At 38.0% G+C, this 62,433-nt stretch overlaps 2 protein-coding genes across 2 annotated transcripts; one reads left to right on the top strand and one right to left on the bottom strand.

Moving 5' to 3' along the window:
* Positions 1-24,960: 24,960 nt before the first annotated feature.
* egr2b (early growth response 2b) lies at positions 24,961-27,449 on the top strand. The gene is made up of 2 exons (XM_079852272.1): positions 24,961-25,331; positions 25,687-27,449. The coding sequence occupies exons 1-2, from the start codon at positions 25,160-25,162 to the stop codon at positions 26,760-26,762; spliced, it is 1,248 nt and encodes a 415-aa protein (XP_079708398.1). The 5' UTR covers positions 24,961-25,159; the 3' UTR covers positions 26,763-27,449.
* A 1,835-nt stretch (positions 27,450-29,284) lies between these two features.
* Positions 29,285-30,622, bottom strand: adoa (2-aminoethanethiol (cysteamine) dioxygenase a). Its single transcript, XM_079852191.1, has one exon. It carries the CDS (start codon positions 30,381-30,383, stop codon positions 29,628-29,630), a length of 756 nt encoding a protein of 251 aa, XP_079708317.1. The 5' UTR covers positions 30,384-30,622; the 3' UTR covers positions 29,285-29,627.
* Positions 30,623-62,433: the final 31,811 nt, after the last annotated feature.

The raw sequence follows: 62,433 nt of genomic DNA, 5'->3' as shown, positions 1-62,433 counted from the left end.
ATTGAAAATGTGGTGATATGCAAATGTATTTTCTGAGAAAATGAAACAGTTTTTTGACCTTTGATGCATGTAAACCTGTCGTAGGAGACTCCAGAACAACATTAGGAAACTTTTGAATAGCATAATAGGGGCACTATAATATGTAAATATGAATCACCAACAGAAATATTAAGCAGTTTTCAGCATTGATAACAATAAGAACCAGTATTAATAATTGAGCGCCAATAATGACTGATAACTAAGCACCAATTAGCATATTAGAATGATTTCTGAAGGATCATGTGAAACTGAACACTGGAGTAATGATGCTGAAAATTCAGCAGGAATGAATTACTTAATAAATAAAAATATACTAACATAGAATACTGTTATTTTAGATTGTAAGAATAGTTTACAATATTATTGTTTTTACTGTATTTTTGATCAAATAAATGCAGCCTTTGTGAGCATAAGAGACTTCTTTCAAAAACGTAATAATTAACGTAATAATAAAATAATTCCATGACTGGAATTTCATGAAATTTTGACTGGTTGTGTATGTAATTATTTGATGGTGTTGCCTGCAAAATGCACTTCATTATTATTATTTATTATATATAATTCGGTATTAGGTGTTATTACTTAAATATGCATGTCATATGTGTAGTATGAACACTGTAGTATCAAATAGCATGAAAATATTTGTTGCATGTAAACACTGGTTGTAAATGAGAAAAACTAGATTTTGGACAAAATGTTGTGCAAAACATGTGACCACTATGGATGGTTGTCAGGGCATTCTGGGTGGTTTCTATGGTGTTGCTAAGCGGTTACTCTGGTGTTCAGGGTTGTTGCTGGGGTGTTGTTTACTGGCCCAAATCAATGATATTTTGGTTTCTAGATATGACTGGGGTCCCTCCTTCAGTAAGTCTATGGGGTTTTAATGTTGCCAGGTAAAGGTTCACTTCAAGTCTGATGACTTAGAAAAGTAAAAGCACAACCTCTTCAACAGTCAGAGGTTGATTCATATCTGCAGTACAGATGTGTGAGATACGTTAAGTTTCAAAGTTTAATACTTAGGGTAAAGGGATCCGAATGAGCATTAATAATAGTGATACTGGCCTTAAGAAACACCAATAATGAAACTCAAGATTTATCCCAATGTTCTTAAAAAATATTCCACATTTTAGGTCATATGAGCATGTCACATTTAAAACACCCCATAGCTATAATGTAAAAAAAAAATCATTTTGTGTTCATTGGCATGTTTGCTTTGCAAATGCATTAGCGCTCCATTTCCATAAACATGCAAGCAAAGCTGTGACCTTTGACCCGTCTGCTCAGCGACTGTCATCTGATTCACCGGTGACAGAAGCTACAGTGTCGGTCCTGCTCAGAAAGCCTCTAGGCAAGTTCACTTTTAATAAGCTGCACGATTACCCTTTCCTGAGAATCCTGCATACATAAACACCTTGTATGATTTTATTAGCTGCCTCATAACGATGCTTGTGAGCTCGCGTTTCGTTTGAATAGAATTGATAGGAAACAATATCTGCCCTAAAGTACATCTAATGATGTTAGACTTGAGTGGGAGGAACTTGGGGGAAATTTAGCCACAGAAGCCTTTCATTTAGCTGTACAGGAGTGGGAGGTGAAGACATTACCAGGTCCAATCTAAAAAAAGAGAAGAGTTGCTAATGTTTGTACATCAGAGTAGGAGTAAATTAGTCAACTCTGGTCCCTGGCTGCTAATATCGGTTAAATTGAATGCCGATCAGTTGTTTTGGTTAAAAACAAGCCCTGCTCAGCAGTGAGGTGTGTTTGTCGCAGAAGTTTACTGAGAAATGCTAACTGTCGCTGGCTCGCGTAGACTTTGAGTAATCTTGTGAGAGTCAAAACAAATCATTGCACTTTGTCAGGGAAATAAGGCAGTTTGATTTTTTCCAAGATCAGACAGGCTACAAAAATGACATCAAACCTGAAAAATCATAATGTGAACGGTGGTGTTTAACTTGGCACCACAATGCTATAGGGTATTTTGCTAAGGCATTGCTACTAGTGATTGATAGGGAGTTGCTGGATAGGGTGTTCATAGGGCATTGCTTGGTGGCTATTTGCTGTCCAAATTTAAAAGAGCCCACACTTAAGTCTTTATGATATTCTGGTCTCTAGATTTGACTCAGGTTCCTCCTTCAGTGTAAGGGTGCGTCTCAATCTGCTCCCTAGCTGTAAACACAGATTCGGTCACTGGTAAGGACCCTGCTCACTACACATTGGGACTCTGATGACCCTATTTCCGGCGACATGACAACATCCTCATTGTACAACATCACTCCTGATATTTGTGAACAACAGCAGAATTGATATCTTTCTGACAATTTTTAAAAATGTTTTTTTTTTAAAGTACATTATGCTAAATAATTTGCTTGTTACATATACATGCAACATGTCAGCCGTAAATAAATGATACATGTTAGCAAGATTGTTCATTACCTGTCTAGCGATGTATGTTTATGCTGAAATATAATTAAAGGATGGTTTGTATTTTGACTATAAGTAACTTTGCAACTACATGTCAACTAACTCTGATTAGAGTATTAGTAGACTGTCTAATATCATCTCTTTATTGTGATGCTCCAACAGACATTTTACTGGCTATAAGTAACTTTGTTTGCAACTACATGTCAACTTATTTTAACCCTACCAGTCTAACACTCTTATGAGAGTAGGTAGACATGTAGGTGTAATGTTACTTATAGTCAACAGAATGTGTTAAAGGGACCATCAAAATAAAGTGAAACCATATCTTTCACTTGTCTTTGTCATGTGTAGTGAGGAAGCTCACGCGATTTATGTTTCCCGCTTCAGAACTTCTGTTAAGGGAACATAGTGAGCATTGATGCTCCCTGTTTTTCACGGTGCATTGTGGGATTCATATGTTTCAGTGCACTGGAATGATTTCGTGATTGAAAAAAATGTCCGACTCCCTGATTAGTGGCCTGGCTACTGAAGGGAGCTGATTGAGACGCACCATACGTTTCTTTTTTTGCCACCCATTTTATCATTTACCATGTGAAACCCGCAAGTCTGATGTCTTAGAAAAGTCACAGAACATCTCTCCTCAACTAACCACATGGTTTAAGGTTATGTGTATAGCACGATGTGAGATCGTACATTAGGGTTCATTTAGGTTCAAATCTGAGGTTTAGGTGCTGTTTATATTGTAAAACAATACAATATAACAATACAATACGGTTTTGTCCGTGCATATAAGGTGTACGTATATACACTACCATTTAAAAGTTTAGGGTCAGAAAGATTTTTTTTTTTTTTAAAGAAAGTAATTTTTAATTCGTTTTAATCTGGACTCTACAGGATGCATTAAATCAAAAGTCACAGTAAAAACATTTAAAAAGTGTCAAACAATTTCTATTTCAAATAAGTTCTGTTCTTTTCAACTTTCTATTCATCAAAATCCTGAAATCCTGAAAACAAATGTATCACAGTTTCCACAAAAACATTAAGCAGAAAAATCTTCAACATTGATAATACTGAGCATCAAATGAGCATATCAGGATGATTTCTGAAGGATCATGTGACACTGACTGGAGTAATGATGCTGAATAATCACAGGAATAAATTACTTTTAAAATGTATTAAAACAGAAAGAAAAAAAAAATCTTACTAAACCCTAAACTTTTGAATGGTAGTGTAATTATTTGATTTATAAATATTTACAATTAAGGAACGAAAATGTGATGTGAACTTGTTACTATTCTACCTCATGCAACCCTTAAAGGTATAGTTCACCCAAAAATGAAAATTCTGTCATTAATTACATACCCTCATGTCGTTCCAAACCCGTAAGACCTTCGTTCCTATTCGGAACACAAATTAAAGGCCTGAAATCAATTTTTTTTTTTTTTTAGCTTTTAACATGAATATGTTAGCCTTCCGGTAATAAGCTGGTGTGTTCCAAAACAATGACAAAATTCACATTTTGGAGATGTAAGAATTCAAAACTTACAGTTTCTCACTGAAATGGATCACATATTTTTATGACATCACCGCAGACTTCAGCTTCTCATCACATCTTCTGTCCAATCAAATGCTCTCTAGAATCTAAAGCGTCCCACCCCTATGCTATAAATACCACCTGGCCAAAGCAACCATTGACACGTCACGGAACTATATGGGTTGGAGATGTGTGTTCTGTTGCTCAAACGCTCCAGTTTTATTCCGTTTTCCAACTGTACGTTGGTTAAGAATGAAATAGCTAGAATTTATTCACACCTCTACTATTGAATCCAACGTATCATCAGCACTCGGATTCGCTTCCATGGTGCTGTCAAGTACGACTTGCAGTCTGTGAGGTAAACTAAACGCTATTGGCTATTTGAAAAGGGGGAGTAGCCATTCAATATGCCAGCAGCCATATCACCCCGTAGCCCAAGACTGGTTGCCCACTGAAGCTAAGCAGGGCTGAGCCTGGTCAGTACCTGGATGGGAGACCTCCTGAGAAAACCAGGTTGCTGCTGGAAGAGGTGTTAGTGAGGCCAGCAGGGGGTGCTCACCCTGTGGTCTGTGTGGGTCCTAATGCCCCAGTGTAGTGACGGGGACACTATACTGCCAAAAGAGCACCGTCCTTCGGATGAGACGTTAAACCGAGGTCCTGACTCTCTGTGGTCATTAAAAATCCCATGATGCCCTTCGAAAAAGAGTAGGGGTATAACCCCGGCATCCTGGCCAAATTTGCCCCTTGGCCTCTGTCCATCATGGCCTCCTAATCATCCCTATATACTGATTGGCTTCATCACTGTCTCCTCTCCACCAATAAGCTGGTGTGTGGTGGGCGTTCTGGCGCAATATGGCTGCCGTCGCATCATCCAGGTGGATGCTGCACATCGGTGGTGGTTGAGGAGATTCCCCCCTTCTATGTAAAGCGCTTTGAGGTCTCAGATAAAGCGCTATATAAATGTAACGAATTAATATGTCTCACCTTAGCTTCCTGTTTCAGAGGAAATTACGTCAACGCATCATACAAAGCTGCGCTTTCCACTTCAGTGGGCCTTTAAGATATCTTTCTGATCCATTCATAGACAGCAACGTCATTGCAACTTTCAAGGCCCAGAAAATTAAAGACATCGTTAAAATAGTCCATATAACTACAGTGGTTCAAATGTAATGTTATGAAGCGACGAGAATACTTGTGCGCAAAAAACAAACAAAAATAACGACTTTATTCAACAATTTCTTCTCTTCTGTATCAGATCTCCTATGCGCTTCCTGGCTCTATGCCAGAATGCCGGCTCACCATTGGCCAGCTCCTGCATCAGCATCACACGCATGTGTCGTGGTGCTCATGTGAACAGCTTCGTCTGACATTCTGGCATAGAACCCGGAAGCGCTGTGCTGTGTTTACTATGCGAATAGTGTAGGAGATCTGACACAGAAGAGAAGAAAGTTGGGCCTTGAAAGTTGCAATGACGTTGCTGTCTATGGAGGGATCAGAAAGCTCTCGGATTTCATCAAAAATGTCTTAATTTGGGTTCTGAAGATGAACAAAGGTCTTACGGGTTTGGAACGACATGAGGGTGAGTAATTAATGACACAATGTTCATTTTTGGGCAAACTATCCCTTTAATGACGTAAACTAACCCAGGGGCTTTTACCATAGTTAAAACCAGTTAATATAGATGTTACCATTGGCGGAGGGTGAACCAACTCCAGAGTAAGGCTTGATGCACTTCCTCCTTAAAAACACATTTAACAACCTACACATCCCAATATAAACGCGTGATTTGTCATGGCAGCAAATTTGAATAATAAATAACCATTGCCTTACCTAATGCAGCAAAAGTTTTATTTAAATTCTGAATGAATTTGTCTATATATCGCCTTGAAAGCGTGCAAAGAACTCTCCCTATAATCACTCAAAAGCTGTCACTCATCTCAATTCATAGCGATCTCACAAAGTTCTGCTATAATCAATGAAGCTGATGAGTCTCTTATTTAGCCTACATAATGTCTACAGTTTGTTTGTTATAAGTTAACTATAATGTGAGGATTTGTGAGCGTGCAGAACTCAGCACTGGCCAAAAACAGCCGTTTTGAGCGGTGATCGGAACTTAAACACGTGTGATTGGCCACTGCGTTCAAGAAATCAATTGATATGTTTGTGATTGGCTACACTGCTCAACGCTGCAAAACACATTGTAAATAGAAACCTTTGATGCGCTCAAATGCGCAAACACCTCTTTCATCTTTCACCAATATACTATTCTTATGGAGAAAACTGATCCTAGACCAGCAGTTATGGGCAACTCTTCCCTATAAAATCAGAAGCAGCAGTCTTTTCTCAAGGCCATGGCCATGGCAAGGCTAAAACTGTGTCTGAAATTGCATACTATATGTATATAGTAGTTACTACATTTGGTTTAAAACTTACTTTGAGGTCCAGTGGCCTTCAGAATCCGCCAGAAGTAGAAGGTCATCCGGGTACTTTTCAGACATACTTTTGTCACATGCTGTTTTTCGCCTACTATATAGTAGGGGAGTATTTGATTTCGGACGCAGGGTTAGCCTTGCCAAGCCTTACACACACTCTGCCTATGGTTGTTATAATGTCAACAAAAACAGTGTACATTCACACCCTCAGAATAGTTCTGCAGTTAAAGGAGAACTCCGGTCAATTTTAACATTGAGCTCATTTTTTTTGTACATTTGGAGTGCTGTCAATACAGAGAACAACGACAAAAATCGGTGTTGCCTACACCGTGTTATCCTCTTTTTAAAATTTGCACCCTGTTCACTTCAATGGGGCAAGTTTTAAACCTGCTTTTAGCCTCTTAACATCCTTGATGTGTCATTACAAGTGCACAGGTCATGTGAGTGATTCCTTCAGAGTGAACACGTGGGTCAATCTGACTGCAGTAGATGTGAAAGATATGAATAAAAATTTAATTTATTTAGCCAGCGCTCATACCTGTATTTACATCCTGTTTTCGGTCAAAGTCCATAGTAATCGATTGTCGAGTTCACGCGCATGATCATATACTAAACCTATGCGCGTGAACTCGACAATCGATTACTATGGACTTTGACCGAAAACAGGATGTAAATACAGGTATGAGCGCTGGCTAAATAAATATCATTTTTATTCATATCTTTCACATCTACTGCAGTCAGATTGACCCACGTGTTCACTCTGAAGGAATCACTCACATGGCTGGGCACTTGTAATGACACATCAAGGATGTTAAGAGGCTAAACGCAGGTTTAAAACTTGCCCCATTGAAGTCAACAGGGTGCAAATTTTAAAAAGAGGATAACACGGTGTAGGCAACACCGATTTTTGTCGTTGTTCTCTGTATTGACAGCACTCCAAATGTACAAAAAAAATGAGCTCAATGTTAAAATTGACCGGAGTTCTCCTTTAAGGCACTCTTAAAATAGTAGTTCTCATCCTTTTTGATTTTAAGACCCCCTATTGTCCACAACAATATTCAAAGGCCTCGACTTTTTCTAGTTGGTTTACTGGATAAGGATTAAGGACAAAGATTTTTAAAAGAAAGATTTTACGTTACTTTTCCTGTCTGGAAGGTCTACTTATCCAGGTTTTTGTAGACAATGGGAATCTTGGTTCTTCTATAATTTTTTATAGAATTTTTGAAACACATTTTTGATTTTTAGTTGTTTTAGCGTGTTTAAATGCTCGTTTTGTTTTTCAAAATTTCTTTATTCTGTCCAATCTTCTGATCGCACAACAATTATTTCACAAAATTAGACAAACTAGATTTCACCACATCCAAAATTTCACATGGATTCTTTCCAACGAGTCGATCTACACATCTCACATATCAGGCCGTCTCTGATCACCAGGTTTCGTCAGCCTTATTTCCTTCACTCCGTCTCTCTCTCTCTCTCTCTCTTCAGACATATCACTTCCTCAAGGATAAATACACCAATTACTCCGCACCTGCATTTCATCATTTAGGAAAAAAGAGAGAGAATCGTGGTATTTATTAGATTTTCTGTCACTGGAGAACAAACCAAATTCCCATCATTTGCATGGAGAAATATGATGCAGCTGGGTGAGCTCATTTGAACTGTTTTAATTGGTGAGAAACGGAAGATTGAGAGACAAAAACATCATTACAGGCTATGTTTCCACATCAGGGCATTACTGATTTTATTACCTCTTTTATTGCCTCGTTGTTCTTGAGAGAAGGAGAATTCGCAGGTTTTTGGCATGTTCTTCTTAGGCAGAAGTTCACCTTAACTAGAGATAAGAAAGACTGCGAAAACAGCGAAGGCAAACAAAGAAAATAACTGTGGTTAAATCAAATTGTGCATCTTAGACAAAGCAACTTGTGTCTTCGCAAAATGTGAAATTCCTGAGTTTCATCTTGGGCTTCTTCACACATGTCACCTTCGGTTTTCATTACAGACCTTGATCTTAATGCTTCCATCCACTTAGCAAACGTAAAGAATTTAACCTCGTCTAGAGCAGGATTAATGCTTTCTCACAAGCAAAGCAAGCACAGTTCAATCACGCCACAGGAGGACTGTGGGTAATATATGAGCCAGTGCCTATTCTCATATCCCTGCCAGACAATTTAAGGTTGTAATGATCTTTCCAAATCACTGACATCTTTATAGATGTTGCAATACTGACAAAAGCAGTAATTCTATTTCGACTCAATCCAATAATCACTTTTGAACGTTAATCTATTCTGCATTTTTTTCCCTCTCTAATAGCTCAGCTGTGGTAAATGTATTCGATTTCCACACGGCTGATGTCAGATTCATTCTCTTGTTTTTTTTTTTTTTGTTTTAACCTTTATAAGCTGGTTGAGATTGTGCCTGGTTCAGGGTGGGTATATGTTCGAGTTAACCGAATGCTACACTCAAATACGAAGGTTTTCGCAGCAAAATAATCTTTCGTTTCATCTATTAAAAGCTTTCGAGAGATATTGTTGAGCCTAAGAAGATATTTCATGACAAAATAATTTTGTCCTTTGACATTTGTTAGTCACACTGAAAGGCGTGTAAACATGTATGTGGGGAAGTTTCATATGAAAATGAAACCAGGCGATGTTTTTTAAAACTGCCTTATGACAAAATACCTCCAGGCTTCAAGTCATATAAGGTGACACTGACATTCCTGATAGAAGCGGATCTGTTAAATACTCTTGCCTGAGAATATTTGGCTGTCACTTGGTTTTTTGGTTTTGTGGACTGAAAAATAGTCGACTCCTTGCTAATGCTAATGCAAGCTTACGCTAACACGGCTAACATTTTTTTATTATCTTCAATTCACAATTAAATATTTTCACACTTTTTGTATGAATTACATATGATTTAAGTATATATTTATACTTAAATAAATATTTAAGTAGTTTATGTTTATTTCAGAGTTTGTTTAGATTATAATAGTTTTAAGACAGACTTTTTTGTTAAGACTGAAAGTTTGGGACAGTAAAATAAAAACAAAATCTATAAATTTACACACAATTAAATCATATTTTTACATTTTTCACTTAAATTACATCTTGATTGAAAATGATGCACAATAAAAAGCATTCATTTGAAAGGCGATTTTTTTCTTACACATTACAAATCTCATATTTAAAGCTCTTCACGGACATATTTGTCTCATTGGTAAACAAGTAAACGAATAATTTTTTTTTTTTTTTTTTTTTTTTACAGGAGCAATATTTTGATTTCATGATGGAAATGACACCTCGGGAATGATAAATCCAAAATGTTTGTAAAATTTCCTACAAATGATTTTCACAAAAATAAACATTCAAATAGTTAATGTTTATTTCACACTTTGTTTATGCAGATTAAAAGTTTATGACAGAAAAAAAAATGCATTACAATGAAAATAAAATACAGTATTTACTTTACACACAATTAAATAATATTTTCACAAGCTTGATTGAAAATTATGCACAATAAAACCATTTAAATGGAAAGTGATTACTCTTTTTATTTCTTTTGTTTTCGTCTAACGATCTTATCTGACACTGTTCTCACTGTATGCAGCAAAATTGGTGATAACGGCAAAAATAAATTTTCACACAAATAAATATTTAAATAGTTTGTTTATTTCATACTTTGTTTAGATTATCATAGTTTTTTAGACAGAATTTGTTTGTAGGATTGAAAGTCAGGGATAGATCAATAAATCAATAATAAATCAATAAATCAAAATAGAATGAACAGGCCTACATAAAAGACATCAAACATTTGAAAAAGTTTCCAAGACGTTTTACAAAAAAAAAAAAAAAAAGAAAGAATAAAAGTGCTGTTGTGTGACCAGGCCTCCTGATGAAGACCTCTCATGCACCTTTTAGTGAAAGCTCAACATCTACATTTCCTGCTGTAACACAGTCAATGTCTTCATCAGCAGAAATTCACCGACAAGGCGTTCGAGACAATAGCAGCGTCTCTCAACACCTCCACGGCCTGGCACTGAGGGCCCAGTTTGAGACTTCCTGTCCAGGCCACAGACTTTCACTTCTAGCGGTGCACGCTAAGTTGATGATTAGCTGACTCAGTCTGGACTGTGGCTGCAGGACATCTTGTTGTCCAATCAAGGCCTTCTCCATCATGGTCGATGTGAGCAGTCGCTGCTTTCTCCAGTCTTTAGGGATGAAGACGGAGCACCCCGAGAGCTAATTGGACATGGCGCGTTACAAGCTGAGAACAAGCTAAGTGGAGCTAGCTGTCAGGAGAGACTGATTATCCCGAGCGAGGGGGGGACACACTTCCACTACGTAAGCACAACGTCAGTTCCTGTACCTGGTTGAACATTAACCCACGGGCTAAAGCATGGCTGTGGCGCTATATCCTGAGCCATGCAGAGGAACAGGAAGAAGATGCTTTGAATATGGAGCTCGCTTGTCAAGGGCTTGTCTGGCCTAACAAAGCCATCAGTCGGCCCCTCTTTGTCTCGCTGAGCAAAACAAGATGGCGGTGCATGTCAGGGAAAATTGCCCTGTCTGTACTTTCACTGTATTGGGGACATTCATGCACTGAGAAAATGAGGGAGTCACAGGAAGAGTCAGGATGTTGTGTGATAAAGGAAAAATCTACAGTGTAAGAACATACGCTGTCCTGCTGACGCCTAAAGAAATTACCAAATGAAAACGCTGGGAACCCTTTGCCGTTAGATGTGGGTCAATGACGTGACGCTTAAAAATAAAAAAATCAATTCATACAGGCAAATGCACCTCTTCTATGATGAATACATTTTCAGTCTGGAAAATAAACTATTGATTTATGTACAAAAATAGAATTGTAATAAAAAATATGTTAACACTTTATTTCACAGTGTCCTTGTTACATAGTAATAACAGTAAATTATGCATAATTACATGCAACTAAGCCTCAACCATACCCTAACCCTATAGTAAGTACATAGTTGCTTAATACTCAGTACTTAAATATATAATTACACTGTAACAATGACACCTTAAAATAAAGTGTAACCAAAAGTTTTAATGTTTTATTACATGCTATATAAATATTAAATAGTAGGACCAACTTTATATTTGTGAGTGTATTTAAATGGATTATCTGATACAATGTACATTTCTTGTGTACATACGCCCTGCTTTTACATTATATAACAAAATAGCTGTATGTAATTACATCTGTAATTCATTTTTGTAATTGCACTGTTGACCGACCCTTGAACCTAACCATAGCACTAATCCCATCCCTAACCGTACCCGTATCCCACCTCAATAGCAGCAAAAGTTTTACAATACAACAATAATTACATTGTACCTATATCAATTTTTTTTTTTTGCGTGAACACATAGTAGTTAAAGACACCTAATATAAAGTGGGACAAAATATTATTCATATTTGGTGAACATGGAGTCAACAGGGAGACTTTTTGGTCCATATGGAAAGGAAAATGGAAACGAGATAGAAATGATATCAACCAGTAAACCCTTGTGTGGCCTTACTGTCATAATAAAATTGGGTAACACTTTATTTTAGTTACTGTGACTGTAGTAATAACTATAAATTATGCATAATTACATGCAACTAACCCTAAACTAAACACTCATCCTATAACCCTAACCTTATAGTATGTACATTAACTATTATTACTTAAATGTATAATTACACTGTAACAATGACAGCTTAAAATAAAGTGTAACCTAAAGTTATTAACCTAAATTAAGCATTCATTAAGTGTCATTCTTCCATTAAAATATAATCCTTTATCGTTTATAAGCGTTTCAACCAATCAGTACCCAGGACCATAACCAGGACTATCCGTTTTATAAATGCAGGAGAACAACATGAATACAAAAATCCTACATGCATTTAGACTAGATTTTTCTCCTATACTTCCAGATCTTTGATCCACACCCACTGAAATCCTATGCTGAGTTTCTAAAATGGACTGCAGGCCTACAGGTAACCAGTTTGCTCTTTTGTTCCCTCTTCCCACTAATGTTAATAACTACTACTATATGCTAAGTGTAAAATGCACCTCTTATGGCTGTATCTGTTCCACCAAAAGCTGTTCAGTTTTCACATGGTCTCCTGTTAACATATTCTGACCCATGCCCAAAGAGATACCTTGTTTAATCACAGCTCCAAAAATCACACATTTAGAAGAAAATTCAATTCAATTCAATTAACATTTATTTGTTCACAATGCTAATCGTTTCAAAGCAGCTTTACAGAAAAATGCATGTCTACATTACAAATAAGAGTGATCTGGGTTACACTTTATTTTAAGGTTACAGTGTAATTATATATTTAAGTACTGAGTAGCATGTACTTACTATAGGGTTAGGATTTGGTTTAGGGTTAGTTGCATGTAATTATGGATAATTTACTGTTATTACTATGGTAAGGACATGTAACATAACAAGGACACTGTAAAATAAAGTGCTACCGTGATCTGTTATCAGAAGTGACTGTGTCCAAGTAAAGTTCATATTTCAGAAATATACAGTTCTAAGATAATTCAAAACATGCAGTTAGCTAACATCATGTATTGATAGCTGAAAACAAAATTAGATATTTGAATTTGGTCTGCTCATATGATGCTGGAATAAAGTATTTGCCGTCTTTTTCAGAAAAAAAAAATCATTATAGATATTCAAACCGATCTTAAATGAATGCATAGAAGTGACTCTTAATGTATACAAAGTGCTTTTTTTCTAATTTGTTATATAATATGTTTTTCACAGCACTGTATATGAATAAATGTTTTTTTGTTTTTTTTTTAAAGGTCAAAATATCATTCATTTGTTGATATTGGGCTGTTTAACATGTATAACCATGTAATAGATGCTATATAGCATGGCTATGACCTAATCTGTCCTTAATTTCAGACAGACAACAGGCACTCGTGTCAATTTGACAACAAAGGAGAAACGTGTCTTTTCCTGCATCTGCTCCCCCTCCCCCCCCCCCCCCCATCCTCGTCTGCTTAATTAACAAAGATGGGTCATTAGGGGGATTGTGAATGAGGTAACCAGACCCCGGATTAAAACAAACACAAGCTGCAAAAACGCGAGAACACCATCATTTATACAGCTAAACTTTCCACATTATTAGCGTCATTTAAGAATAGGATAGTGGAAGCAATAAGAGTTTATAGAATTACACAAACGGGGGGAATATTCCGCTATGCTAATGAGCTGGTCTTTGGAGACCGGGCTTAATGGGGTTTCAGTAGGAGCCTTTATTACCCGCTCCGCTCCACACCGGATCCGTCCACGAGGAGTAGAGGGGAGTCCGATAGCCTCGCTGATGTGATTGTCAGCGCTGCGTCTGGGCTAAAGTGCCTTGATTCATCTCCATCCAAATGGGCAGTGACGCCACGGCTGCATCTCCATCTTCGTCTGCAGAAGACCGAATTCCCTGGAAAATAATGAATCGCGGCTTCATTTGTAACTGTCAGAGAAAATCTCGGCTCGCCGCGGCTCTTCTTTCCGCTGATGAGAGCAAACGATCACGAAACTTCCAGAAGTTCACGGCTGTCATGTAGTGTCAGGGCTCGGACTACTTTGCGTTTGGGAAAGTTGGGTGTCTTAAACGTTTGCTAATGTCAAAACTCTCATTTATTCCCACACAAACCGAGTCTCCCTCACACCGAGCCGCCTTTCTTTTTGTTGTCTGTTTTTGTTTTCTTTTGTTAATGACAGGAGTCCGAGCCCTCGCCGAGGTCATCCATCTTCCGTAGACATCCACCCACTGATCTCCGCTGGCCAATCCAGACTCTGGTGGCCAGCATTATGGCCGTGTCAGGGTCCGAGCCCCCCCCTCGGCCCCCCGTGATTAATCATCATTTGGAGAGCGGTGCTGGGACGCTCAGGAGAGGGGCCGGCCCCTGCAGGTGGTATCGGCTTTGGGGGAGAATGGACCTGCCGCTGGGCCTTTGTGTGTTCTCCCCTGGACGACAGCGCTGCTGCTCTGACTTTACCTTACTCCCAGAGCGCCCAGAGAGACTCACAGGGGGACGGTGGGACGCTGTTGGTTCATAGGTAGATAGTTTCATGCCAAGTCCAGAAATATTCCATATGTTCTCCAACATTCCAAACACTGACTCAAATTAGACAACAAGAGAGAGCTGTATAATGTTCTAAAATAATACAGTTCATATCAAAGTAAGTGATAGTAAACCTGAAATCACCAAGGAAAAAATGGATTAGTAATGCAACAAAATAATGTTTTGCTTCAAATCTAAAAACGCCAAGAGGGGCCTGTAAGTGTTCCCTTGTGAAACAATTGTTTTGAATGTACACTTGTAGAAGTATATTTGCAATTGCCGATAATATAATATTAATGAAATAAAAGACCACTTAAAGAAAGTGCAGTTCATGACTATGTTTATATACCCCCGGTTTCACAGACGAGGCTTAAGCCCTGGACTAAAATGCATGTTTGAGCTGTTGTCTTAAAATATGTCTAAGCCATTGTTTTGTCTCAAGATGCTCACCAGTAATGTCTTTTTAAGGCACGTTTATAAAAACTACTTGAATGTCCTAATTGAACTAATGTCTAATTCTGGCTTAATCTAAGCCCTGTCTGTGAAACCAGGCCATAATGTCAGAAAAAGTTTTTCCTTAAAGTACATCTTAAATCATTAGAATTAAAGAATTACACTTATTTGATGTGCTGACTACACACTGAAGCAAATGTAAAGTACTTGATTATAATTGTAACTGTAGTGTGTTTTACTTTACTATTGTCGGTACATTCAGCAGTACACTTTAAAAATATTACAAAGACAATAGAAGTTATTATGAAATTACATAAAAAGATGTACTTAAGTCCTACTGAAGTGGCACTCAACTAATTACACTACTATACATTTAAACTATTATACATTTTGGTAGTGTCCAAAAACATTACATTATATTCTTTTAAAGTATATTATTTCCGTGACAAGCACTTTTTTTAAATGCATGTTAAATTGGATTTCTCTTTCACAAGGGTTCAGTATAGAGATAGTGTGTAATCTTAATATGATAATAATAAAAGTCATAAGGTACCCTATTTTTTTGGTGCACCATCGCTATTTTCACTGACAACTTCTAAGTAATGGCTTATATACAGTCTAAAGATGCCAAAGAGTTTCTGTAAGAGGAGGTGAAGAATTTAGGATTTTTCATTTTCTTTAGAGAACATGACTGCCATTTGCACATGCAAAACTTTCACCAACATCGGTGGCCTGACAACTTTCCCAGTAATTACTGAAGCCATTTGCTAAAATATTCTTAGTGGTTTCCAGGGTGTTGCTAAGCAGTTACTAAGTGTTCAGAGTAAACCCTTGGAAGGTATTAGGTGGTTGCTCATTGGCCCAAGTCAAAAATCTATAAGATATTCTGGTCTCTAGACATTTAATACTATAATAAACCTAAGTATGAACAATTGTAATAGAGAAACTTACTAATATTGTATAATATATACACAATAGAAATCAATTAGGTAACCAGTATACGGCCTTCCACATTATTAGGAACATTTATTAATAGGACACAAAGACAGCTTGTAGATTTAATGCAAAATAAACTTTTATTTAAATCTATAAAGGCCAACAGTTTCTGTAAGAGTTAGATTTAGGGTAGAGTTAAGGAAAAACAATAGAAAAACAAGCATGCATGTACTGGTGTGTGTATCAGAGAAGACACACACACACACACACACACACTCAAATGAATTATGCCTTTTATGTTCACGAATATGGATTGATCAATGTCAAGCATTATTTTATTTTGAATTTGTGCAAGACGGTCGGTCCCTTGTGAAATCTCACAAACAAATTCATATCTTAAATAAGATGATTTTCATGATGAAGACATTAATATGTCCTTTTGTTGTTTTGATGGGAAACAGTATATTAGAAAGCAATCACTCAGGATCACATAAATGAGTGTACATCTAATGAATCAAAATCAACTAATTTTCCTCCCATGACTGCTTTAGTCTATTTCTCACCATTAAACAGGGTGAACATTAAGAAGGTCTTTAATAGCTCCATTTAATAGGTGGAAGCTTTTGGTTCATAAACCTCTAATGATGCTGATGCACACAATTCATTACTGACCACATCTAGAAATGATGGATCTGCAGCATAATGGCTAAACTTTGACTGTGTCGACAAAAGGCTAAGACTCTAACAAGACTCTCCATTAGCAAAAGGCTGGCATCAAATTAAAGATTGATTTAGCAGAACCATTTGTTACCAGCGGCTGACATGCAGCTCTGTCTGTTGAGACCGCTGAAGACACAGACACCCCATCATCACCCCTCGCAAGCCAAGATGAACGCTTATAATGATGCCATTTGCTTAATTTTCTGTGCTGTATACGTTCACGCTGCTCCCCACACACACCTAAAATGTTGTGCAGCTTTGTATTGCCTCGCATTTTAAGTTTCAATTGCATGGATTTGTTTTAGTTACGATGCTTTTACGATATTTTATGCAGTGTTGTTAATATGTTTTTTTTTTAATCCAATGCATTAGACTGAGAAGAAAGATACAAAAACAGATTTTTGTATATGAATATGGTTACACTTTATTTTAAGGTGTCCTTGTTATAGTGCAATTATACATTTAATATTAATTAACTACATGAACTTACTATTGGTTTGGTTTAGGGTTAGTTGAATGTTATTATGCATAATTTACTGTTATTACCGGAGTAAGTACATGTAACGTGTGTTACCAAATCTATTATGGATTCATTATGGATAACATCTAAATGAAGATCCTTCAGAATTTGATGATGGTTAATGTATAGTTCTAGACTAAATGTTGAGCATGCATTTACTCATCTCACTTGCACAAAATTCCTAAAAATGAATAAAAACTGTCAAATGCAAACTCAGAATATTGCGCAAATCTGCAATAATTAAATGTTAAATAACATAAATATACTTTATGTATTTAATATCACTTTATTATTAACCAGTGTCTTTGTACAGGCACAGGTATTTGTAAAAAGTAACGCAAAAGTAACACAACTTTCCTTAAAGAAGTAACGCAATTAGTTATTTTTTAGGGAGTAACACAACATTGTAATGCATTAAGAGTATCTTTCCCCAACACTGATAGTAACCATGTATGTTAAGCTTCAAAAGGATGATGGTATTTTTGATGTAGTCCATAGAATTTGTGCACTATTGTCCAGTTCTTATTTGTTTTGTGTGAGGAACAGGATGGGTAACACTTTATTTTGATCATCCCCTTTAGATATTCTCTACCATTGCATCTAAATGTCAACTACCAGTCATTAAAGTAGTAGACTGTCTATATATGAATATATGTCTATATATGAATATCTGCGAACGCTTTATTATGACCAACAGACATTCTACTGACTGTAATTAACCCAGCCATACCAGTCTACTAATACTCTAAGAGTGTAGGTTCAACGTTAATTACAGTCAACAGAATATTTTAAGAGGATCATCAAAATAAAGTGTAACCACATATTCACTGATAATACTCTTCAATGTAGTTCTGTTCAAATGTCGTGCCAGGCTTGATGTCATTGACGCCAAACACCATTGTGTTCTGTGTGTTGCTGTTGAAAGTGGTGTGCTCGTTTGAATGAGCAGAGAATGATTTTAGTCTTATATAATTCAATTTGAATACTAAGAATAATTTACTCAATTTGATAACTTACCTGATATCTACAGTCTTTTTACATTCTATAAACACACCATTCACAGTCATTTTCACCATAAAGCTTGTGAAGTTTGTCAGAAACTTTCTAAATGAATGGGATACCATGGATATCTGTAATGCTTGAATTTAAGAGTAAAGAGGCTCAGATTGTTCACCCATTAGACTACAGTCAGTCCCAGGGAACAGAAAAAAGTCTCGCATCTTCAGTGTTAAACAGAACATTAGTGTTAATGGCTGATGTTGCTAATAGGGAAGGCAAAAGTCAATGATGGACCGGGTGTAATTAGTAATAATGAAGCTTGTGTTGGGACGTGACCTGCTGCCCCAGTAGGACGGTGCTCTGAGAACAGAACCAGTGTCAGTGTGAGACTGTCGCAGACTATGATTATTACCTTGCGGTACAACAAGACAAGCCTAATTTTAGTTCAATTTTAAACTCTTTTTATTCAAACTTATCAATGCACTTATCAAGTTAACAATGGCAGCATAAAGGCAACATTTTTATATATAAAGTTGTTTACTGGCCCAAGTCAAAAGAATCCAACTTCATGTCAAATCCCATCACAGTCACATGGGAATTTGTAACTATTTGACTTTTTGCTGAATTGTTGGCTAAATTATAAGAATTTGTACAATCTCGTTTGTTTCCATACAATACAAACATGCATTTTGATTTGACGAGATTCTGGTCCCTGAAAATGACTCTGGTCCCTCTTTCAATAGGTCAACAAACAGTGAGTTCCTAAGTTTAATACTTGGCGTTAGGGAACCGCTATGGAATAACAAAAGTAATTTAGCTAATAATTCAATGTGCTTTGTAATTAAATAGGAAGCTAATCATTGTTTTGTGGCTTATCCGATTCACTGCATGAGAACAGTTAATGAACACGTGCATTGCATGCATGACTGCGTTGTCCACCCTCTAAGCAAGATGTCTGAATGACACCAGAACCCACGACTCTGTCCGTCAAAGCGTTTCAGCTTTTGCACCTCTGACTTAACATTATCATGATAATTTCAATGTCAAAGATGTAGGATACAGATGAAGTCCGAGCATTGTCTTGAGTTTCCTTCTTCCACATCACATTGTTACACCCCCATAAACCAGCGCGAGAGTAAGACAGCACCTCATATAGCCACATGGTAGAATATAGGCAATCAGTTTGAAACCAGATCAGTTTGCATGAGGAGCACCAGCTATCCCAGGAGTGTGTGAGCGTGTGTGGAGCGCTGTGTTGCTATTGGAGCCGCGTGAAGCTCTTGGAGGAGCCCACTCATATGATGGGAAGTCACAAAGAGCCACTCTCCATGCTGCACTGATAATGTGAGTATAGCGTTCACCATCACCAATGTTTCTTCGTGTGTTTGAGCATGTGTGTGTGCACTTTAATGCACTGTAATGCTGCATGATGTTGAACCTGTGGGTGTACAGTACTTGTCTCTGTGAGCAGAGACCTTCATTTAGATAATGTGGATAATGGGATATTATCAAATACCAGAGCGAAACTTTTTTTTTTTTTTTTTTACGGAAAGGTATTATTGCTCTCGACCGTTTCTGTGAGCAATTATGTCATCAGAGTTGACTTAATGGTGTGTTGTCCTTCAAAAAATGTCAAATTAAAATAAAATGCATGTAATTAGACTCAAGATCGAAAATTGGTTTAAAAGCTTTCAAATACTATTAAGTAAAAACTCTTTTTTTTTTGTTGCTACAATCAAAAATATTATGATAATAAATGTTATGAATTAGGGGGTATTTTCATATAAAATATTTAAAGACATTCACATCTTCTAAGCACAATGCTGATATGGCGACAATAAAGGCAGTGGAACATCATCTCATTAATCCTCAGTCAGGCTCTTGTACATAAATAGGAAATGCAAACAGATTATTATTACCAAAATAAACAGATACAATAATCGCCGAGCTCGCCAATACCAACAGCACAAACGGAAAAGTCCTTTGAAGGTGAGCATCTATAGAAAAGTAACACCTACACAAATTCACTAAGAAAAACGGCCTCCTACTCGGTAAAAAGAACAATTGATGTTGTGCGGAGTCTCCCACGGTTAGTCTTTAGATCTCAGCTGGCTCTAGAGCAGGTTTGTGTCCATTCACCCCTCTTCGACAAACCTCATCTGAATTTTGTGGGCGTAACTTGACAGCTTGCTTTATGGTGTATTGTCATATGCCTGACCAGTTTGGAGAGACATTCCTTTCCTAGAGCAGATTTGTAAATTGTCCTGTTTTCCCGTTTCTTTCTTTTTCTTTCAAATGTGCCTAGAAAGTAAACTGCAATACTAGCGACGTATAATAAACGACCCCATTTACTCAATTAGTGAGTACAGTTATATCATAAAGCCTTTTGTTGGGTGTGCTGAGCTCATGGACAACTTGATGAGTAATAGAGAACAATGAAACTAACATGACAAACAATGCAAAGGCTGATGCAGAAGGATGTCGATCTATGTCTCCTCAATGTGCAGGAGTCGTTTGACCCCAGGAGACCCCGAGCACATGCAAGAAAGAAAGCTCTTGAATTCAGTGGCTGCCATGTGTGGGTGTCCATTACATTGAGACCATCATTCCCAGCAGGGACAGCCAGATCCCAGCTGCCAATGGGCATTCGGCGGGCCCGGCACGCTCTGCCAAAGCGGGCCACTTCTGCACAGTGTGCAAACATTTTTGCATCTGTAGGCGTACAACAAAAGACACATGCATCTGAAGAAGTTTCCTTCTTTCGTTTGTGGGGGAGGACACAAGAATCCCTGAAAATGTGAAGCATTCAGATGTGGCAATCAGTGGCAGAGATTGTCGCTGTTCTGTGAAGACTTGAGCGCTTTTGTGTCGAGCCTGGCTTCTTTCTCGAGCTGTCATACAGTGAAGTTTATATCATAGCAGTTATAGGGTAGGGTGGATTTATCTGCCATGCATTATGCACGTGCATATCCACCAGTGATCTACAAGATCTTGATCTCAAAAGCAAATTCTCATTGCCTTGTCGAAGGAAGCCGATTCCCATCGCAATTAATACAGCCTGAAACAGGAGCAGGTTCATTACCTCCTCATTATGGATGTTCAGGCTCAGAACCAAGACATTGTTTAAAGGGCTTCCCCCATTAACAGCGACTGACACGTCCCTGTAATCAGTCTGGCCACGGTCTGTCACATTACTCGCTGTGGTCTTTATTCACGGGGCAAGAAAAGCACCGGCGCGCCTGACAAACACGCAAAGCTGTCCGGCACTAAACGTCTGCGGGTGATAATGTAACTGTGGCGTGTTGCTGGCCCTGCCTCGCTATTGAGCGTTTGGGGTGATTTGCGGGGACGCACTCCAGTCAATATCTACTGAGATGTCATTATGACGACACGACCTCTTTACTAATTGCCTGCTTGAGCGACAGCGGCGATAAAAGATTCAGAGCGGACCGTGTGGACTAGAGGGGACCTCAGACAGGTTACGGATGCATGGGGCCCTTATTAAATCATTAGCCCATTAACAGCCCTGAAAGTGTCCGCTCGGTTTAGGCCCGTGACAAGCATGGGGGCAGTATCAAAATAAAAAAGTTAGACTATTTTTTCATTTATAAAAGGCTTCTGAAGCTCTGGTTTATATCTCGGTAATAGTATCCTTCCGTCAGTGACAAGTGTATGCAGTGGCAACAGATGGCTCCATTTCTAATTCATTCAGTAAATATGACACTCTGATGGTGTTTTGAGATCACAAACTGATCTCAAGCCACGCTTATGATGACAGCAACACCTTCTCAAAAATAACCAGAGCTTGCAAGGGTGGCGCTAAAAATATATACGTGATTGATGGACAACAGGAAGCTTTGGGGATTTTCATTGTACTATCAAATCTGGGGGTGTGAACTGAGGTTTCCTGTGTGCGGGGCGATTCAGACGCCCTTTTTAGCTCCTGTCATGTTTGAAGAACAAAAAAACAAACAAACAAAAAAAACATTTCTGAATTGCTAATGAGCTGATCTTCAAAAATGACCCTAAATAACACTCCTCTCTGTTTATTTTATTATTATTATATATATTTTTAAATGCAATTATAACAATTGTCATTGGTATTAAACACACTCTCTGACAATAAGCAATAACACATTTCTTAGAGGATTCTCATAATAAAAATTTCTCATAATAATGATCTCAACGCTGATTTTACAACAGTGAAAGTTGCAATTGGAGGTAAACGAATGACATGTTTGGGATTGTCATCTGAGCATGGGGTTGTCAAGGTAGAAAATATATATGATTTTTTTTTTATATTTTAAATTTAATGTTATATTTGGATACAATTTTAACTATATGATTTTGAAATGACAAAAACCATTCCTTCTGCAATTTTAGCATGACTGAAAATGGTAAATGTGAAGAATATGATATAAAGTGTGAAGAGTAAAGGCTGGTTTGATTTGGATCTTTTAAACAATAGAAATTGTGCTTAGTTACATTTTTTGTTGTAACTGTTTACAGAGCCCATTATGTTCTTTTTACGATACTTGAAGAGACTTATGCTAATGAGGTTATTTAGCCAACATCTATCCGTTATTCATCAAACAGAGTAACAGTATAAAAAGGAGAGCTAGGGCCTATATTTCTAAAGTGTCAGTGAAGTGTCAGTCCGCGGTAAAGGGACATATACTGCCCCCTGTCCATATGATAGGCTATGACATAACCCACGCAGGTCGCGTGAAACTGTTTATTTATATATTTACAGTTACAAGTAGCCTATTATATATTATTTTAACAATATTTTAAATTAATAGCCAGCTATATGATAGCCTAGCTGTTTACACACACTCAAATAAAAACACCCTCTTTGTACTAATTTACGCATAGGCTATAGGCCTGTTCAAAATTTCAAATCTCGCTCAGTTCAATTGTTCTATCATTTGTAATCCCACCAGACTTTTCATGTTCGGGTTTAGGCCTAAATATTCACAAACCCTTAAAAGTTTTAAGGAAATTTAAACGGAGAGCTATTTGTTGACATTTGCTTCTAAAATCCGTTTATCTCGGAGAAATGATGTTTGCTAGATAATAAGCATTTCACAGCCTATTAAAATAGTAGCCTACTGTAAATTGTGTCAAAAAGGTTTAGACGTGCGACCATACAGTCATACCGGCCGTCTGCATGCTGTGTGGGATGTCGGAAGTTCAATGGAAGAGTTTTTCCAGAGATGAACAGCTAATGCCCTGAAAACGCACATACACACACACACACACACACACACACACACACACACACACACACACACACAAGAGCGATCATTCCAACAGTCATAACTCAGGCAGAAGTCGAGTAGTGACTTGACTATTATTAACCACGTCATGTGTGATAGCTAATTGAGACGCAGACACTGGCTCCGCGCGAGGACTTCAATCCACTGAGCGCGCGCGCGCGGCAAACATCTTTTTTAATTATCTTTGGCTAATTTTCTCTGCTTTGGTGTTATGTGGATTTCTTCAAGGCAAATATAAACTTATACTATTAGTTATAATTAGGTGATATTTTGTGACATTTTTTGGCCATCTAGTGATGCATCATTCTAAAGGTAATTTTAGGTGAAAGGCTGTTAATACAGATCATTTAACCATTAGCATAAGGCCTATATTTCCACATAGGCCTACATGAAGCTCAAATTACTCAAAAAGTTAGCTGTAATTTTTGTGCATGTTAATATGAATTGATTCTGTAATAGAGTAGCCTAAAATCATTGGCTGAAATTCCGACCTCAGCTCCCTCCTCCCCCGTATATCTTACTAAGAGCAGTTTCTAAACCCACGGGGGGAATTCACTTCGATCATCTTTTTTATTTGGTCGCATCTTTAAACCTCACAGCGGAAAGCATTTCTATTTACGTATACAGGCATTTACATTTGGAAAGTTTTAGTTTCTTGCGTTTTAAGTGTTGGAGCAAGAGTTGGATTAATTGAAGTATAGGCATATGCTATTCAATGTTTAGGTTTAGCCTATAATACGAAAAACAAAGCAGTGAACAAAACTGTGTGAGCCAGGAATTCTCATGCGGGTTTTCTCATGCGGAATTCTCAAGTGTGCGGTTTTTATCAAATGCACCATGAACGCTCCAACACCGGCAGTAGACAGCAAAACAAAAATACATCAACTTTTGTTTAACTATTATAATAAATTTACTTTCCAGTAGCGCTCTAATTATAGAACACCATTACTAAAAACGTTTCCCTCTTTCCAAAAACATGGGGTCTATTTAAATAGCGCACTTTCCGACCGTGCCATTGAAGCAAAGGTAGAAATTCCGTGATTGTGTCTCTCATTTGATTGTGGTTTTCTGCCGCTATGAGCCGCGTCTCTTTGCTCGGCAACACTCGCGAGTTTCCGATACTCAATTTCCGGAATATGCGCCATAAATGGACGAAGGGGTGTAGCTGTTTACCGGATAAAAAACCATTTATGGTATGAAAATGAACCGGAATTCCTGATTGAGAATGATGCGTTGTACAAAACGGAAGATTTTTTTTCCACTTAGGATTCATTATCTTTCAGCGAGCGTATGCCTTTAGCTTATTTATGTTATTTTCTTTTATCTAAAAATATTTTCAAACAATATGCAATATAGTTTGTTATTTTTCTTCTCCGAGGACTTTGCTTTTTATGCATGAGCGGCTGTACAGAGAAGATTCTCCATTGACAAGTATTACCTCAACGCGTCACGCAGTCTATAACCAATCAGATCGCGCAGCGCTACTTTTCTTTTGCCATTCAGTCCTTAAATGGTCAGTGACGTAGTGACACATTGATAGGCTCACCATAAATACATACTACCACTAGAAGCTCCGCAAGGATCTGTCATTCAACAACACAGAGCCGTCAGATGGCATCACAGTGAACGCTAAATAACCCGTTTACTGACAGCTTTCCACATGTAACGTTTTGAGCGAGCGTTCGCACAGGCACAAAACACTTTGTGAACATCAGAACGAGTGCTTCTTAGGACTTCATGATGACAGCTAAAACTTTGGAGAAAGCCCCCGTAACTCTGGGTGGCTTTGTGCACCCGCTTGCCGAAAGCATCTACTCAGTGGACGAGCTTGCCACATCACTGCCAACATCTGTGACTATATTTCCAAACGGTGATTTAGGAGGACATTACGAGCAGATGCACTCTGGAGGTAAGAATGATGCGCGCATCTCAACTGCTTCCATCCTCACGTGCTCTCTGTGTTGATATATCGTTCGCATCTATAGGGTATTCAATGGGAATGAAAACGTGGTTATTTTGTATGGGAAATCCAACTTGCTTATAAACTGGAAACATGCAATGTGCTTATGTTTGACTAGTTCAAAAAAGAAAACGGGGTCAGAAATGATTGCAAACAACGATGCTATGCCTAATGATGATTTTACAGTGAGCAGCTTTTTACTGATGTGTGCGTAAAAGCATCTGATGGTTGCATGATCCATTAAGACAGCCTTCTTTCACATGTCTCTAAACCTTGCTTTTATGTGCATTTTTTTTTTCTGCAGATGGCTTGCTTGGCGGGGATATGAGCACGGATAAGCGCTCCCTCGACCTATCCTATTCCGGCAGCTTCGCGCAACCAGCTGGCCCTCGCAACCAAACTTTCACCTACATGGGAAAGTTTTCCATCGACTCCCAGTACCCAGGAAACTGGAACCCAGAGGGCGTGATAAACATAGTGAGCGCGGGGATCCTGGGCATGACCCAGCCATCCTCAGCATCCTCGTCACCAGCATCCTCAGTGTCCCCCGGCCACTTCTCCAGCACTCTCAGCTGCACCATGGCGCAGAACCAGGCAGACATGGAGCACATATACTCTCCCCCGCCACCCTACTCTGGATGCGGAGAGATGTATCAAGACCCATCCGCATTCCTCTCCACCTCCACCTGTCCGATCTCCTACCCTCCGCCATCCTACTCATCCCCAAAGCCAAACACAGACTCCGGGCTGTTCCCCATCATCCCGGACTACGCCGGCTTTTTCCAACCCCCGTGCCAGAGGGACATGCAGTCGATGCCCGACCGCAAACCGTTCTCATGCCCGCTGGACTCTTTCAGAGTCCCGCCCCCTTTAACCCCCCTGAACACTATCAGGAACTTCACACTGGCGGGGCCGGTATCTGATGGACCCCGGCTACCCACAGCCTACAGCCCGCAGAATTTGCCCCTCAGGCCCATCCTGCGCCCGAGGAAGTACCCCAACAGACCCAGCAAGACGCCCGTGCACGAGCGTCCCTACCCCTGCCCGGCGGAGGGCTGCGACAGGCGCTTCTCCCGGTCCGACGAGCTCACTAGACACATCCGCATCCACACCGGCCACAAACCCTTCCAGTGTCGGATATGCATGAGGAACTTTAGTCGCAGCGACCACCTGACGACCCACATCCGCACGCACACCGGAGAGAAACCGTTCGCATGCGACTTTTGCGGGAGAAAGTTCGCGCGGAGCGACGAGAGAAAGAGACACACCAAAATCCACCTGCGACAGAAGGAGAGAAAATCCTCCTCTTCGTCCTCTGGTGTGTCCAGCTCAGAGCGCGGCGTCGCCACGGGCATCTGCTCGTCCGCTTCAAGCCAGTAAACTTTCAACTGGACTGTGCAATATCCAACACTATGTAGGCAATATAATGACAATAATAATGCACCATTCGTAATATATTAAAACTGGGTGAAGTGATGTTGTGAAATCAAGTGCCAAATCGATATGGACACATTTATTGTGCGCACTTTTAAAGGTGGTGCGATGTTCGTCTTCTTTTTGCCTCAGTCGCATGCTGACTGACCAAACGCACTTTGTTTGAAAATATTTAGGCCAATTAATTTAATAATAATAAAATAACCTTAGATAGCACGTGGGAGAACTGTGTCTTAGATGGAAAGTTGAGAGGTGGCATTTAAAAAAAAAAAAAAAAAAAAAAAAAGTTCATTTAAACTAAACTTTCAGAGGTGTCAAAAGGTGTCTAACATCACTATTTTCTCCCATTGTCGTGCCTTTTGTCCGTTCATCTTGTACATACACCAGAAGGCTTGAATTAAATTGTACATTATCCTTTAATATGAAAGTTTTTGAAGATATATTTTTGTACACACTGTTTCGTGTTGCATTTGTGCTTAAACAAGAATTGTATATAGCTGAACTCATAGCGATTTGACGTTTGTTCTCTTGTTGTTCTGACTGATATAAATGTATTTGTTATGAAGTGACTAACGCAGGTCAATAATGTCCTACTTTGTCAACATGAAAATAATAAACAACACCTGGATTGTGAACTTTTGTTTAACTGACTGATTTTTATTAGAGATAAAGGGGTGTAAAAGGAAAAAGTGAAGTAGACTTGTAGGGACATTCCCGTTTTGGCACCATTGAGCTCTGACTCATGGTCCCACAAGGGTCAGCACCCACACACACATTGTGTTGTTTACAAGCGCACAAAGGGTGTGAATATTCACAATCCTTAATTTTCAATACAGGGTAACGTTTAAGGTGGACAAAATGACTCACTCTGTGTTCTATAAATGTACTGATTTGACAGAAAACACAATGTTATGACCACTCTTTACAGAGTCTATGGTATGAAAATTGAGAAACGACAATGAAAAATGACAAATAATTGTTGCCACTGTATGAACCTCTGTGGTTTTATGTGGTTGAAGGTGTACCAACCCCCACATTTAGGGCTGGGACAACCCCATATTTACATCACAGCAACATGATGACAATATTTACAGTGTTATAACTAAGAGGATGAGAGGCTAAAACTAAAGAACTGCGTTTATATAAGTGAATATTTGAAAGCATCAACGATACACTGAACATTTTACTTTACTAATGTTGTATTCAGGTCAGTCTAAAACAGGGATAGTTCACTTCAAAATGAAAATTCTGTCATCATTTACTCGCCCTCGTGTTCTTCCAAACCTGAATGCTTTTCTTTCTTCTGTTGAACACAAAAGATGATATTTTAAAGAATGTTGGTAACCAGACAGTTGACGGTAGCCATTGACTTCCATAGTAGGAAACATAATAATATGGAAGTCAAAGGCTATCCCGTCAACTGGTTACCAACATTCTTCAAAATATTTTCTTTTGTGTTCAACAGAAGAAAGAAACTCGTACAGGTTTGGAACAACTTCAGGGTGAGTATATGACAGAATTTTTATTTTTAGGCAAACTATTCCTTTAAATGGTAATTGATCTAGATTTAATCAACTGAACTTAACAAACAAACAGTACTGAACATACAGTAAGCTGAGCTTAATAAAGGACCATCTGATTACTTTCTGTTCAGTTCTTGAGCCAGGTCCATAAAAAAGCCCTTAAAGGAATAGTTCACTTCAAAATGAAAATTCTGTCATCATTTACTCGCCCTCATGCTGTTTCAAACCTGTATGACTTTCTTTCTTCTGCTGAACACAAAAGAAGATATTTTGAAGAAAGTCAGTAATAGTTGATGGACCCCATTGACTTCCATATAGTAGGAAAAAATACTATGGAAGTCAATGGGGTCCATCAACTTTCTTCAAAATATCTTCTTTTGTGTTCAGCAGAAGAAAGAAACTCATTCAGGTTTAAAACAACTTGAGGGTGAGTAAATGATGACAGAAGTGAACTATTCCTTTAAGGGATGCAGGAAAGGACAATGTCTTACATAATGATTTAAGTATTATGAAAACAAATTATTACTTTTAGGCTCTTTTAAGCTTGTGTCTCGTACGTTAATGTGACAGACAATGTGTGGGAAACATGACGCCACATTAGACATTAATATGTCTGCTAACATTCACACTGAAAGTCTGCCTTTAAAACAGATTTCACTCAAGTACGCAACACAATATTCTAATTTACAGATTCGTTATTAGTAATAACAAAACTAAGCAAAGCAAATTGTCCACGCATTAAGATGAGAAGAAAACAATTTTTTAGTCACCTAATTAATGTTTCTCATATGCAGTGGAAAACTGCTATAGGGTCAAGTTAGTTTAATCAGTTGCAACAGTGGCAACTTTTTAATGACACAAATAATTAAGTCAAAAATAATAATAATAATATAGAATAACCTTGCACATGATGCACACAAAATGCTGACAAAGCCAAAATGAAAATGATTTGCAATCATTTTAATAGTACTCAACAGTAAAAATATAAACAGTACATTAGAATTAGTGTTTGTGTACAGTCTTTTAAAATAAATTAAACAAGTATTTAATGTAGATATATAGTGTGCACTTATACAAGAGTAAATGCTTTTCAATGTATACATTCATTATTCACAAGCAAGGCCACAAAGAGTTGATGTAGCCTATGGAGCGCATAGGCTTGGACTGGACATTTAAAATCATGTAGTGGTGTTTCCAGTCCCAAGAAAAAAACGGAATTTTTACACATCTGAGTTAGAGCGAAGACGGATCATGTGCAGAGGCTACAAGTCCATTCCAGTGTTCATCTCTACACTGAAACTTTAGGACCGGGGTAAGGCTCCCCCCCGCACCAGAAATCATCTGGTTGGGGGATCTCTAAAACCCAAGTTTCATCTTCACCGCTCTGCTCTGACTTTTTGCCAGCAGTTTGTAAAACTTTGTAGTAGTGACAATCTCTCCCATCATCAGGGTCATACGGTGGTGCCAATATATCAAGAAACGCAGCCGGTCCATCCACTGCATCAATCTCATGAAGGTTGTCTTTGAGAGGGCTCAAGATGCAAGGGCCGCTCTGCTCAGAAAACTCTCCGGAAGACCTCAGCACGGCTCTCCTCACATCATCCCCCTGGAAAGGCATCGGCGGTGGCTCAAACTGCCTCTCGGTTTCGCTCTCAGCACCCACAGCTTTATCCAACTTGTCATAACACCTTATATTGACCTTGCCATATAGGACCTTCAGCATGCCATTCATCCCAGGATGGTCATGCAGAGGGATGGAAGTCCCAGACTTCAGCAGAAACACTCCCATGCTGAAGACATCATTCTCACAGATGTGCATGTATGTGACCGGAGGGACTGCTGAGGACTGTGGGGAAGATATGGAGGCTTGCTTCGGTGGCGCAATATTCAGATCCGCAGCCCTTATGTCGGAGAGCAGAGAAACCAACCCTGCCTGCTGCTCTAAAAACACTTTATTGTCCCCAATGGCAGAGGAAGAGTTTGTAAAGGTCACACAAGCCTGGCTCGCTATCTTCTGGATCAGCGACGACTTGTTCCCGGGCATGTTTAATAGAAAACAATCGAAACCGTGATTTGTTTCGAGCCACGCGATGAAAACAAAAGAGCTGTTACGCCGGACGAGATTGAATCACATGAAGCATTTAAAGCAGTCGAGTGTGTTCGTGTTGAAAGTTACGATAAAAATAACTCCATTGAGGTACAAACATTAATTTTTGCATCTGGATAAAATCCACAGACCCTCTTCTCCACCGCCCCATTCATGGCTATTAGATCCACACGTCCTCAACTACTCCGCATGCGCAGAACACCCGGGAAGAATAATGGAACTTGCAGTTCTTTTGCGCTTATGGCTTGAAAATAAATCCTTAGAATAGCGGATAAACATGCAGACAGATTCAGACAGGCCATGTCAATATTCTCTGACACTGCAGTAAATATGTTTATTTTTGTAAACATGCCGTCAGTTTTAATAATCGCACAATTTAGCTCAGTGATAGAACTACAACACCCAACAACCTCCACATTGTTGACCCTCTCTTGTGAGTATGAGGGGTGGGGAGGCCCGTTGGGCCATTCAACTCTGTCCCTTCCCCCACAGCCACCCTGGACTACAGCAACACATCACCACCCTACCAACATCATCATGTCATTTATTAACCACACAGGCTTGATCTCTGAAGTAAATTCTTAGTGAAACAAATGCAACAGTGTATATGCAAGCCATTAATTTATCAAAACGACAAGTAACATTTTAAATGTTTTAAAGGGAATAATGTTTAAACAATACAATTTTGACTAAATAAACAATAGTTAAAAAAAAAAAGTTTCCACCTTTGAGTGTTAAATCTCATACACAGCACCTTTGTAAAAAAGAAGTGAGCTTAATTGTATTGAATGTGCACTGGTAGTGTTCCTCAAATCTTAAAATTACATTTTAAAAATAGGCTTGCTGCTAACATAATATTAACGAAAAAGAAAGTCACTTAAGTGTACTTAAAGAGACTTTCAAGATTAAGGCCCGGTTTCACAGACAGGGCTTAGACTAAGCCAGGATTAGACCATAGATCAATTAGGACATTTAAGTAATTTTTATAAACATGCTTAGAAAAAAACATTACCGATGTGCATCTTAAAACTAAAAAGGCACTGATATATTTTTAAGATCAGTCAGTGCAAGTTTATTTCAGTGGAAACAGCTCAGACTTACATTTTAGTCTAGTCTTAAGCCCTGTCTGTGAAACCAGGGGTAGGAGTCTTAACACACTTATAAATCAAATTAAATGTTTCAAAGTACATTTTAAAAGCATTATTTTATAATAATCTTTTGTTTAAAGAATTTAAAAAAGTCAACTTATTTTGATGTGTTGAGTAACATACTAAAATATATGTAAAGATTATAATTTTAACTCTAGTGTGTTATTTCATATTACATTTAAAGTTAAGTTAATATATCTTAAATGTTCTAAATTCAGCTCCATCATTACAAATCAGTAATTACAAATATAGGCCTATCTAAATACACAACACAAGTTTCAATAGAAATTACATTGAAGTATATTTTAGTTTATGCTTGTCACATTTGGTATTATTTTAACTACAATAGAAGTAATTATGAAATGACATATAGAGAACTACACTGTAAAAAAATATTGTTGGTTTAACTTAAAAAAGTAAGATTTTGAGTTCATTGAAATTAAAAAATTGAGTTAATACAACAAAGAGATTGGTTTAATAAATAGAAACTCAAAATATTATGTTATCTGAACCACATTAATTATCTAAGTTGATTTGACAAAAGATTAAAAGTTGTGATAACAAATCATGAAAATAATTTTTTACAGTGTACTTAAGTCCTACAAAAACATTCTGTGAGTTCAACTAATTTACTTTTAATTGTAGCCTACATAAGATGTACACTGTAAAAAGTGAACAGTTGGATCAACTTAAAAAAATTACTTCAATTGGTAACACCTAAAGAAATTAAGTTTTCTCAACTTAAATTATCACGTTTTTCACGATAAAATGTGATAATTTAAGTTGAGAAAACTTAATTTCTTTAGGTGTTACCAATTGAAGTAATTTTTTTAAGTTGATCCAACTGTTCACTTTTTACAGTGTAATTAAGTGTTGAAAACATATTCACTTCACACAGTTTATTATGTTAAAGTATAGTGTAAAAGTACTTCTTTTCCACAAGTGCAGCCTATATCAACACTGTATTATGCATAGAGAGAACAGGCTAAATCTTTGGAATGAAATTTCCATTTGCATCACCACAGACAATAAGACCATTTGTGTTTGCAACTGATAGTAACACCAGTAATTTATTATCATATGGTGCATCCAGCTTAGATGATCAGATCACAAATTCAAATTAAATTATAAACACCACTGTCCCCTCACTAAGCAACAACACCTAACCATATAATACATATATAACATAATAATATATGACTATTACTCTCAGGGTCCAGTTTATCTCAAACCTCTACGCCTTATAATTGAAGTCATTCATGATCTTTTGTCAGGTTGGTGTTGATAGCAAGAGGACCGGAAGTGTGCATGGATGGAGCGCAGCACTGAGTAAGTGAAGTGCGTCCTCAGCTCAGGACATGTACCTTTGTGCATACTCACCACAAAGACCATCCTCTTGAGAAATAATGAGGCCCGCTCATTTACTCAAAGAGCAAGCGCATCCAAATACCACTTCCGTTTGGGTAATTCAATTAGATCCTCTCTCAGCGGCCAGGATATTGAGATCAGACACATATGGAAGATCCTTCCATACGGTCTTGAAGCCTTGGTCTTTTTTTTAAAGCAAAGAGAGGATGGTAGGGTGTACCCTTGTGAAAAAGAAGTACGCCTCAGCACTTATTGCAGAAATAAAATACTTTAAAAGAAAATGCATTAGTACGAAATGTTTTTGGACACTTAATTGCATGCTATTTATAATAAAATGAAAATGTATTATGGATTCAATTGATATTAACCCTCTGGTGCTCCTCTTGTGGTGGTCACAAATGACATGAAATTAATGTATATTTTAGTTTTATAATGTTTTTATTTAATATTTTGTATTTTTTGAGGGGATGTTATGGTACTAAATGATATTTAGGCCTATGCAGTGCAGCAGTTATAATCCATTTATTCACTTTTTGAGTATAGGCTATCTGAAAAATAAATTTCCAACTTAAACTGTCATAAATCTTAAATGCTTTGTAGCACAGACTAAGTTTGGTGTCTTTTTAAAGACGGCACTTGGCAGATTATTGCTGAAGAGAAAAAAAGTTTTAAAAAAGTTATAGAATTTTACATTTATTGTTATAATTTTTTTTTTAAATGAGACATATTTATATTTCCGCTCTAAAACTGCGAGAAAATCAAAGCAAATAAATCAGAACAAGTTGTGTTCCAAATTTGTACATTAAAAAAGGGCATCAGAGAGTGTTTTTTTGGACCCACAAGTAGGACTTAAAAACATCTTCCTATCATTTTATAATTACTTCTATTTTCTTTGAAATATGGTACAGTGAATTACCAAATGTACTAACAAGCAGTTATGATAAACTAAAACATACTTTATTTGTATATTTGTATTGAAACGTGTACTGCATGTCATGTATTTGAATATATTTGTAATTAAATATATTTTCTTTACTGTGTTAGTCCAGACAACAAAATAAATGTACTGCTTTAAAGCATGACAAAAGAAAAACATGATTATTTAAAATGTACTTTAAAGTAAACCGTTTAATTTGACATTATTACAAAGTTTCATGGAAGTGTTCTCTCTTTAAGTTATTTTTGCTCTTTTGTAGTCCCATCTTTTAACAGATCAAAATGACCATTTAATATTAATACTAATATTAATAAAACATGCATAATTTTAATGATTCGCTTTTAAACCAGGAAGAATTATGAAGCGCATTCCTTTCGTGAAATCTGAGCTTATTTGTCACATTTGTTAATGTGGTGCTATTACTGCTGACTTGTTTTATTTAACACTTTACAATAAGATATTTAACATGAACTAAGAATGAACAAAACTTCTACAGCATTTATTAATCTTAGTTTCATTAATTTCAACATTTACTAATACATTATTAAAATCAAAAGATGTATTTGTTAACATTAGTTAATGCAATGTGAAGTAACATGAACAAACAATGAACAGTAACTAATCTTAACAAAGGTTAACTAATACGGTAACAAATGTATTGCTAGTTAGTTCATGTTAGTTAACTATGTTAACTAATGAACCTTATTGTAAAGTGTTACCGTATTTAGTATATAGTATAAATATAAAGTAAACTATTAGTATAAAGTATATAAATATTTAGTTAATGGTTATGTGGTTTGGACTTTTGTGATTTGGGTCAAAATGTCAAAACATTGAATCTCACTCCAAGAAGAATGAATCGACAAAGGCTTCAGATATGAATTTCAGCTCTTAAATTGTCAATTTCTCGAGAAACTGATATCATGGTAGAAGGCTTATATACAGTTCTCTTACAATCCCTTTACTGTTATAAATAATTCAGCCGACTTGTATGTGTACGTTAGCTCAGAATAAGCACGTTTTTCCAAGCGAGATGCAATCGTTCTCAGCGGCTAAAGTCCGGGGCAGATAAAGGCAACATTATTCGCCGATGCTTAAAATGTGCATGACTAACATTGCATAGAGGTCAGACAGAATGGAGTTCATGCATCTCTGGTAATTCCAGCCAAGAATCCTGAATGAGCAGAGCAGAGGACAATAAGACTTTCTAATTGCTCCGACATCTTGTGGTGAACGTCCCCATTGTTGTGCTCAATCTGCCGTCTGTTCTGTTATGATTGGTGGTACATGCATGCCTTTGTCAGTGAAGAGTCTTTTATGCCTTCACAAATGAGACTCCATTGATTTCTTGAGGAAACTGAAGCAGTTACTGTTTTTAGATATGCCAGCTATTCCCTCAGATCATAAAAATTCATGTTTTGGCTGTTCGGAAAAATATCTGCATGGTTAAGAGGCAAAGGGCAAAGAAAATGTTGTTGTTCTTTATGTGAGGAAGGATCACTCCACTTTAATGCACTGCTTTGATTATGTGTGTATTCCGTGAATGAGGGGCTGTCATTCACGCAGCACATGCGTAAGCTTTCTTCGTCATCGCTTTATTAAATAAAATTCCAGCTACACAGCTGATTCACGAGATCAAAAGCAGAGTGTCACAAGTATGCAACACATCCCCAGCGCAACGTGGAATAGTCATGTTGAATTGATTTGCCATGCGTATTCTTATTGTCTATTAGCAAATGGGTAATAGACAAAAATTGTGTCAATTTGATGCTATCCACAGTATCATTCCAAAAATAATTGTTCCAGAAGGAGGTTTTCACAGTGATAGAAGTACCATTTTGGGATTCCCAAATAACTTTTCAGAGAACAGCTCTTATAAGAACCATTTTTTTCTTAGTGTGAAAAAACCCTTTTTTCCACAATGAAGAACCAATGCCATCAATGCCAATAAGGATCCTTTATTTTTAAGAGTGTATCAAACTTCACATGTGCAATTTGCATATCTGGATATTTGTCTGCCAAAAAGAAAAAGAGATGCATTTTATTTTATCTCAATGGCAAAGAATTCCCCCAATGACAAGGGTCAATAACTGTGTTCACTGTGTCTGATGAGCACGGGTCATTGACTGATGCTGGCTGGATAATGAGAAAAACAGTTTTAGTACTATTAACCTTAAAAAAAAAAAAGTCAACATTTGAATATTATATTTGTTTTTCCAAAGCTCTATTTGTGACCTATGATCCTTCCAAACACTGAAATATTCTAGTCTTGATGCATAGACTTAAAATGGTTTCTTTTATAGTCAAAAAACACATACACACTTGAAGAAAAAACAGACATCAACTATAACCAATACTGTCATTGTCTAAAATGACGCTGTTCACAGAAGATGTGGGTTTTGAGCAACAGGTCCTGATAATAACAGTAACACTATATATCACTAAAGTCATTCGCTGTCTTTCATGCTTGGTCTATGATTTGAAACAGTCCTCCAATGCAATCTGAAGTAGAAAGGATGAGGGCTGATGAGCTCTCAAGACGTGAAAGAAGACTTGCTGGATCATTGAGCTGACACTTGTCAGCCGCTCGGTAAGTCTTGCTCAAAGAGACACAGAGGGCATTACACGAGAGGTTAATACAGAACCACAGCAAGAAGAGTTGCCTGTACACAGAGTTTGATTATAGAAAGACTGATAGCAGAGATTTCACCGTCACAAGTGGGGTGAGCAGAGCCATCTGGAAATAATACTTTTATTCAGCAAGGACGCATCATTTTTATCAAAAGTGGAAGTAAAGACATTTAAAATTTCTAAACAGATTTCAACGCTGTTCTTTTGAAATCCTGAAAACATTTCCACAAAGTAAAATATTAAGCAGCACAACTGTTTTCAACATTGATATTAATAAGATATTGCTCTTGAGCAGCAAAGCAGCATATTAGAATGATTTCTGAAGGATCATGTGACACTGAATACTGTTGTAATGATGTCAAAAATCCAGCTGCACCGTCCCAGTGTAACACTGTGGTGTACTCAGGAACAGGCTGAAGACTCGGAAGATGAAATCCAAACAACACTTTAAAAGTAACACTCAAGAATCACGTAACAGTCAGAGGAACTCACGTTAACACAGTGTAGGTATTACAGTTCCCAGACAAAGGAGTGCAGGGGAAGGAACAACTTAAGAAGTGAACATAACGAGGATAATTACTAAACACAGCTGACGCACATGAGCTAATGATGGTAACCAAGGAGACGGAGGAGTAGCGAACAAAGAAACATGTGACAGATGAAAACACACTCCATGAAAGTCCATGAACAAAACTAAACTGAACGTGACACACAGGAATAAATGACATTTTACAATGTATTAAAATAGAAAAGTTATTTTACTTGCTTCAAATCATGAGCACAAGACACTTCATTCAATAACATTAAAAAGAAACTTTTGGAATATATATGATTGTTAGGTTTTTCTTTTTGTAAGTTTATTGATTTACTTTTGTGTGTTTTCTGTACTATTCCACAAATGTACTTGTTTTTATGTATGTTTTTTGTGGTATTTTCCATGTCTATATTATATAGAATATTTTTTATTCAACTCAAATGAATTGTCAGTCTCAACTGCCTTTGTCGTTGAACAAAACTTTAATTAGACTTAGTAAATAATAATAAAAAATGACGTGCTATACTTGTGTCAGTAGAAAATCAGGAAGGAATGCATTTTTCAGTTTGAGCACCGGCAATTTCAATTTTGAGCAATTTCAAGTATATCGCTTCGTCCAAAAAATAACATGACATCATTCATCTATGATCTCCTTATTATAGATGCACTGAAGTGCTGTTCTTGGTGGGTGAGTGAAAAGTGGAGCTATTGAGATGGAGGTAGACAAAATATAAACAGACTGAATCCATGCACCTGCTTGAGGAGGTTTTCGGATACGTGTTGATCCATCTGCATCAGTTACGTCAAAGTGACGCTGCAGATTCGCTCTGGTCTGTGTTTGTTTTTACTGAGAAACGTGGAAATGCACAGTCCCCGAGCACTATGCAGGCAGTCATCTGATACTTCACCTGCTCTTTGTGTGTCAGCACGAAAGGAGGGCTCCAGGTGGGTCTTTAAGGTGAGACGGCTGTCCCGCTCTCATCCGGGACTTGTTGAGCAGGTCTCAGATGTTGTTGTGGTGGAAGGAATGAGGCTGGGGGGTGGGCAGCCGTAGAGTCACTTACAATGTCCGCCCCTGTCAGCCCTGAGAGGGTCTCCATTGCTATGCTAATTTCCCCCCTTGTCGGCAGAGACTGTCCCTGTCAAGGTGGACGGACATGCGAGGAGGGGCCAGCGGGGCAGGAAGGAGCTCTCTCTCCCCTCCAGGGGGCTTTCAAGCTTTGTGAGCGAAATGATGCACGAGACAGCCGCTCCTATAGATGCTGCGGAGAACACGACAGAGAGGGTAATTTGAGAGAAAACAGTGTCTCCGTAATGGAGACTGATGGCCTTGTCCTGTCCCCCTGTTATTGTTGAGGATCAAGATTGAAGCGGGCCCTTCGTATGAGGTACCTCATCCAGTTGGCGGTTCACGTCTGCTGGGCACGCTGCCCTCGCCGCTGGCCTTCCATCCCGAGCTCCTGAGGTGACAGCCGCTCAGAGCCGCTGATTCCTCCATGACATTGAGAGGCATTCCTTGCATTTCCCTGCATTGGAAAACTCTCGGGATGGAATGGAGGATGTACGCTGACATGTCAGCTTGTGAGATTTGACTTCCTCCTTCTGACAAAGCTGTCGATCCTGTGAGTGTGTGAGCGTGTGAGTGTGTGGAAAGGAATAATGGATGTTTACCAGGGAGCCGAGAATGTAATGGGCCATGCTTCGTGACTTTAATCAAACCGCCGAGGGTTTACTATACTCTAAATATTAATAATAATAGTGGCACTAATATCTAAGGAAGAAAAGGTTGAAGTGATGAATCATTTCCTGCCTTCGCCAAAGCGACTTCATACCAACCTAAAAACAAGGACTTGAACAAGACTGAAATTCAAAAGCAGGTTTCCTCATGGGACTGGTTTGAATTCTTTTCGAACATTTTTATAATGCAACATCCATCAGTCAATCTCTCTACAAAATGATCATTTTAAAACACACTCCAGTGGCGATTGATGTATATCACTGCATATTCACAATATTGCACGATCACATTGCTTAATGATTATAGGCTACTAATATGATTTTCTGTATGTTGACATAATTCTTATTCATATTGCATATCCTGTGTTGCAAGTGACGAATCCACCCCCCATGGGTATAATGTTTCTGGAAATGTTGGTAAATCATAGAATATATATGACAAAGTTCAGGAGGAACATGTTCATATGATCCATCCAATCAGCTCGAGAGGAGGCCTATGTATATACATAGCCGACTCACCTATTCCTCGACAGTTTTCTCCTGACTCCTCACTCTTGGCTGGTTCCTATACCAGCCGGGGATACGGGGGAGTACTCTGTGTTCGGGCCAATATACAGAGTTCGGACAGCACGCCAAATACACATTATTACTTTATCTGATTATTTGTCGTGAAACAATAATAACAATCAGTTGACTGTAAGTCTTGTAGGTCTTCAAAAAACTCATCATTGTTTTAATAAGCAATCGTAATGAACAGTCCTCCAATCATTTATGGCCCTCTCGTTATGCCGCTTCTTAAAAGATTAAAAGGCTAATAGATCTGAAATGTTGATTTACATTTAGAATATTGAAACACTAGATAAAACATTGACATGAATGCCTCTGCTTTTTGTGTGTGCAAAACAGTTACATTCAGTCATGAGGTATGAAAGGGCAGCTCACATGAGTAGAAAGAGAGAAGAGAACTAGCCTTTTAAAGTAATTTCTTCACGTCAACTGCGACGGTGTGTTCTGTCCATTAGGTAGACAATTTTAAGGTTGTGAAGCCAGACTGTCTCTGTTCCACGTTTATTTATGCTGTGTTTTCACTTCTTTCATTTGATGTCTAACAATGCAGAAGCTCTCCACACAAGCAGCTGCAAAAATAGTATTGTGGAACAAATACATTCTTCCCCCCAGAAGACTCAAATGGAGAGAAAGTGAGATTAATGCACTCTAGAGGTTAGCGCAGGGGTACAGATATCAGTACAAGGCTCAGGGCTATTAGGGGAATCCACAGACCTCAAAATAAGGATATGAAACGTGTCTGCCAAAACCCTTTCTATGAAAGGTCACACTTTGACCTTTTCTACACTTGCTTATTTACCTAACATTCAAGGGGTTTTTGTATGAAAGTTGAGGAGCAGCTCAAACAAACAGGAAATCAAACAACAAAAGATTTATATTATAGATATAGTACACACAGAGTCATAGTTTTACCAGTGAGAGAAGTGAATGATTAAGCTTTTGCCCTATTCTCCAAAGAGGAACTATAAAACTCAACTACATTTTTCAGGTTCCTGAAGATGTAAGTGGTATTTCCGTGTGCGAAACTCATTATTTGCTAGAGTGTCCAGCACGGTTGCTAGGGATTTGCAATGTGGCTGTTAGAGTTTTCTGAGCAGTTGCTAGGTTGTTTTAGGGAAGTCTATGGGATGTTTCACCGGTTCATTGTATGAATTATCAAAGGTAAAAAACATAATGGTAATTCTTCAACTTGTCAGGATGATTGTCAGGGGTTGCGTGTATAGTGAAATCCAAGGATGATGCGTGATGCATAATGAACGATTATAACACATTTTAATGAACAGGAACCAGAAAGCACAACACACAGGAACGTAACTTTAACACAAGACAATGAACTTGAGGAAGACTGAAGGCTTAAATACACAGAGGATGATGATTATAAAAACAGGGTATAGGTGTAAACTAATTAGAAACCATGACAACTAATGAATGACTAAAACTAAGAGGCCGTTTACACTACACCATTTTCAACTAGAAATGGAAAACCTTTTATGCATTTTGGCCGTTAATTTACACAAAAACGGCATTTTAGGGGCCTGAAAATGCAAATATTTGAAACCGGTTTCAAAGTGCAACTTTTTGAAAACCATACCGTTATTGTCCCCATGTAAACAACAAAAATTAGAAATTGTGAAAACAGTGAAGTCATGTGCATGGGTATTATTACTATAGGCGTGTAGTTTTTCTTTACAAAGTGACATCGCCAACTACTGCCCAGGCAAGCATAATAAAGTGTTTTTAGTCATTTAGCGGATTTGTGTGAAAAGGGTTCGCTGTATTATTCATGCCAGGCATTTGGCGGTCACCAAACCGGGGTTTTTGGGGGTTTTGTCATATAAATGAACAATGTTTAAAAAGTTTTCAGTTTTTAGTTGAAAATGGTGTCGTGTAAAATGCCACTAAACTAAAAAAGAAAGAGAAACTAAACATGAAGATGACAATGATACATTTCATTGCTATGTACAAACATTTTGTTTAATATGCATTATTAAGTAAGATGAAGGCTTAATTTAGATTTTTAATTACTGGTGCTGAAAACACTGGCGCTAACCACTTAGCCTATGTCTGTGGTGTTACAACTACCAAGGGAGACACCTGTCACAAATTTGGTTTAGTTAAATTCAAAGATTCTTATTTTGCAGCTTTTCCTCTTCTTTTTGTATTCACCATTCATGTGCCACCTGTGTTTATGTCAGTGACTATAGTAACTCATTAGTTTATCACCTGTGTCTTATTTTTTTGGCATAATGATAATTTCAAGATCACAGGCATTTCAGAAATATTAATAAGACAATATTTATCAAATATAGATAAAACAATTTAAAATGTGTAAGCTATCAGTATAACGTAGTGTAAAAAAGTACAACACGCGAAATTGTAAAATGAAAGAATGAACTCAACATTCAGTCCTTTCACCAACCATCACCATGACCTTTACAGAAATTAGTCAAACTGAATCCCCCCTTAAAAGCCCACCGGCAACTATAGTTGCCGCAGTGTATAGTTGTCATTTTCCTTTTGTAAGTATTTTTCTAGATGTTATCCATGTTTTATGTCTCAGTGACATGAAAGCTAACAACCAAATAAAGGATTTCAAGAAAAAAAAAAGTATTCACTTCCTTCCTGTCACATGAGGCTGTCAACTTCCTACCCCTACTTCCAGGAAGCATGGCGAAGGCAAACCCTCCCAAAGAAAGGTCATTTTCATGTTACTAATAAGTATTTTTTGTTGACATATATATATATATATATATATATATATATATACATAATCATGAAGGTCTCTAGAATCGTCCAAACAAAACAAATCTTACAAGAGATTTATAGTTTTTTGTATACTTAATCAAAAGTCCAAGCGGCAAATGCTTTGTAAGTACATATATCATGGGGAAATGGGGTATACTGTGTTAATAGGTTAATAAATCAAGGTTATTGGTCTTGTTTAGTGCATAAACATAACTTAACCCTTTAAATTACATCTCTACTGTTCATAAATTGTGTGTATGCACTGTCATTTTTGTTATTTGCCATTTTGTTATATATTTTTTTTTTTTTGTTATATAGATATAATTTTTTCTTCATTCTATTTATTTGTATTTATTTATTTTCATTTAACTTTTTGATACACAATGCCCTGTTATGGCTGCACTTTGTTCTGCACTATGTTCCAGCACTTTAACCCTTGTACGCTGTTCTTTTGCGGTTTACAGTCGGGCTGTTTGGCATCTTAGATACCTCAGGCAACAAAATGTAATTTTGTAACAAAATAATTGTTTTTTTTTTTTAAACAAATGTAATTTTATTCAGTTTATTAATGTCTTTACTCCACATTTGGACATTTTTACTCCACAAAATTTACATAAATAAAAAAATATATTTTTTTTTTAAAATCGGTTTTTATTAAAACAAAGTTTTTTTTTAATGTAAAATTCACCTTATAAAATACCCACATTTCTAAATTTCATTCATAGGTATAACATGGATAATTTGGAATGGTTTAGTGTAAGATTTTTGCCCATCTTTTGGAAAAAGCAGTTTTAAAATGAAAATAAATATCACTTTAACCAGTAGATGGCTGCAGAGCTCTAAAAGTACTAAAAGTTAAAAACTAAAAGACATCTTTTCACAAGTTTTTCCAGTTAGATTCATATCTACATAATATGAAATCACAATTATACCAATCAAAGTTTAGCAGTTTTTGTACTGAAAAAAAAACAACAGTTTTTCAATAATGTTACATTATGATTAGAATCAAACTTGATCAGGATGTTACAAAGAGAAAAGTCTTTAGAGTTTATCATTTATTTCAAACATCTGTTTTTCAGATAACCTCGCTAGTGAGAAATGTCATGTAGCTTTTAAGTTGCTAAACTATTTTACTGCTAAAATCGTTAGAGCAGCACTGACAACAGGTTTCTGTGCGATATGTCCGTATGTGTATGCGTTTGAGTGGGAGAGACAGCGGGAGAAGGAGAGTATGTGCTTCCCACAAGAATTAAACATAATTTTGTGGGGGAAAAAAACATGGAAACAATTTGTCATTTGTATCCTATTGTTTACTATCTTTGTTTGCTTGATCAGTGTCATTGTAAGTTTTGCTTCTTTTGCTGTTGTAGGCCTTTTGAAATAACTGAAATCATTTGGTGAAGTGATATGGAACTGTAATGCGTCAAGACCTGCCTGGAACTACTTTAGCCGTGCATGTGCGTTTCCCTGAAAATAATTGCACACCTTAGAATGTTCGTCAACCAATCAGATTAAAGCATTTTACAGCCCCGTAGGATAAATACAATATTCCACATGTATTGCAATTACATCCCAGGATGTCTCTTTGATATATGGTGGGATCATGCAAATGATGTTACACATGAAATCTCTCAAACTCCATTATGGACGGCTCCATTAAATATGTATTTTAAAACAAAAATGTAACTGTTAACAGTGCACAAATTGTTGTCACCCTTGGCCTACACAATAAAAATATGCAAACATTTTAATATTTATTGGTATTTAAAGTTTATTTCAACTGTTGCAAAGTAAAGGGACACCACTTGCCACCACAAATGATGAATGACCATGAAGCCTGATTTAGTCTCCTAAACATGCTGCATTATTTAAGATCAATCGTGTCTATAGGGCAAACAGAGTAAGATGAGTTATGCACGTTTATATGAACAACAGTAATAGCGATGATCACAAGCATCCCTTCACCTTCATTTGTGTGCTCAGTTGTTCATTTAGAAATTATTACTCTATCGATATTTTATAAGATAACTGTTTAAAAGCTTAAAAAACCTTTACACAACCCTGATTTACACAACCTAACAAACAATAAGCTAGAGCAAATGCTCTCCTCTGCCCTGTTTACACCTGGTACATCACAACTGGACGACGCTATATACAGGTGTAAAGAGGGTCTAAAACGTTTTTGAGCACTTTCGAACACTTCCAGAGGTGGTCTTGCGGCTATCAGAGCAGAAACGAAAGCTCTGTTCTCCGTATGTAAAACTTATTTTGTCCATTAGATAGAAAGATCTGAAAAAAAAGCATTCATTTACCCACCCATAGACCCTCCCCCTGAAGAAATCAGGACAGAAGGTGGTTGAAAGTGGACAAAAGAGACGGATTAAAACACCAGGTGTAAACGGGAATGTGTTTCCCTCTTCTCCTCGTGATTTGTGAGCCGATCGTCCAAAACACGTCCAAAATCCAGGTGTAAACAGGGCCTTCGATACCCCTGTAAATAGCTGAAGTTTGAACCGTCTTCACATTCATCAGGCCTGAGCACAAAGTCAGTGGGGTGGAAACCGCATATAGCAAGACTAACTGTCGCATCCATCTCAGGCAAAATGACTTTCTGTGTTTCTGATGGGGTTTGGCCATTGTACTAAGATGAGTGTTCATTCCACCTTAGACCGCTACAGTAGTGAAAGTAGGCCCATTCATCAGGTCACAGTTACCTCAGTGTGGAGGTGGGCGCGCAGGCCAGTGGAGGCAGACTGACTTTTTTTTCCATGACAAAATGGTTTGATCCTCCCCCAAATGGGAGTTTGATAAATGAGTGTTGTTTTCTCAAGTCTTCTGAGACCGTTTGTAAGCCTATTTGCTCTGTCATTGGGGATACTAAATCACAATGTTGTGTTACCCTGTGGCGAAAGCAAGAAAATAAAAACTCTTAATTCATTTTTCAAACAGGATGCAATTGACTTGCTTGACAACATTAGTCTATAAAACATACTTACACTGCATCCTATAAACTACTTTCTATATCAGTTTTATTTTTACTAGGGCAGAACCCTTAAAGGAAAAAAACCCTTAAACTCTACCTAAAACCTTTAGAGCATAACATTTCATGTAATCTTCATAGGGAAATATTTCGAAAAATGTAATACTTTGAATGAGCTAAAGTGATGCTTCACTTAACAATCACTACCATTAAAGCAGTGTGTGTGTGCTGTTAAAACCGAGAGAAGCAGGTCAGCGGAATGGAAAAAACGCAAAGTAACGTGTTTTTTTAAAAGTTGAGCTCATTTTAACTTGAGTGTCTCGTTTTTAGAATGCCGTGTCATGTGCTAGATGCTGCAAAAGACGTGAGCGAAACGGTTAATGATGTCCGTCTAGCGCGTGTTTACATTGAAAAACAATGGAATAGTGGAGTGGAGTGGAATGGAAAAACGTGTTCTGTGTGAACGGCCCCTAAAAGCATTTTAAGGGTCTTATTGGCCTATGCAAGGTCATAAAAATATGTAAACAATAATTTACCCAGAGATTCAGTGCAGGCTTTATGCCCAACGCTTTAGCGTGACAGCTATGTTAAGCAACAGTGTGAGAGAATATGTTGTACTACCCCAGACTTGTCATCTTAGTCCATTGGGTATTTGCAGGAAGCGGGGCTGTTTCTTGAACGGCTGACTGCTGTCCCTGAGGTGATTCCTTTCCACTGAGTTCTCTGTTTGTTCTTTCTCAAACACATTCATTTGGCATTCACATACATTTGTCTTCCGTGCTTTTACTATCGGTTTTGAGGAAGACAAGCATAGGCGGCGTTCTTTCTAATTTGCCTCAGAAATCTCATCAGATCTCTTGCATAACAATCGAGCTGCAATGCTAACGGTACGTAATGGCATAGTTGGCTCATTATGAAACTTTTGAAAAAGATTTTTTATCTGTAAGAAAGAAGGAAATTGCCATGGTATGAGATGAAAAACTCTTCAACAGTGTGATGTGGTTACATGCTCAACATTATGACTAACATTAGCTTAGCACAGTTTCATAGAGTCTCCACTAAGTATGCATCATGGGTCGAGCAGGCCTGATGGTTCTTAGCCGGTTTTATTTTAAGACTCAAAATCAACATACTATTAAAACCATTTATTATTCAAAAATAGGAAAAGCAAGGCAAGTTTGTTTATACAGCACATTTCATACACAATGGTAACGTAGAAAAATAATTGAAATAATCGTAAAATAATCACAACAGATGCATAAGAAATAAAAATATCAAAGTAGAGAAACCTGAATCACTAAATTTGGGGCGCCCCTTCTTTAGACTGTTTATTTTGCTATCCGTGATGTTTTTTTGTTTTTGTTTTTTTTTGTGCTATTTGTACAGACCTTTTTTGTTCAGGATTATGTTAAAAGACAGTTTAGTGAATAATTCAATCAAGGCTCATTACAAAATTATATGTTGCTTCTTGCAGGTTTTGCAACACTTTCAACGGGTTAAATGTCCAGTGGCAATAAAAGCGTGTTCAGTTTTATTCGAAACAGAAGAAAATAAATCTGACAATGTTTATTTTCCAGTAGTTGGGAAATGAAATGTCCTATGAGTGGCGCTAAAAGTTTAATGCTATGTCACGCTTGAAAATAACAAAAGCAAACGTGAGAAAACGCATTTGCTGAAATAATCATGCCATTTTAGTTCGCTTTTACTCTTTGGGGTCTTTTATCGTGACTTGAGTTTCATGTGACTTTTCTCAACATCAGTGCTGGATATCAGATGAGCTACCAAGCAAGTTTATTACGGTACGTCAGAAAAGCCATATGGACCTGGTTGTGTGAGGAAAACGTCAAAATGTATATGACATATCATGCACTATGGTAAAAGTGTTTTGAAGTCATGTTGTGCAAGAATCTGTGAGAAAATAAGTTTTTATCAATCAACAATCTGCTTCTAATCATATTTTCTGTGAAAAAGGAATAAACCGTGTTGATGTTTTATTGCCACTAGTGTTTATCAGCCGGAAACTTAAGCATATAGTTACGTTTTCAGAGTTTAGCAGAAATGTATGAGGCATTTCCAATGAGCCTATGATGGTAAACCAATCTTCACAATACCACAAGCTTTATGAGCACATTCTGAAATTTTCTATTAAAATTTAAGAATGAACACTATTGATCAAATGCCTTTTAAGACTGAATAGTGAATACTAATTTCAATGCCTTCACTCAAAAATATGACTAATACTTGCTCATACACAGCATCATTCACTGTGAGATCATATAACTGCAAAAGGTAGCCTAAATCAACTTATTCACTTGATAAATGACTCACTCATGATGACACATTTGATAAAAAATGTGCACGTCTAAGGATCAGCCTGGTCTCGCATGCTCAAGGGCAAGGGGCAGATTAGACCTTTCTGTCAGAAAGCACGCCACATCTCAGGACATTTATTTACCCTGGCACAGTGCCTTTGTGTCAGTCCCTGTTCTGAGAGCCATCCTCTGTTATGCTTGTCTGTTTACACGGCTGTTTATTGTGGATCAGCGAGAGGAAAATAAAGCAAAAGCAATAGATCACACAGTGTATTCAATGACAGTGTGCTTATTTGAAAAGCTGCCAGTGTGGTGCATATATGTATGAGAACCAGAAACGAAGATGCTAATCACACTAAATAGAAAGTCATTTTTGGATAAATGACACTACCTGCTGCACCAGATATGAACATTTATCGAGCAGTTGTATCACTCCAAATTCATAAAAGGTTCTTGAATTAGAACGTTTACAGTTTAAGTAACATTAATAATGTCAAGAATTTGCTCCACAGGATGCTGCTTATTGTAAAACAGCCACAACATCTGTCTGTTTTTGCTTAGTGACATATTTACTACTGTTTAGGCGAAGTCAGAGCAGACACGTAGCTGGTTCTCATTGCTGAAAGACTATGTAAATGAAAAGCAGAAAGTGGATGTTTTCAAATAAAAATAATTTGCTCTATTTTAAAAAATTGTTTATTTGCTCTAACTGGACATAGAGCAAATAAACGGATGTGACACATACAGTATATTCAAGTGAATCTTATGTAGCTGTGACATTTTTCCATTTTAAGATTATGCCTTGTTGGTTTAGTCATATGTGGATAATAGTCTTGCACCTCCATATCTGTCTGATCTACTTTACTCTTCCCGCCCTGCCCGGTCCCTTAGATCAGCTGAACTCGGTTTATTGTCCATCCCTCGTTTCCGGTTGTCTACTTGAGGCGGAAGGTCATTTAGTGTTAATGCTCCTAAATTATGGAATTCACTACCCCTTACACTTCGTAATATCTCATCTGTGGCTAAAACATACCTATTTAACATGTTTTTTTGGATAATGTGGCTATATGTGTCCTTATGTGATTGTAATGTGTGTGCGGGTGTGTAAATGTATTGTAATGTACAATGTAAAGCGACCTTGAGCTATGGAAAGGCACTATATAAAGAAAACTTCTTCTTCTTCTTCTATTAACTTCACTATTTCATTTGACCACATGGAGATGTGTTTACAGTCTTTATCAGTATTTCATAGTTTGCACATATTATTCTCATCAAGTTCAATATTCAGCTCTGAAAAATACAGTTCTTGACACACAATATATTATTTGTGCTTTGCAAGGCGTATATTTAAGATTACAGGGCACAGAAAAACTCATAATTGTTGAGTTGACTAATCTGAAAACTCCTTCTGCATTCAGCCCTAGAATCTTGGCCTATATGAGGACAGTTGAGAAGTTAACAAAACCTTTGACTAACTGTCCCTGCATGGCACAAGCTGAAATACTGAGGCTCGTTCAAACATTGCAGCGTATAAGAGGAGATTTTTGCTTCTTCAGCTGCGTTGTATAATACTGTATCATTTGATGTTAGTTTACATGCTCATCAAGTATGTGTCAATAAAACAGTGATATGGAAACACTGCCAGGCCACTTATCTCACAGGGTTCAGTGAGTACTTGGAACATTTTTGCAGAACTGATGCTAATTACCCATGGTCCTCTTCAGAGATGAGATGGGCTCTCTCCACGTCCTGGCAAAAACTTCTGAGTATGGGACACAGTTGGAGTGTCCACTTGGCATGAAGCACTAAAAATACGGCAATGACGCATGTGAGAATGGTGCCAGTTCAGAAGATACTTGTAAATGCAACCGTTAGGTCTTCATGCACCTGACACGCTCATGGGAATATTATGAGAGAATTGTTAACTATTAGTGCATCGGATATAAGAGAATTATTATGTCAAGTCGCATAACATTTAACTCTCTGACCATATTTGTGAATTTTCATTCTGGTTTGAAGCTCTGATAGACCCAGCTAACAGGGAACATTCTCAGAACTTTAGCTAATACAAACATTCTTCCAGTAATGTTAATAAAACATTTGTTTAGTTATCTGGTCTTTAATAATGTTCTCAAAAAGTTAGCACATTATATTTATACAAGGTTCATGGAACGTTTAGTTAGATGTTCACCTAACATTTTTAAATGTTACTGCTTGTTTCAAAATGTTCAGAGAACATTCAAAAGTAACATTCCCATTATGGTTGCAAAATGATCAAATTTAATGTTCCTTTAACATTCACATAACTAAGAAAAACGTTTTTGGATGTTTTGAATGTTCAGAGAACATTCATAAATAATGTTTTTATAACTTAATGGGAACATTAGCAAAACGATATTTTTATTAGCTGGGGAACCATATTCAGAGAATTAATAGTGCCTGTAAGAAATTTATTTTCGAACCAAATGCTGCAAAAAACAAGTCAAGCAATTGCATCATCAATGATGCCCATAAGAAATGTTCCATGGCCTTGTTACAGAAATAAAAGAAAAAAGAGAACAAGCAGACTTTATACAAGGACAAAATCCTACAACATTTTCTTTTCTTTTTTTTAAATTTTTTTTTATATAATGTGTGCCCTTTTTTAATATTTTATTTAATCGCTTTCAACCTCATAATTAACCAATTTCTTTTGTGGAATATTGCAGTATTTATCATAAATGAATTATCCATTACACATGCACATTTTTTTTTATTATTTTATAACTTCCCCTCCCTAAAATGAATGGGGAATGGATCTTGTCAAGAACTAAAAATACAAAAAAGAACAGAAAAGTGGTCCATATGATTCATACTCTATGTTTCAAATCTTATGTTATAATATAGCCTTGTATGACGAACAGTCTGAAATTTAAGTCATTAACCTTGATACGTTGTTTTTGTGTCATTTTAGAACTTGAAAAATATAGCTGGAACACAAGCAACTAAGATGACCACAGCTGACAACGGCATCTAGTTTGCGATAAACATCGGCGCATCTCTTTTGACGTAGGAGCTAACAAGGACGTATGATGACGTGCAACGTTGTAGTAGTGGTGTCCCATTTCTTAAGGGAATATTTTCAACCCTACCTCTTGCCACTCTGTTTCAAGGGGTAGGCGTAGGGGTAGGGGTAGGAAAAAAAGTATAAAATAGAATTGGGATTGGGCCTAAATAAAGACCGGTCCAACATTTTTTCGTTTCACTTCGATATACGTCACAATATTCAATTCATTTAAATTCACATTTATTTGTATAGTGCTTTTCACAATACAGCTTTACAGAAAATGCACGTGTCTACATTACAATTTAGAATGATCTGTTATCAGGTGACTGTGTCCAAGTTATGTATTTCCGAAATGTACATACAAATCATAAAGTTAGCCCTGTTCACACTACAAGCGACAAAGTGACACGATATCATTCATTTCAATGGGGAGCGGGCGATTTCCAGCCACACGCGTGACAGCGACCATTGGTGACCGGATGGGGCGTGTCTGGCGAGATCTGTTCAACTTTATGCAAATGAAGAGCGACTTTCGGGAGCGACAACCAATAGGAGTGAAGTCAGTGGATCGCACGTGATCCGTCACTCTCCGAGGTAAGTTGAATGAGAAGCTCATTTTAGCAGTCAGAAACGGTCCTATAATTTATGATAGGTCTCTGTGTACATACAGTGGTACTCGTCATGCTGACTCTGAGACTGAATGGTTTCATGAACCCAGATAGACCGGCATTTGCCCGTTTGCTGCAGTTAAATAGCCGCGATGGCAAAGAGCACTCGCTGTTTCTCGTTCATCTTTACTATTATGCATTTTATGTACTAATTTCATTTATATTTAGACTTTTCCTTACAAAACGTTTGTTTGTAGCAGCAAAAAAATGGATTTGTTGTCTACAACATGGAGTAACATCCGTGAATGTCACTCACAAACATAACTAGGCAACCAGTAATGGGAACACCCACTAGCAACCTCATCGCAAGCCAGCCACTGGCGACATGCAGCGACAAAGTCGCTTGTAGTGCGAACGCAGCTTAACAGTGTATTAATTTAAGGCAGAAACAATGAGCTCATTGAAGTAAAGAATACATGTTGTTAACAAATTATAGGATATATAGAAAATTTTGCATTGGTGCATCTTGATTCAGAGTTTGCTTCATTTAAAGTCCTTGCAGGAGTTGGAGTCCTTTCGAGTCATCTCTTCACAGGTGTTGGGTCATCTGAAGTCTTCACAGGAGTTGAGTCATCTAAAGTCTTCGCAGGAGTTGGGTCATCTCTTCACAGGTGTTGGGTCATCTGAAGTCTTCGCAGGAGCTGGGTCATCTGATGTCTTTGCAGGAGTTGGGTCATCTGAAATCTTCACAGGAGTTGGGTCATCTCTTCACAGGTGTTGGGTCATCTGAAGTCTTCACAGGAGTTGGGTCATATCTTCACAGGTGTTGGGTCATCTGAAGTCTTCACAGGAGTTGGGTCATCTCTTCACAGGTGTTGGGTCATCTGAAGTCTTCACAGAAGTTGGGTCATCTCTTCGCAGGAGTTGGGTCATCTGAAGTCTTCACAGGAGTTGGGTCATCTCTTCACAGGTGTTGGGTCATCTGAAGTCTTCACAGGAATTGGGTCATCTCTTCACAGGTGTTGGGTCATCTGAAGTCTTCGCAGGAGTTGGGTCATCTCTTCACATGTGTTGGGTCATCTGAAGTCTTCGCAGGAGTTGGGTCATCTCTTCACATGTGTTAGGTCATCTGAAGTCTTCACAGGAGTTGGGTCATCTCTTCACAGGTATTGGGTCATCTGAAGTCTTCACAGGAGTTGGGTCATCTCTTCACATGTGTTGGGACATCTTAAGTCTTCAGAGGCTGGATCCAAACTGGAGCTGATATACTCTCTAGTTACCTCAAGATGGGCATCCCAAGATAAAAACAAAAAGCAAATGCAAAATAATTAGCGTAGCTGCTGTTCATAACATTAAGCAAAGACAATCATGTGCATTTGATTTGATATAACTGGAGTACAAGGTTATAAGATTCATTATGTGAATGCTTGGCTAAAGACATGCATCTTTAATCTAGATTTAAACTGGGAGAGTGAGTCTGAGCCCTAAACATTATCAGGAAGGCTATTCCAGAATTTAGGAGCCAAATGCGAAAACGCTCTCCCACCTTTAGTGGACTTAGATATCCTAGGTACTACCAGAAGCCCAGAGTTTTGCGGCCTTAAAGAGCGTGATGGATTGTAGGGCGAAAGATCAGTTAAATACACAGGAGCTAAACCATTTAGGGCCTTGTAGTTCAGTATTTTGTAATTGATATGGAACTTAATAGGTAACCCGTGTAGAGATGATAAATTGGTGTCATATGATCATATTTTCTCGATCTAGAACTCTAGCAGCTGCATTTTGGACTAATTTCAGCTTGTTTATTGAGGATGCACGACAAGCAGATATAGTAATGCATTACAGTAATCTAGAGGTCATGAATACATGAACTAACTTTTCTAACTTGCAGTGCAGGTGGCCGGGGCGGGCCAGACAGTTCAGGGGGCCAGGGCAGACCAGACAGTTCAGGGGGTCAGGGCAGACCAGACACTTCAGGGGGACAAGGCGGACCAGACAGTTGAGGGGCAGATGCGGCCATCATGACCGGAGATACAGGCGTAGAGTCGGCCATCTTGTCTAAAGACACAGGCGTAGACACAGGCACAGAGTCAGCCATCTTGTCCGAAGACACAAGGCGTGGAGTCGACCAGCTTGTCTAAAGACACAGGTGTGGATTCGGCCATCTTGTCTGAAGACACAGGCATGGAGACAGCCATCTTGTCTGAAGACAAAGGCACGGTTGACCTGGCGGGAACAGTCTCTGGCTCAGCTGGCCCGAAATGAAGCAGCTCTGGCTCGGCCGACCTGACGTGAAGCTCAGGCTTGGCAGGCCTGACGTGAACAGTCTCTGGCTGGGCAGGCATGACGTGAAGAAGCTCTGGCTCAGCAGACCTGACATGAAGACACTCTGGCATGACGTGAAGAAACTCAGGCTTGACAGGCATGACGTGAAGGATCTCAGGTCTGATGTGAAGAAACTCTGGCTCAGCAGACCTGACGTGAAGAAACTCTGGCATGACGTGAAGAAACTCAGGCTTGACAGGCTTGACAGGCATGACATGAAGATTCTCTGGCTTGACAAGGATGACGTGAAGAGTCTCTGGCTTGACGGGCATCAAGGGCGGTGCAGGAAGGGTAAGGAGCGCGGGCAGAGGCGGCAGGGCAAAGAGCGCGGGTGGAGCCAGGACGGACTCTGGGACGGGCTCTGGGACTGCCTCTGGTCCTGGAGCAGGCTCTGGGACGACAACAGGCTCTGGGCCTTGAGGGACGGAGGAACCCTTCCTCCTCCTCTTCCTCCATTTGGAGGGGTGAGGCGGTGGACTGGTGGCTGGAAGCTCTGGTGTGGAGGCCATCTTGTCTGAAGATTCTGCCTCGGTGGCCATCTTGGGATGAGGCTCTGGAATGGCGGTGGCCATCTTGGGAATAGGCTTTACCGGACCAGGAGTAACAACTTGACTTTGATACTGAAGGTAGTCAATGAAGCCCCACAACCCCAGAGTTTTAAGTTCCTCCATCTCCCATGGAGGCAATGGGTAGTCCAGGCATCCATTGGAAACAACTATTAGTGCAATATCATTATACTCCAGCCCCACAGCCAGGGACCAAAAGAGCTGAGCAAATCCACCTACGCTGCACCCCTGCTGACGCAGGGCAGACAATGCTTGACGTCGTGCCCTCCGCTCCTTCTTAGTGGCTGGAGGAAGAATCCGAATTCCCATGCTGCTGGATCTGAGTTGATCGAGGTTTTTGTCATGGATAGCTCTGAGACTAGGTGAGATCCAAGCGCAGCTTTATTGGAAAATACAGAATCGTAGTCATGCCAGGTAAAGAGTCAAAAACACTTGCAAACAATCCACAGAAGAACCCAAGACAAGGGAGAGTGTTCAGGAATGCCGTATGACAATTACAAAACCTTTATGAGAAATGTAACGACACACAGGTGAATGCAATAATTAGAGATGAGTCCAGGCAAAGGATTATGGGAACTGAAGTTCATGGCTGAGTGGCAAAGGTCAGAGAAGAAGTGCCCTCTGGTGGTCAACCTGGGCACACCAGCTGGTAACTGTGACATACAGCATTGGTCAGAAGCTAGAAGTCATTTGTATTTTAATGACCGCAATTTCTGTGCTATGAGGCCTGAAACCGGACCGAAATTTTTTATAGATCTTTTTTTTTTTTTTTTTTACAAAAAAAACAATTTAGCACAATTTAGCTGACACAACTTTTTCTATTATTTTAAACATAAATGTAAGATTTGAAATGGGTCTGTATTTTGTTAATTAATTTGGATCTAATTGTTGTTTCTTAAAGGAACACGCAGACTCTTTGGGACTTTAGCTCATCCCCCAGAGTTAAGGCCTGTTCACACCGGGACAAATTTCGTGCGCGATATTCGCCGACGTTTAACGCCTCGTGACTAAACAAAGGGCGCCAATATGAGTGTGCACACCGACGCGAAAAACGCCACACGTAAAAGCGTTATTTTTTTAAAAACGCCTCAGGTTCGTTTTTTTGGTTTGACGCGCCGCGTCAAAAACTATCCGACCAATGAGATTGGCGCTTTTGCTCACGTGTCTGGAGCTTCTGAAGTTACAGTAAAACACAACTTGGGGGAGCTCAAACACAAAACGGTCTTGCCGAGCACACATACGTAACGGCGAAGAAGATATACGCCAAGTAGCGTCTGCACTGCCGGGAAGAAATAAGACGAGGAAGATGCAAGGCAAGACGATTGTAGAGCTGCTGGTCTCGTTGGTGTCGGAACATAAAGAACTATATGACAAACGCGACAGCGACTACAAAAATCTTGATAAAAGAGAACTGTTATGAGTGGTATTGCAGAGCAAATGGGCCTTGATGGTGAGTTTCATTTCACTTAATTGTCTTTCATGTACATAGGCTTGTAACTTTTTCCCACAAACGTTTGACAACCGGGGTATTTCTGTTTTACATTAAGCGCCATCTAATGTCAGGGAATGAATTTGCATGTTCACTCGGCTCATCGTCAGCGAAAATCGCTTGGGTTCGCTCGCAACATAAGTGATGGATTAAAATAGCGCTACCGCAGAAATAGGTTAAATTAAATGGTATTTACAAAGTGAAGCACTAAATATAAAGGCAGTTAATAACAGCAGCAGTATATTGTTTTTTAGTCACTGTAGTCAGTGGTTTTCAGCGAATGCTTGTGCAGTAATACATCATTTTTCCTGTAACGTACTTTTAATCAAGCCTGTTGTCAGCTGCGTACCTCCATTCCGCTCTCTTTTTATAGCATTTGTCTACTATGTAAGGGATAATCCCGCTTATTACATGGCTATTGGCTACCCACCAAATAAATCAATAATTTTACACAAAATATTGATTTAAAAAGGAGTTTATTGATTTAAAAATGATTGTATTGCTTCCGCTAAAGAAAATACTCCGTTCCGTCTCTACGGTTAGAATCCTGCGTCCATAGCAACGCTCTGTTTTTCTGGTGTGTTATACTTCGCAGCGGTCTGTTATCAAGAATTAACAGATCGCATTCTACATTGGAATTCAAAATCTGCTGCTTAATATCTTATTACAAACATGTTTGTGTCCTAATTTCATAATGTGAAGTTTATATGAGCAGCGCAACTCAATATTTTGTTTTGTTTATTTATATTTTGGATATTTAAAGAAGTTTTACTGTTTAAAAACTGGACAAACTTTTGTGTTTGGGGTTTAAAATGTAAAAATTAAAGATTATATTAGTAAAACTCAATGTGTGGCTTTTGCACTTTTTAAAGTACACTTTTACACATAAATATCCTGATTTAGGGTTTTATTTAGTTATAAACAAAAATCAAATTGAATTAAAAAACCTATCCGATTAATCGATTAATCGAAAAAATAATCGTCCGATTAATCGATTATCAAAATAATCGTTAGTTGCAGCCCTAGTATCTACCCCGAATTGATAAAATAAAATAAAATTCTGAATCAAAACTATAAAGAAACACCAGTAATTTGTTTAGGCTTGGTTTTTAGGGAATTCCAAACCTGCACACATATATTCAAACGCACATAACTATAGAACCCATTCTAAATGCGCATCTGAACGCCATCAGCGTTTCTCACAGGTTCGCGTTTAAAGTCTGTGTAGAGAGAATGGTGTCGTCTTGGCGGCCCTAATTTAAAAACAAATGATCGTTGCGACAGAAGCGAATCAATCAAAACTAACTTTAGCTGGAAAATAACTTTATTAAAGAACAGCTATAAAGCCAAAACAATCTTACGTTAAATTATACATTTATCTCTGTAAAGCTGCTTTGAGAAAATCTACATTGTTAAAAGCGCTATATAAATGAAGATGACTTGACTTGACCTCCAGTCTTTGTGACAGACAGAGTTACAGCACGCAGGGAGATGAAAAGGGTATGTATGGACTTATCTAACTCTGGGGGATACAGTGAATAAGCTAAAGTCCTAAAAAGTCGGCGTGTTCCTTTAATAAGAGCTGCCAGCTTGAACTGTCTTGGGACATGACCTAGAGACAGAGACGAGTTAATAATATTGAGAGGAGGGTCTTCTGCTACAGGGAAAAACTCTTTCAGTAGTTTTGTGGGTATGGATCTAATAAACATGCTGTTGGTTTAGATGCAATGATAGGTTTATTTAGCTCTTCCTGTCCTATAGTTGTAAAGCACTGCAATTGTTATTGAGGGGCAATAATTGAGGCTGAATCATAAAACGCTGTCAAAGGTTGTACATTTACCATTGTACTCCTGACGCTTTCAATTTTCTCAGTGAAGAAATTCATAAAGTCATTGCTACTAAACTGTAATGGAATATTCAGTTGAGGTGATGTCTGCTTATTTGTTAATCCTGCCATTGTACTCAACAAGAACCTTGGATTATTTTGGCTAGTTTTAGAACCTTTTTATAACAGGAATTTCTATCTTTCCAAGCAATTCTAAAGACTTCTAAGTGAGTTTGTCTCTATTTGCGCTCTAAATTACTAGTTTCTCTCTTGATAGTGAGAGTATTACTGTTGTATCATGGTGCTGTACATTTCTCTCTGACCTTTTTTAATCTGATCGGTTCAACAGTTTCCAATGTACTAGAGAAAATGGTGCCCATACTGCTAGTCATTTCCTCAAGTTCATTTGTGTTTGGGTACACAATAGTGAAGAAAAGACTATCCCAACTTCCATTTCATGCCAACTTTAATGTGACTCAGACGTCTCAGCTTTCATGCTTAAATAACATGTATGGACATGATATGAAGGGAAATAAAGGTTATTTGTAACATGACAAGAAAAGATAATAATAATGTTAATGGATAAAAGTCTGTTCAAATTACATTCATTTAACACACAGAGAACATAGAACACATTGTAAAGTGAATGTGATTTTACAGGACAATCATTCATTTTGCTGCTTCTTCCTTTCTTGATCATTAATGCTATTGCAATTGCCAACTTCACCCTTTGACGACTTTAGCTGGGTGAAAAGGGACAGACGATACGAACAGGACACGTGTGTTGTTCCCTTTTTTGTGAAGGGGAGATGAGGAAAAATAGGCCTGCATGCTTTGTGAGTAAGAATCACTCCGTTTGAAATTCCTTACCTCACTTTTGGCATAAAGAATTAAGCCTGCAATGAAAGAAGAGCTCATAATGTAAGATCAGCTAAATATTGAGTTTAAGTCACTTACCCCTGGTTTCACTGATGAGGCTTAAGCCTGGTCCCAGAATAAAATGCAAGTTTGGGCTGTTTTAACTGAAAGCAACTTGCACTGATATATCTTAAAATATGTCAGTACCGTTGTTTTGTCTCAAGATGTCCATCAGTAATGTTTTTTTCTAAGGCACGTTTATAAAAGCTACTTAAATGTCCTAACTGAACTAAAGGCCCGATCTTGGCTTAATCTAAGCCCTGTCTGTAAAACCGGACCTTAGTGTATTTTAAACCTTTACATTGATTTGCCATTTTCTAATTGGAGTTTTGTGATGTTTAGTTCAAGTCTATTAGCTTTGATGCTAACTGTATACTAGTGTACGCCTAAAAATGATCTTTTATTAACATTTTGTGTTACAGTTTTCTCATCCAGGAGGAATGGACCACAAACAATGTTGGCATTCGCCTAACACTTGAAAGTGCAGTTTTGTCCACTGAAATGTTCTCCACAATGACTTTTAATACCGCATATGAATAGCAATACCAGCAAGAAAGAAAGAAAGAAAGAAAGAAAGAAAGAAAGAAAGAAAACTACACTTGTCCAACCATTTCATGCAGAATGTACAAAAAGATTTGGCGCATTTTCACCTTTCAAGTGAATTATGAACCACACAACAGTGATCATTCAGACCAAAAATAGTGTGTGAGCATGAAAACTGCCCTCACATTAGACTAAATAAGCTTCAGCCTGATTATAAACAAATACACCAAATATATTATCGGCATGGGTCTTTCAACGGGGAACTGTGCTTTGACAGACACAATGTGGAGTGGATCGACCACACAACTTCATAAAAGACAAATTGAGGAGGCTCACACAGAATCTGTGTCCATAGGATGACACCTAGTGGCTATTTAAGAGCATTTCAAGAGGAAATTACTTGTTTCCCCAAAGCATTATGGGGAAGTGCTGCAAATGTACAAGAGTCTACATACTGTGATTTTTTCTTGAGAATCGGAAATGATGTCACAGCTGATTTGTTTGGTCTGTTTGTGGTCACTGAGCTCACTGAGCACTGAGTTATAGAACACATTTGATCTTGATGCTTATTCACACTGTGGTCTTACATCATTGGGTGACTCTTACATGCAGTCATATTTCACACCAAGAAGCCAGAAGAATAAATTACGGAATAATATTTTAGGTAAATGGAGCCTATTTCTGGAGACTATGGAAACTATTACAAATAATTTTCACGGCACATTTTCATACAAAATTTGATGATAGGTCCTGGTGGGCATAAAAAAAAGAAATTATAGATACAAAACGAAAATAAATTTGAATGTTGCACAGGCAAATTTAAAATATGTAAATACTGATGCAAATAGCCTTGAGCGTGGAGGCATACCTGGTGCCAGAAACTCAGAGAGATGACATTAACTTTATTACTGTATACTGTTTACAATTCTGTATACATTTTTTCTCCATTTTTCCTAGTGAGTGGTGTTTGCCTGTGCAAAACTCTAGGATGTTGTGGGTGATGTTGCTAAGTGGTTAAGGTGTTCTGTGTGGTTGCTAAGTTCTTTCTTTCTGATCCACTTAAGTGGATAAGTTTCTTGAACCCTTTTCAGATTTCCGGGGTTCTCAGAAGCGGAAGTCGTCATAGTTGGGTAAATTGAAGAGTGGTGAAAGGGACACGACAGCAAAGGTACATTTTTTTTCCCCGTTTGCCTCCAAATGAGGGAAAAATATTGAATGATTGATTACATTGTTCAGAAGAGAGAAAGATGTCCAATTTGCCATCCCTCCTCAGCTGTTGTATTAACTCCAGTTTTCAATTCACATTTATTTGTGTAGCGCTTTTCACAATACATATTGTTTCAAAGCAGCTCCACAGAAAATGCATGTCTTTATTAGAGTGATCTGTTATCAGGTGACTGTATCCAAGTTATGTATTTCAGAAATGTACATATACAAATCACACTGTTATAGCTAATAATGTATTAATTTAAACAATGTATTAATTTAACTATAAAATAATTGTAACTATTATTAGTATTAGAAACACATTTGCTGCAGTGTTAATTAATTTTTGTCATTTACTGCCAAGGTAATATAAAACAAATAGACTACTGTTATAAATGTATATTAATTTATGCTATTTAAAAATGAAATTATGAAAAATTTTAGGCCTACTAGATTTGCCATGTTGATAACTGTGGTCTAGGCTATATGCATCAAATCAAAAATGGACAATTCTTATTTTTATGGAACATTGCCGAGTTTATTATAGAATGATTTATCTGTGCACATTATTATTATTTTATGTGTAGCCTACACATAATATTTAGCTAATCAAAATAACATCCTCTCCCTCTTTAAACACTGGGTCATACTAAACCCCGGGTAAATGGTAACCTGGTTATCCAGCTTCACGTTTCACAATGCTCATAATTTACCTGGGGTTAACAATGAATCCCTGGGTATTCTATTCATAAAATGACGTTTCACGCTGTACATTCCTAAACCGGGTTAACTTTATTTGCATATTTGCGGTGTCAGTGTCATTGATTGGATGAACGCAGCTCGCGACCTGTTTACGTAAAAGCTCTAGAACTGCGCATCCTCGTATTTGTACTATCGAGTTTGTTGGATGAGAGACTTTTCGGATTTTAAAGGTAAAAATGAAAAGGTCTCTTCTTCACTCAAACTGTCGCCTTTTCTGTCAGAATGTGACATTTTTCCTATCAAACGCTGAATTTACTCTTTATATACAATGTGCAGTGTTTCCGTGACTGTCCAAAGCATGCAAATTTGAGTAGGCCTATACGCAATTGGTTGTCTGTTGCTAAGCTTTTAGTTGTAACATTCTAACACCGCATTGTTTCACTTTCACACTATACAAGTTTGGCAATGCAGTACTAACCCTGCTCTGGAACAGGGTTTCATAACCTCGGGTAAATAGCGGTGACTAACCCCGCTTCTAAAGTGTGAAACGTTCCTTTATCCGGGGTTAAAAGCGGTGTTTAGAACGATAATAACCCGTGGTTAAAAGCACGTTTTTTCCCGATGGGCAAAATCAAGTCGCGCCCTACATACTTTCTTGTTCGAGAAACCGTTTCACTCGGATATACATCATAGGGAAGAAAAACCACAACTTCCGGTTCATGCCGACTTTAAGTCTAATTTCTTAAATTAAAGCCTATACTCAACGTGTATAATTTCAGGTGGGTTTCTATGGACCAAAATAATAGTGATCCCAGACAGCAACATAGTGTCGGCCCAGATCCGGCCCACATCTGGTACACATGGATTCCACTTGGGCCAGATGTGGGCCGGATCTCGGCTGACACTATGTTGCTGTCTGGGATGCTTGGCAAATATCACTAGAAACCACTGGAATATCCTTTCTGGGATGCTCTAATAAAACAACAGACTGGACAGTTCTGCATGTGTGTTAGCACAGCACAGTGACACTCCTGTGACCATCATATAAGAACCAGCTGCCTTCAGCTTTTAGCTTTAGGTCTATCTATGCTTAGTGGTTCATTTATCCTCAATTGACCTTATTCACAGCAGCGCCATCTTTGATTTTAAATGGGAATGAAAGCGATGCTGGGAGGACAGACATGCATCTTTTCAATGGGCTGTACTGTTATTTAATGTGTTTTTGGATTGTTCTGCACATGAAACACTGGAAAAATATCTTCCAGTTGACAAAAAACTCCCGACAATATAAGCTGTGGAAAATTCTAAGTAATCTAGGAGCTTTATACAGCTTTTTACAGCGGATGCCAACACGGCAAGTCTATCCCTCACAGCCTCACTTTCATACCTGTCATGGCGCTGCTCTGAATAAGGTCTATAGGAAGTATATCGAGTCCACAAGGAGCCACAGAAAGCATGTCAAGGCAAATACTATCCAAAAAGGTTCCAACGCCATCCACAAACCCAAACGCAAGGGTTATTGTGGCCACAAGCCACACTAGTTTACCACATAGAATAGGGTCTTTCTGAATAAGAACAGGTATACACTAAGAAAAAAAGATATATCAATGGAAAAACGGATTCATTTCAGGCAGAAAATTACCAAATTTTCTGTAGATTTCCATAAACTCTAAAACACAACATATGCAATTCAATCAATGTGTAATTCAAAATACATGTACAACACCTTTGACAAATCAATACAGAAAGTTCCTTCATATCAACAGTGCATTGACCTGTACTTTTACAGACTTTTGCAT

The sequence above is a fragment of the Squalius cephalus genome (assembly GCF_949319135.1).
Source record: "Squalius cephalus genome assembly, chromosome: 19".
Classification (NCBI taxonomy): Eukaryota; Metazoa; Chordata; class Actinopteri; order Cypriniformes; family Leuciscidae; genus Squalius; species Squalius cephalus.
The sequence above is the reverse complement of the archived record's forward strand: the minus strand, read 5'-3'. Positions and strand labels throughout refer to the sequence as shown.

Coding starts and splice junctions, on each gene's coding strand:
- egr2b (XM_079852272.1), top strand. CDS start 25,160: ATGATGACAGCTAAAACTTTGGAGAAAGCCCCCGTAACTCTGGGTGGC. Junction 25,332..25,686: donor CGAGCAGATGCACTCTGGAG/GTAAGAATGATG, acceptor TTTTTTCTGCAG/ATGGCTTGCTTGGCGGGGAT.
- adoa (XM_079852191.1), bottom strand. CDS start 30,383: ATGCCCGGGAACAAGTCGTCGCTGATCCAGAAGATAGCGAGCCAGGCT.